This window comes from Manihot esculenta, chromosome 8 (assembly GCF_001659605.2).
Source record: "Manihot esculenta cultivar AM560-2 chromosome 8, M.esculenta_v8, whole genome shotgun sequence".
Taxonomy (NCBI): domain Eukaryota; kingdom Viridiplantae; phylum Streptophyta; class Magnoliopsida; order Malpighiales; family Euphorbiaceae; genus Manihot; species Manihot esculenta.
In genome coordinates this window covers 22,559,593-22,631,681 of record NC_035168.2, presented here as the reverse complement: position 1 = coordinate 22,631,681, position 72,089 = coordinate 22,559,593, and positions in this window count along the sequence as shown.

Genomic DNA, 72,089 nt, shown 5'->3' with positions numbered 1-72,089 from the left:
ACAGCTACGGAACAAGGAGATTCCGATGGTGAAAGTTTTATGGAACCACCATAATCTAGAAGAGTGCACATGGGAGACGCGGGAGTCTATGCTCCAGCAGTATCCATATTTGTTTTGAGGTTCGTTTCCTCCTTGTGTTTTGTTTTTGTGTGTTTTAGGAACATTCGAGGACGAATGTTCTTAAGGAGGGGAGAATGTAACACCCGGCTAGAATCCGGCACCGGAATTCCTATTGTCTGGTGGAATCCGGGGTGTTGGGATTTCTAGATAAGGGTAGGAGTGGTGTTGTCTAAGGGTTATGAGATGTTTTAAGGGTAAGGGAAGTGAGTTTTGAGTCAACTCACCTAATGCAGTTGAGCCAAGTTCGGCCGCCGAAAGTAAGTTCGGCCGCCGAAAGTGTTTGGCTTCCGAAGGGAAGTTCGGCCTCCGAATGTTGCATGGTCTTGCCTGTGATTGGGCAGCCGATGATGAGTTGGCCAGCCAAGCTGAGTCATGGCTTTTGACAGATGTTGGCTTCAGATTCTTGCCATGAATGAGCCACATCTTCTATGACTCATCTGCAAGTGTTTTGAGCAGCTCATGCAGGAGTTTGCTCATTTACCAAGTTGTGAAGGTTTTGAAGCAAAAAGTGAGCTTTGGAGAGTTAGTGAGGGTGAAGAGAGTTGATCCGTTTTCCTTTGTTGAGATCACTCACCAGGAGGTAAGTGATGTGTTGCCTATGTTTTTATATGTTTTCTGAAGGTTTTATGGGAGTTGTGAAGAGAGAGATGCATGTTTAGGTTGTCAATGGAAGGTTTACGGATATATGCATGAATATATGATTATGTGTTATGTTTGTTTTGTTGTTTGGGGTTATTAGCTAGTTTTGGGCCCCTGTGATCATATACATGAGTATATGTATGGTGAGGAGGTGACGTTTGCATGGTTTGAGCAGTTGAAGGAAAGGAGGAGATGGTTTGCCGTTGAAGCTGAGTTCTGGAGGAACTCAGGTTCGGCAGCCGAAGGTTCATTCGGCCGCCGAACCTCTTGCATGGTAGCTTAGGCTACCACAGCTTGCCCCCGCAAGTTTTGCATGTTCGGCTCTGTTTGGGGGATTCGGCCGCCGAAGGTGCCGCCGAAGGTGCTTGAGTTTCGTCTCTGGAGAGGACATTCGGCCGCCGAACCTGCCGCCGAAAGTGTTCTGTCCAGCTTTTCTTTTGCATGTTTTGCATGGCTAGTTAAGTGAGTTTCAGGGGATTCTTGGGGAGTGTAATAGAGGTATTGATAAGTTAGTCTGGTCCCTCATTTGAATCTTTATGTGTTACAGACCAGAGGAACCAGAGAGAGCAGCAGTGAGTACTGCTCCAGAGGTAAACCTGCAGAGTCAGTCAGTCCAGATAGCCAGAGGTGAGTGGAACTAAACTTATGACTTTTAAGTGAACCACAACCTGTTTTTAGCATATCTCATGCATCATGTTTATGCCATAGGTTGATTGCATTAGTATTCACGACTATGTTGCATTGCATTGTTATTTGGTGATGTGAGTGAATGCTGAATGATCCAATAGTCTCAGACAGGAAGACCAGGAGCCTTTGACTACGCCCTGGCACGTATAGCAAAGACCAGGAGCCTTTGACTACGCCCTGGCAGGTATATAGCAAAGTCCAGGAGCCTTTGACTACGCCCTGGCAATGGTAAGTTCACAGGTGTTATATACACATATACATATATGACAGGAAGACCAGGTGCTCGATTCTACGCCCTGGCACAGAGTTACTGGGACTATGTGGTGACAGGTTTACTCTTGATGTGGCTTGTCTGTGTTATGGTGCATTCCATGAGATCATATTTTACTGAGATGTTTTACTGTTCTACTCACTGGGCGATAGAGCTCATCCCACTCCCTTAACCCCAGTTTTGCAGGTTCAGTGTACAGTGTACAGGGACAGTTCAGCAGAGTACAGAAAAAGAAAAGAGATCTGTAATAGCGTAGAATGGACATGTAATAAGAAAAAGATGTAATAGTTGTTGCTTGACCTAGTGATGTATGTTTTGTACATGATCTGTATATGTATATATGTTTTCCTGTATGTGAAAACCAGGCTTAACAGGTATGAATTAACCCATCTAGAGCAAGCTCTAGTCAGGGATACAGAGTTCAGAGTACATGAGTACAGAGTACAGAGATAGTGCATGCACAGGTTAAGCCTTGGTTCAGAAAAGAGTTTTATTTTCACTGAAAATGTATGATCATGTATGAGGTTTACAGGTACACAGAGAGTATAGCAGGCTTGCTACGGGTTCTGGCGGCCTTAAGCCGACCTGAATCCTAGCGCCGGTGACGGTCCTTTTTGGGGTCGTTACATTTAAGGACTCTTTTCCTTATTGAAGAAGCCAAATCTTTAGAAGATGCACATTCAAATTTGAAATTCAAATTCAGATTGCCAAAGAAGTCAAAGTAATGCACCTTCGGCGGCCGAATCTCAACTTTCGGCAGCCGAACCCTTTCGGGGGCAAGTTTCGGGGCTGAAAGGCACTCCAGAGACGAAAGTCTCTACCCTTCGGGGGCATCTTCAGCGGCCGAAACTCCCCTCCAGAGCCGAAAGTCCACAGGCTCGGGGGCAAGCTTAGGCAACCGAAGCCACCTCCTCAGCACATTCGGCGGCCGAACCATTCTTCGGCGGCCGAAGCTGGGTTCATCAGCAAGGCAGAACCTTGCTCTGCCTCACGCCAAAATGCACCAATCTTCCTCTAACTCAAACACCTCAACTCCTCAACATGCATACACTCAAGTATATGCTCAAAGAGGTCAGAAACTACCTTAAAACCCCAACAACACAAAACATATAACACATATACAAGCTTTTCTCACAAAAAAATAAAAAAAACTCTCTCTTTCGGCCGCCGAACCTGCCGCCGAAAGTGTCCTGTCCAGCCTTCCTTTGCATGCTTTGCATGGATGTTTGAGTGAGTTTAAGGGGATTCTTGGGGAGTTTATTAGAGTTGTTCATAAGCTAGTTTGGTCCCTCATTTGAGTCCATCTGTGTAGGCACAGACCAGAGGAACCAGAGAGAGCAGCAGTGAGTACTGCTCCAGCGTTTACAGAGCCTGCAGAGTCAGTCCAGATAGCCAGAGGTGAGTGGAACTAAACGTCATTCTTGTAATTGAAAAATGAAATGCTTTGAGCATAATTCATGCATCATGAGTATGCAGTAGGTTGTTTGCATTAGAATCCACGAATATGTTGCATTGCATAGTTATTTGTTGATGTGGGTGAATGCTGAATGATCCAATAGTCTCTGAGAGAAGTCCAGGAGCCTTTGACTACGCCCTGGAAGGTATAGAGAAGTCCAGGAGCCTTTGACTATGCCCTGGCAGGTATAGAAAAGTCCAGGAGCCTTTGACTACGCCCTGGCAATGGTAAGTACACAGGTGTTATATACACGTATACATATATGACAGGAAGACCAGGTGCTCGATTCTACGCCCTGGCACGATAGAGCTACCGGGACTATGTGGTGACAGGTTTACCCTTGATGTGGTTTGTCTGTGATATGATGCATTCCATAAGATCATGTGTGAATGATTTGTTTTACTGTTCTACTCACTGGGCTATAGAGCTCATCCCACTCCCTTAACCCCAGTCTTGCAGGTTCAGTGTACAGTGTACAGGGAAAGTCCAGCAGAGTACAGGAAGAGAGAAGAGTTGTGTAATAGAATATTTTGGACATGTAACATTAAAGAGATGTAACAGTTGTGTATAAAGTTAGAATTGTGCTTGACTTAGTTCTTTTTGTGTTGTAAATCTTTTGTATACATGGTCTGTTTATATAACTGTTTTACAGAGTATGTGAAAAACCAGGCTTAACAGGTACGAATTAACCCATCTAGAGCAAGCTCTAGTCAGGGGTACAGAGTACAGAGACAGTGCATGCACAGGTTAAGTCTTGGTCCAGAGAATAGTTTTTAGTTTCACAGAAAATGTATGACCATGTATGAGATTTTATAGGTACTCAGAGAGTATAGCAGGCTTGCTACGGGTTTTGGCGGCCTTAAGCTGATCTGAATCCTAGCGCCGGTGACGGTCCATTTTGGAGTCGTTACAAAAGTCTTGCACATTCAAAATTCAAAATTCAAAAGAGAGGCTCCACCTCATTAATGTGCAAGGTTGGGCAGCATGGGCAGCATATGGGCAGCCAAGAGTTTAACTTGGACAGTAAGCAAGACCTAGAGCAGCCTTTGATCCTATATAAAGACCTCTTCAAGCGTCGGCCAGCCCCCTCTACACAATCTCCCATCCGGCCGCCCAAGCTCCAAGGCTCTCCATCGCCATTCTCTTTTTCTCTTCTTCTTTTCTTTTATTTTCTGTTTTGGTTTAGCCATGAGTGGCTGAAACCTTTTATTCTAGTTGAAGATTAGGTGATACTTTGGTTGTTTTATGGATTGGGAGATCTGAACATAAGTTGTTTATCTTTTGGTTATTCAATATTTGTGCAATTTCATGCTTGATTCCATTATTTCTTTGTTATTATGATCAATGTGGCCACTTGATTTTTGATTGCAAGATAATATATTGTTAGTTTGAATAATTTTGAGTCCGTAATTGCTTGGATTGTTCAAATACAAGAATACTTAGTGTAAAAACTAAGGAAGTTGCATAATCTAGTAATATTACCATGCGTTTGGGTAGCTAGGGTTAGATCTCTCTATTTCTTAATGTAATTGACAGTTATTTTGATGCCTAAGGTCCAAGGACGTTCCTTGGCAACTTGTTGATTAGTGACTAATTAGAGGACGTTCCCTAATTGGTTTATGATTAAGGAGAGACATGGTGGTGAGAAGCATCTTCCATCTCCATAACTAATCTATTGAATCTATCAAGGGAAACTAAGTATCAATGATCAATCCCAACAACTGAAGTGGATCCAATTCTTCAACTAGATCTTTCTAATTATTGAAATCTCTTTATTTTTATTATTCACTTTCTTTTATTGCTTTCAGCATTAGATCAATTCAATCAATCTCAAAACCCCCCTTTTTACTTTTATTGTACTTTATTTTTATTTTTGCTTTTAGTTTCTTTGCTTTCAGTTAATTCTCTTGGTCTTGACAAGAAAGATAGGTAAGTTTTCAATTCCCTGTGGATTCGATCTTTTCACCACTATCTGCAGTAGTAATATTGTTGATAACTAAAAAGATTATTTTTGAACAGTTTCGACAACTGCACAGTTAGTGCGGCTGGCTTATGTGGTTTTTTTATAGCTTTTATTTGCTGCCCTAGCTCTTTACTTGCTACCCAAGTTGGTCTTTCTTGCTGCCCAAGTTGCTGCCCTTGCCACCCAAGTTGTATTGATGAGGTGGATCCTCCTTTTGAGTTTTGAATTTTGAATGTGTAAGACTTAGGAGGCAAGTATGTCTTCTTGAGATTTGGCTTCCTTAATGAGCTGAATTTTGAATTTCAAATTTTGAATGTGCATCTTCTTGAGATTTGGCTTCCTCAACAAGGAAAGGGATTCTTGAAGATTTGAAATTTGAATTTCGAATTGCTCTGCTGACTGCACTTTCCATATTTGCCACTTTCCTTATTTAGCACTTTCCTTATTTATCTTCACTTCAGTGGCAACTTGACTGGAGCAAACAACTTGTTCTCTTTTGTTCCATTTTAGGCAGTTTTAAGAGTATTTTTTCCAAATTACCTATTTACACCATTTTTGCAAAATAAGATCAAAACCACAAAATTAGGCAGAAAAAGTGTAAATTAACATCAAGAACAATATGATAAAATGGTCTAAATTTGGACTGATCAAATACCCCCACACCTAACCTTTTGCTTGTCCTCAAGCAAATAATCTTAGTCAAACAAGCTCTCTTTGCTACTTGATCCTTTATTTCCACTTAAGCTCTTACTCTAGACCCCTATTTTAAAGCATTGCAGTGAAGAATGTATGCACCAAGGTTACTTTCCTTCTTTCCTTCTCTCCCTTTACCTACCATGGCTAGTATTTGTTTTCCTCAAGAGATAGATTATACATGCACATATTCTTGTTCAGTTAAGACTTTTTCTCTTTCGGAGTGACTTGCCCTTACTTGAAGCACTTTATTCAGCCTTTTGCACTTTATTCTTGCTTGAAAAAGTCACCAACCTTTTAACGTGAAGGTACATATTTGTGATACCCACCCCCAATTACTCAGTTGGTCACCTGTTCAAGTGGCTACTAGCTCTGTTCATAGTCTTTTGACCATTGGAACAGTTTTTCATTTGTTCTTTTGAAGTCCTTGCCTTTGCTAAATTTCTTTCTCAATGAATTGAACAAATCAACACCAATTGCTAAAATAAGCCATGTTCAGTTATTCACACATCTTTCAATTTATTCTCTCCAATGAGTAATATATATTTTTCACCATGGCAAGCTCAAAGATTCAATTCAAAAGGAAATTCCCAACAATGAATACAACTCACTGCAATTGATTCAACTTAGATTTAAAGAGTCATCACATCAATGGGATCATGGAAAGAAAGCTCATCCAATATAGCCTATGTGTTTGGGTAAAACATATCAAAATAGAAAAAAGAAAAAAACTCTGGCTACATGTGTGTACATTGAAAGCAAAAATAACAAAAATGAAAAATGTGTGCAAATTTAAAAAAAAATCACAGCTAAAATGGACTTAAAATAAAAATTTAGAGATATATGCACCCCCACCCTAATTCATTCATTGTCCTCAATGTATTGGAAATATTAAAGTTCAAAGGAAATTGAGTACTCCTCTGGTGTGGTTGTGAGGTATGATTCACTAGGCAAGTTGCCTCCACTGGGTTGCCTCCCAGTAGTGCCCTGGTTTAAGGTCACGGGCTGGACCTTCTCCACTTGATCAAGGCTCAAGTAATTGGGGGAGGGAAAAGGGTCCCAACTGAATTAAGTAAAAAGTGTAGCACGCCATTTGTTTTGGTCATAACCCATTCTATTTCTTTCATGTACTCATGAAGTAACATGATTAGCTTCTCCTCTTTCAGGTGAGGTGTGCCTCTAGCCCTTATGTTTGCATTTTTGAGATGATTGGGTAGCACTTCCAACTTCAATTCATATTTCCCCATAGGTGGCTGCAATTTGGTATTGAATTTGAGCAAATCGAATTCTGCCTTATCCTCCTTTTGTTTGGGCGATTTGTGTAATACCCGGCTAAATCCGACATCGGAATTCCTACCGTCCGGTGGAATTCAGGGATGTCAGAGGTTTTAGAAGGGTAAGAGTGAAGGTTTTCTAAAAATGCTTTTAAGTGTTTAAGTTTTAAAGAGAAAAGGCTTTGGAGACAAAGGCCAGGTTCGGCCCCCGAATGTAAGTTCGGCCGCCGAAAGTGCTCAATGTTCGGCCCCCGAAGGTTATGTTCGGCCCCCGAAAGTTGCATGGTTTTGCATGCAGTTTCGGCAGCCGAAGCTGAGGAGGGCGGTTCGTGGTGCACACTCCGCAGTCCGTGGTTTGGCCAGGTGTTTACCTCCAGATCATGAGCAGAGGTTATGCCACGTCTCCCTTGACTCATCTGCAAGCTTTAATCAGCTCATGCAGAGGGTTGGTCATTTGCAAAGGGTTTGAACGTTTTGAGAGAAAAGAGAGAAAAGTGAGGTTTTGGTACTAGTTGAAGAGGAGTTGCTGAGTTGGCTGTTCCTCTTCTGTTTTCAAGAGGTAAGGGAAGTCCTTACGTTTGTTTTAATGTTTCAACAGCTTTTCAAATGGTTAAGGGTAGAGTTGCATGGTTAGGTTTGAAAGCTTAGTTTTGATGCTTTAATGGTGTAAGCATGATTATGTGTTATAGTTGCTGTTTTGTTGGGGTTAATAGGTAGTTTTGGACCCCTTGGAGCATATACCAGAGTATATGCAAGTTGAGGAGTTGTGTATGCATGATTGAGTAGAGTTGGTGCTTGGCAGGAGATGGTTGTGCACGAAGCTGAGTTCTGGATGAACTCAGGTTCGGCCGCCGAAGGGAGGATTCGGCCGCCGAACCCCTTGTGAAGGTAGTTTCGGCTGCCTAAGGTTGCTTCCGAAAGAATGGACTTTCGGATCTGTCCTGCACATTCGGCCGCCGAAGATGCCGCCGAAGGTGTCCTGCCTAGCTTTTCCTTTGCATGTTTTCAGTGATTGTTCTATGAGCTTTTAGAGGGGTTTTGGGAAGATGTTTAAGAGTTAATAAGAGTATGTTTGACACCTCAATCGAGTCCTTTTGTGTAGGATCGGACCCGACAGTTCAGGGAGGTCGTCAGGTTTAGCAGTTGCAGAGTCAGTCAGGTTTCTGCTTGCGAAGCAGAGGTGAGTAGAACTAAACTTAATCTTTTATAAAGAAACATAATGCTTTAGCATAGTTCATGCATCATGAAGGCTATGATATGTATTAGGGTGATTGCATTAGAAGCACGAATATGAAGCATTGCATATTATGTGATCAGAGATTAGGTGGACCCAGGCGACTCCAATAGCCTAAGCTTCGGCTCCTGTCATTGTGTCAGGTCAGTTGGGCAAGTACATGTTGGTATGCCCTGTGTAGCTCCTTTGGGGGGCCAGTATTGACAGAGGGTATTTTTGGGGTCATGTCTACCTTAGTGGAGATTGGACCAAGGCGACTTCACTAGCCCGTCGAGGGAGTTGTGGGGTCATGTCTAATCCAAGATATATTGAGATGTTTGTTTTGTGATGCATTTTCATATATAGTGCGTATGAATGAACTGTTTTCAGTGTTTCTACTCACTGGGCTTTAGAAGCTCATCCCTTTCCCTTAATCCCAGTTTTGCAGGTACAGGGTAGCTGGGAAGGGCAGAAGCAACAGAGTTATGCTAAAGGATTGCATGTGTACTAGTATAGTGTGGACATGATGTATAATGATGTAATAGTTAGTCAGTTAATGTATAAATGAGTTAGAATGTGCTTTTGCCTATTGTCTAGTGTATGTGAATCCCTAGTGTATGCATGTATCCTGTTTTACAGTTTCTTGATGAGAAATGAGTCAGACCAGACTTAATATATGTTGTGTTTCGAAAACCCAGTGACTGATAACTGTGAGGGAAGACAGGGATTAATTCCTTTGACCCAAGACCAGTGCATAGGAAAGACCAGGTTTGATTCCTGTGATCCAGAGAGAGGCCAATAGAGAAGACCAGGTTTGATTCCTGTGACTCTATGGTAGCCAAGTTAACTTATGATATGCTGACCCTTACAGAGTGGGTTCTATGCTGCTGAGCGCATAGTGCATGGAGGTTACTTGGTAGAGTGGCACTGGTGTATTATAGATAGCCTGACGGCTAGTTTAGATGTGTATATCTGAGCATTTTGGTTCATATGATTGGACCTACAGAGAGTGTTTTAAAGGTTAAGTCTGGTAGTTTTAAAGTAAAGTTTTATCAGTTAATCGTCCAGTCGGATCATGTATGGGATTTTAATAGGTACACAGAGTTCAGGAGAGGCTTACTACGGGTCCCGGCGGCCTTAAGCCGATCTGGATCCTAGTGCCGAGCGGTTCGGACCGTTACAAGAGGGGTATCGGTTTTTCGGGCTGTTACAGTTGGTATCAGAGCATAGGGCCTCTAGAGTACGATGTGCTGAGTCAGTATACTCAGGGATCAGGGATATCTCACATCGGAAAGAGGTTACGATGTCAGAGGTTCCGTGATAGTTGGTATCAGAGCATAGGGCCTCCTAAGTACGGTGTGTTGGGCATTTTTTGTTCAAGGATTAGAGATCCCACATCGGAAAGAGGTTGGTTTAGAGTCATAGTTAGGCAAGCACAATAAGTAAATCATGTCCACTAGGCTAAGATGTTAAGTTGTTTTGCATGCTGATGTGACATGCCCATGTATATAACCATGTGTATTGATGTTATGTATGTATGCCTGTATATATTCTAGTTCATGTGTTTTCATATGAACTCTATGTTTGCTAATGTTTGTTCTTATGTGCTGTTCCTCAGGAGAGCTAGCTGAGTGTTAAGATGATGAGTGGTGGTCAATCTGTGGAATCAGATCCATCTGAGGGATCTTTTGCTGGAATAAAGCTAGACTCAGAAAACAAGAGAGAGATAGAAGTAGATGGGCAAAGAAAGGAGGTAGGTGTACAAGTAAATATGGATGAGTCTGTAACAGGTGATCAGACCAAGGATTCTAGAATAGGAGAGAATGAAACCTCCACCTGGAGTACAGCTACCTGGAAAGGAGCAAAGTGGGGGAAAGCTACAAAGAAAAAGGTTAGGGGCGTAAAAGGGTCAACAAAGCGAGAGTTAGGAAATAGTGGTGCTGGTCCAAGTTCTGGCATAGGCAAGCCACAATGTTTGAGGTGTGGTAGATTGCATAAGGGAATCTGTCTGGCAGGAACAATAGGATGTTATAGATGTGGTCAGAAGGGACATGAGATTCGTGAGTGTTGTATGATGCCTTGGATGGTTCGGTCCCAGCGGTCTTTTTCAGGTAGAAAGGCGCAGCAGGGAATAGCCCCATTAGATCCAGTGCTGCCAGGTATGCTCTTTTTGAGAGTTTTGATATCTGTCTTGTTTTGTGGATCCTAGTAGGATTGAACATAACAGAATGTAATAGAGTTACATGGTCAGAATAAAAAGTTTCAGAAAAGAAAGAATTGTTATGAGATCATAATGTTTCAAGTGTCTCTCAACCCAGGTATAGTGAGAATGGTTTTCTTACGAAAGAGTAAAAAGAGTAAAGTAAACAAGAGAAAGCAGAAAACAGAACAAGAGACAGAAAACTAAGAGCAAGTAATAGGTCAGAGTAAGATAAGAGTAAAGTCAAAAAGAAACGGTTAGAGTTGTCTGGGAATGGATGGTAGTTGAGGCAGAGAAAAAGGGTTAGCTTTTTCCGTAGATTCCCGAGGGAAGTTCCATTTGCTTTAGCTTGGATCTTTATCCTGACATAGTATAGCCTACCACATTAAGCACGGTGACGTCAGATACGTTCACCTAGAAGTGCTCAGATGTGTAAGTTAGTGGTTTTGAACCCCAGTGTTTCGCTTTCCTTGTTGGTGTGAGCCGTTGATAGGATTGGGTTTGATGACTTCTGGGCTTAGAGTGTTTTCCTTGGGTCAGTGGACCTGAGAGTGTGATCCATCGGATGCAAAGTCAGTTAGTTCAGTTCAGAGTTAGTGGTGAGTAGATGCGATCCAGCTGACCTTATGGTTCTAGATTTGACTATATGATGTCATTCTAGGGCGGATTGATGCATTACTCCTGGTACTACCTGTGTCTTCAGAGACAAGGTAGGAGAGTGTATAGTTGACGATGGATCAGAGTAGTCCTTTTAGGGGACAGAGTATAGCTGCCTAGAAGTTGATGTCAGCCCTACAGGCTCATAGTTTCTCAGGAAAGGTTATCAGAGGGTTGTTTTAGCTCTTGAGAGCAGGTTTGTCAGGACAGGGAATCAGCCTCAGTGCCTTTTCTAGTGAGTTCTAGATGTTTCCCAGATAGGCTGTCAGGTGTACCATCTGTCAGGGAGGTAGAGTTGGAATGAGAATGGTATCTGGACGCAGAACCATTGTTTCCTTTCTTTCCTCTCCAGAATGGCACCTGCAGAGAGCGAGCTAAGAGTTATCAGAATAGTGAAAAGAGGCTTGGTAGTTAAGGTTTTATCTGACTTAGTACTTCACCCTGGTTTATGCCCTGTTGGTGTGGGAAACGAAAGATGAATCCTTAAGGTTTTAATCTGATAGAACAGTAAAACAGTGAGTTTAAGCTGGTAAGCAAGCAAGTACCAAGTTATCCTAGTTAGGATTGATGATCTTTTAGCTGTTCTGATAAGAGTGATGCTGGTTTTAGTGTCATCCGAGTTTGGAGTATTCTTTTTGCGAGATAGGAAAAGATAAAGAGAAAAAAAAAAGGAATAACACTCAGAGTAGCGCAGCGAAAGCTGTGGAGTATAGCATAGTTTAAGATCTTGTTTGTTTGTTTTTAACATTCGAGGACGAATGTTTTATAAGGGGGGAAGATTGTAATACCTGGCTAAATCCGACATCGGAATTCCTACCGTCCGGTGGAATTCAGGGATGTCAGAGGTTTTAGAAGGGTAAGAGTGAAGGTTTTCTAAAAATGCTTTTAAGTGTTTAAGTTTTAAAGAGAAAAGGCTTTGGAGACAAAGGCCAGGTTCGGCCCCCGAATGTAAGTTCGGCCGCCGAAAGTGCTCAATGTTCGGCCCCCGAAGGTTATGTTCGGCCCCCGAAAGTTGCATGGTTTTGCATGCAGTTTCAGCAGCCGAAGCTGAGGAGGGCGGTTCGTGGTGCACACTCCGCAGTCCGTGGTTTGGCCAGGTGTTTACCTCCAGATCATGAGCAGAGGTTATGCCACGTCTCCCTTGACTCATCTGCAAGCTTTAATCAGCTCATGCAGAGGGTTGGTCATTTGCAAAGGGTTTGAACGTTTTGAGAGAAAAGAGAGAAAAGTGAGGTTTTGGTACTAGTTGAAGAGGAGTTGCTGAGTTGGCTGTTCCTCTTCTGTTTTCAAGAGGTAAGGGAAGTCCTTACGTTTGTTTTAATGTTTCAACAGCTTTTCAAATGGTTAAGGGTAGAGTTGCATGGTTCGGTTTGAAAGCTTAGTTTTGATGCTTTAATGGTGTAAGCATGATTATGTGTTATAGTTGCTGTTTTGTTGGGGTTAATAGGTAGTTTTGGACCCCTTGGAGCATATACCAGAGTATATGCAAGTTGAGGAGTTGTGTATGCATGATTGAGTAGAGTTGGTGCTTGGCAGGAGATGGTTGTGCACGAAGCTGAGTTCTGGATGAACTCAGGTTCGGCCGCCGAAGGGAGGATTCGACCGCCGAACCCCTTGTGAAGGTAGTTTCGGCTGCCTAAGGTTGCTTCCGAAAGAATGGACTTTCGGATCTGTCCTGCACATTCGGCCGCCGAAGATGCCGCCGAAGGTGTCCTGCCTAGCTTTTCCTTTGCATGTTTTCAGTGATTGTTCTATGAGCTTTTAGAGGGGTTTTGGGAAGATGTTTAAGAGTTAATAAGAGTATGTTTGACACCTCAATCGAGTCCTTTTGTGTAGGATCGGACCCGACAGTTCAGGGAGGTCGTCAGGTTTAGCAGTTGCAGAGTCAGTCAGGTTTCTGCTTGCGAAGCAGAGGTGAGTAGAACTAAACTTAATCTTTTATAAAGAAACATAATGCTTTAGCATAGTTCATGCATCATGAAGGCTATGATATGTATTAGGGTGATTGCATTAGAAGCACGAATATGAAGCATTGCATATTATGTGATCAGAGATTAGGTGGACCCAGGCGACTCCAATAGCCTAAGCTTCGGCTCCTGTCATTGTGTCAGGTCAGTTGGGCAAGTACATGTTGGTATGCCCTGTGTAGCTCCTTTGGGGGGCCAGTATTGACAGAGGGTATTTTTGGGGTCATGTCTACCTTAGTGGAGATTGGACCAAGGCGACTTCACTAGCCCGTCGAGGGAGTTGTGGGGTCATGTCTAATCCAAGATATATTGAGATGTTTGTTTTGTGATGCATTTTCATATATAGTGCGTATGAATGAACTGTTTTCAGTGTTTCTACTCACTGGGCTTTAGAAGCTCATCCCTTTCCCTTAATCCCAGTTTTGCAGGTACAGGGTAGCTGGGAAGGGCAGAAGCAACAGAGTTATGCTAAAGGATTGCATGTGTACTAGTATAGTGTGGACATGATGTATAATGATGTAATAGTTAGTCAGTTAATGTATAAATGAGTTAGAATGTGCTTTTGCCTATTGTCTAGTGTATGTGAATCCCTAGTGTATGCATGTATCCTGTTTTACAGTTTCTTGATGAGAAATGAGTCAGACCAGACTTAATATATGTTGTGTTTCGAAAACCCAGTGACTGATAACTGTGAGGGAAGACAGGGATTAATTCCTTTGACCCAAGACCAGTGCATAGGAAAGACCAGGTTTGATTCCTGTGATCCAGAGAGAGGCCAATAGAGAAGACCAGGTTTGATTCCTGTGACTCTATGGTAGCCAAGTTAACTTATGATATGCTGACCCTTACAGAGTGGGTTCTATGCTGCTGAGCGCATAGTGCATGGAGGTTACTTGGTAGAGTGGCACTGGTGTATTATAGATAGCCTGACGGCTAGTTCAGATGTGTATATCTGAGCATTTTGGTTCATATGATTGGACCTACAGAGAGTGTTTTAAAGGTTAAGTCTGGTAGTTTTAAAGTAAAGTTTTATCAGTTAATCGTCCAGTCGGATCATGTATGGGATTTTAATAGGTACACAGAGTTCAGGAGAGGCTTACTACGGGTCCCGGCGGCCTTAAGCCGATCTGGATCCTAGTGCCGAGCGGTTCGGACCGTTACAAGAGGGGTATCGGTTTTCCGGGCTGTTACAATTTGAGTTCCGCTTGCTGAAGTGGCACTGGCGGTCCATGGCTTGTCTGCGTTTGGTTGTAGTCTATCTGCTGAATGCAGCAGACTGGTGCTTTCAGCTTCGGTTCCCTTTGGATTCCTTCATCCTTTTGGCTAGCCTCCCCGCAAAAATCATTGTTTAGCATATCATCTTGATTCATATCAAAAACTTCTTGGCTCAAACAATCAATGATATCTAAACCATAAACAGGTTCTGTTTGACTAGTTTGTTTAGACAAACAATTTTCTGGTTGTCCTTCTTCAGTAGCTTGTCCTTGTACTTGCGAACTTCCATCATCAGCCTTGACATCTTGAAGCTCTTTCTCACTTCTTAACATGATTGTACTTACATTTTGTCTGGGGTTCACCTCTGTTTGCGTTGGCAACTTCCTCTGAGATTCAAGCTTGCTTACTGAGGTGGCTATTTGTCCCATCTGTTGTTGGAGACTTTGCATAGAATTTGCCGATGATTTCATCATCTCCTCAAGGTGCATGTTGGAACTTTGAGGTGTTGCATTTCTTTGATGGATTTGGTAGTTGTTAGCCCTTCCATAGCTGAAGTTCGGATGGTCCCTCCAACTTGGATTGTAGGTGTTAAAGTAGGGATCATGTCTAGGCTGGCTATTGAATTCTCCAATTGCATGTACTTGCTGGTCATCCTCATAAAGTATAGGACATTGATCAGTTGGGTGCCCTATATGTGCACCAATCCCACATGGCCGAGATTGCTGAAGTTGTTGAGCTTGTTGAGCTTGACCTAGGACAAGACTTCTCACAGCAGAGGGTAGTTCAGAAATTTGAGAAGAGAGAGTAGATGTATTTACCTTAGCCATGAATCAGTTCCTACGATGGCAGGCTCCTCTATGGCAGATTCGGTGGTGACTTGCTTCTTGACTCGCGGTTGTCGAAGCCGGTCAAAAATAACCTTTCCGATTATCAATAACATTACTACTGCAGATAGTGGTAAAAGATCAAATCCACAGAGAATTGAAAACTTTTCTAATTTTCTTGACAAGACCAAGAGAATTGACTGAATGAGAAACTGAAAGCAAGTAATTGAAAGCAGAATAAAAATAAAGTGCAGTGAAATTAAAGTGGGGAGTTTTGAGATTGATTTAATTAAGCAACTACTGAAAGCAATTAAATAAGCGAATAAATAAATTAAAGGGAAATCAAATATGAGAAATGTCTAGTTGAAGAGTTGGATCCACTTTAGTTGTTTAGATTGATCATTGAAACTTATGTTCTTGTGATTGATTCAATAGATTAGTTATGGAGATGGAAAATGCTTCTCACCACCATGTCTCTCCTTATGATTAAACTAATTAGGGAACGTCCTCTAATTAATTACTAATTAACAAATTGCCAAGGAACGTCCTTGGGCCTTAGGCATCAAACAATTGTTAATTGCATAAAGAGATAGAGAGATTCAATCCTAGCTACTCAAACTCATGAGATATTGCTAGATCATACAATTTCTCAGTTGTTACACCAAGTGTTCTTATGTTTGAACAATTCAACCAATTAAGGACTTAAAATTATCCAAACTAACAATTAATTACCTTGCAATCAAGAATCAAGTGGCCAATTTGATCCAAACAACAAAGCAATAATAGAATCAAGCATGAAATTGTATGAATATTGAACAAACCAAAGACAAACAGTTTATGTTCAGATCTCACAATCCATAAAACAACTTAGGTTTCAACCAATGTTCAACTAGAAATAAAAGGTTTCAGCCACTCATGGCTGAAATAAAATAGAAAATAAAAGAAAGGAAGAAGAAGAGATGGTGCCACTTGCAATCCCGTAGGTGTGTCCAAAGGAGAGTAGAAAAAGTATGGGGAGGCTCCTTATGTGTCTTTTTATAGTTGAAAGTGTTGCCCTAGGTCCTTACTTGCTGCCCAAGAGGCTGCTTGCTACCCAAGTTATGTCTGAAAAGGAAAGAATCGCTTTGCAAATTATTCAGAAGGAAAGAGGCGCGCGGCATGCACTGCAGAAGGAAGGTGGCGCGCGTGGATGCTCTTTAGAGGGAAAGTGAGGTGCGCGGTCATGAATGTGCAGAAGTGGAAAGATATCTGTTCAGTCTTTCCTTTTTAGGTGGAGCCTTCGTTTGAATTTTGAATGTTGAATGCAGAAGAGGCAAGTGCATCTTCTTGAAATCTTGTTGCCTAAATAGGAAGATATGACTGCTGCAGTATGTGCACATCTTTGAACAAGGAAAGAAAGATCTGCAATTTGAATTTCAAATAATCTTCTGACTGAGCTTTCCTTATTTGCTTTTACTTCTGCACTTTCCTTATTTGAAAACTTTCCTTTTTTGGCACTTTCCATATTTGACACTTTTTGGCAGTTTTAAGAGCATTTTTTCCAGATTGTCTCTTTATACCTAATATCTGCAAAATATGATTAAAACCATAAAATTAAGCAGAAAAGATGTAAATAAACATCAAGAACATAATGATAAAATGGACTAAAATATGCTCTATCAACTGTGTTTATTTGCTTGAGGACTAAAATATGCTCTATCAATAATATCAACTAAGATATTATTGATGATTATTTACATGATTTCTGCTTAATTTAGTGCTCTTGACATTATTTTGTAGAAAATGGTGAAAAGGGACATTTTGGAGAAAATACCCTTAAAATTGCCTTAAATGGAGCAAAGGAGAGCAAGCCTGCTAAGTTGGAATCAAGTGAAGCTAAATAAGGAAAGTTCTAAATAAGGAAAGTGGCAAAGAAGGAAAGAACATTCAGCCAAAGCAATTTGAAATTCAAATTTCAAATCTCCAAGTAGCCTTTTCCTTATTCAAGAAGCCAAGTCTCAAGTTGCCATAAATGAAGAGCCAAATAATGAAAGTATTTTGAAATTCAAATCTTCAAGATTCATATTCAAAATTTGAATTTCAAAATCCAGCTTATTAAGGAAGCTAAATCCAAAGATCACATGCTTGCCACTTCATGCCTTGCACATTCAAAATTCAAATTGCAAAGGAGGCTCCACCTTCCTTGTTAGTGCATGGGCTGCAAGGAGAGTGTGAAGGCAAGTCTTGGGCACCTTGGGCAGCATCTTGAAGACACTTGGGTAGCAAGCAAAGACCAAAGGCCCCACTCCTTTCACTTAAACACATGCCCCACGTTTTTCCCTTCTCACATCTGCATGGATGGCACATCTTGGACCAAGGGCATTTTGGGCAGCCTCTTGAAGTCTTTTGGGCAGCCTCTAGACACCTTGGGCAGCCTCTTTACTAATTAGGAAGCAAGTATCATCTAGGGCAACACTTTTCAAGTATAAAAAGACACATAAGGAGCCTCCCCGTGCTTTTTCAAGCCCCCCTGGGAGGCACCTACGGGATTCACATCTCTTCTTCTACCTTTCTTCTTTTCTTTTATTTTTGGTTTTTGTTTCAGCCATGAGAGGCTGAAATCTTTTATTCTAGTTGAAGATTAGGTGATGCTTTAGTTGTTTTGTGGATTGGGAGACTTGATCAGACATTGTTTATCTTTTGTTATTCAATATTCATACAATCTCATGCTTAATTCCATTGTTGCTTTGTTGTTTTGATCAATATGGCCAATTGATTCTTGATTGCAAGGTAATAATATGTTAGTTTGGGTGATTTAAGTCCATAATTGCTTGGATTATTCAAACATAAGAACACTTGGTGTAAAAACCAAGGAAATTGTATGATCTAGCAACATCTCATGCATTTGAGTAGCTAGGATTGGATCTCTCTATCTCTTCATGCAATTAACAATTGTTTCGATATCTAAGGCCCAAAGACGTTCCTTGGCAATTTGTTAATTAGTAATTAATTAGAGGACGTTCCCTAATTAGTTTAATCATAAGGAGAGACATGGTGGTGAGAAGCGTCTTCCATCTCCATAACTAATCTATTGAATCAATCAAAAGAAACTAAGTGTCAATGATCAATCCCAACAACTGAAGTGGATCCAATTCTTCAACTAGAGCTTTCTTATTATTTATTTCTCTTTTATTTTATTATTCGCTTATTTTAATTGTGTTCAGTAGTTTGTTAATCAAATCAATCTCAAACCCCCAATTTTACTTTTATTGCACTTTATTTTTATTCTGCTTTCAGTTTATTCCGCTTTCAGTTTTATCTCGTTTCAGTTTATTTTGCTTTCCGTTTATTTCTCTTTCAGTTTATCTCACTTTCAGTTTTATCTCATTTTAGTTTATCTCACTTTCAGTTTTATCTCGTTTCAGTTTATTCCGCTTTCAGTTTTATCTCGTTTCAGTTTATTTTGCTTTTAGTTTGTTTTGCTTTCAGTTTGTTTTGCTTTCAGTTTGTTTTGCTTTCAGTTTATTTCTCTTTCAGTTTATTTTTGTTTCAGTTAATTCTCTTGGTCTTGATAAGGAAAGTAGGTAAGTTCTCAATTCCCTGTGGATGCGATCCTTTCACCACTATCTACAATTGTAAAATTGTTGATAACCAGAAAGGTTATTTTTGACCGGCTTCGACAACCGCGAGTCAAAAATTGGCGCCGTTGTCGGAGAATTGATTTAACTTATTTGTTTTTCTTTCAGGACTAGATCTGCCACCCAAAGAACACCTCATCGCAGATCTGAACATAAAAAAAAAAGTGAAGACCACTTTTGCGCAGGAGCACCTTCTGCAATGCATTCGGCCGCCGAACTTCATCAACCTTCGGCCGCCGAACCTCATCCTCATTCGGCCGCCGAACATCTCGCCAAAGGCATAGTCACTATCGCAGATCTGAATCATGGATGAGGTAAGTACACCTGCCACTTCTTCTCAGCTTTCTGAACTGACATCTTTTATGAAAGATTTTGCCATAGGACTAGTTCAACAGGTTCAAGCATTTCAGCCACCAAGGCCATATGGGACCTATGCATATGTAGGACACCCAACTGATCAATGTCCTATGCTTTATGGGAATTGTCAGCCTAGACATACATTTGGAGGATTCAATGACCAACCAGTTCATGCATATGAAGGATTCAATAGCCAGCCTAGACATGATCCATACTATAACACATACAGTCCAGGCTGGAGAGACTATTCAGACTTCAGTTATGCATGGAATAACGACTACCAGAATTATCAAGGATATCAAGCCCAACCAGAACCTCCAAATTCCATCCAGCACCTTGAAAAGATGATGAAAACAATGGTAAGTTCCATGCAAAGCATGCGACAGCACATAGGACAATTGGCCACCTCAATGAAAGCGAACATGTTAAGAAGAGAGCAAGAGCTTCAAGATGTCGAGGATGATGATGAGAGTTGGCAAGTACAAGAACAAGCAGCTGAAGAAGAACAGCCAGAAAACTATTTGTCCAAACCAACTGGTCAAACAGAGCCTGTTGATAGTTTAGATATCATTGATTGTTTGAGTGAAGATATTTTTTATGTAAATCAAGATGATATACTAAATGATGATCTTTGCAGGAAAGAGAGCCAGAAAGAGCCAGAACTGAAAGAAACTGACTGTTGCATCCAACAGGTGGACTGCAAACATGCGCAGAACAAAGGAGAGCCAATCGCATCTCCTCAGATCAATCTTGCGCATACAGAAGGAACTCCAACCAAACCACCTCAGCTTGGATCGCAGGACAGTCCTGCAACTCTTCTAGTCGCACCTCTTCAGCTTCCATAGCATGAAACTCCTTCCAGCCTTCCATTTCAGTCAGATCTTGTGCAGAAGGAGCAAACTGAAACCAATTCAGCCATAGATCAATGCAAACAGCCTATGCTCACAAGGAACAAATGGTATTCCAAACACCTAAACCAAAGGACCATGCGGATCAATGCCTTCCCAAACCTCCGGATAAGGTAGAATTTATTTTGCCTAAATTCAGTACTAAATTGCAGCTAGCTATGGAGAAATATGAATTGAAGTTGGAAGTGCTCAAGAATGCAAACATGAAAGCTAGAGGCACACCCCATCTGAAAGAGAAGAAGCTAATCATGTTACTTCATGAGTACATGGAAAAAGTAGGATGGGTTATGACCAAATCAAAAGGAGTGCTACACTTTCTACTCAATGCAGTTGGGACTCTTTTCCCTTCCCCAGTTACTTGAGCCTTGATCAAGTGGATCGCACCATACACACCACACCCAGGGGAGTACTCAGTTTCTTTTGCATTTTAATAATTCCAATACATTGAGGACAATGCATGATTTAGGTGTGGGGGTACATATCTTTGAACTTTTATTTTTATGCTTTCTTTTGTCTTTAGTTCCATTTTTGCGATTTTCTTTTCTTTCGTTCAGTTCTCTTTTGCGTTTCTTCTTTCTGAATAGATTTCGGTGAATTTTTTCTTTTTTTTTATGCTTTCAATAACACACACAACCACAACCTTCTTCTTCTTTTTAATTTGCTCTACTCAAACTGATGATCCCATTGTGTTGGGAAATCCCGAGATTATTGCAACCCAAAGGCGCAGTGGAAAAATAAAATTTCTCTGATTTCCTTTCCCAGAATCCGAGTGCTTCGTTTAATTCACAAGAAGAATATGAGACTAACCTGTTAATCTCGTTGAGAAGATACAATGTTGGACTGATGGTGCTGCCTTTTCAAACAACACCCTCTATGGTATCCACACGAACGTCTTCTATCCTTCTAGAGTGCTAGCTCTCTCAAAGATGGATAGATTGTGTGCTCCACAATCTGCAACTATTAGACTGAGTTTTCTCAAAACGTCGTCCACCCCCACAATTCGTAGTAGGAGTATTTATATATTTCAGCCTTTTATTTTCCACCAACTCTTTTCCTAAAAGAGTTGTGCTCAGAAAAAGAGTTGTGCTCAGAACCCACTATCACAATCTCACAAATACTCAAATATCTTATGTGATAGAGTCCTTTATCTGTAACACTTACAGATAGACTGCAGATCTTTTAAATATTATTATCTCATAATAATAAATAATTAATAATAATAACACTTTATTATTATTAACTATATTAATAATTAATATCAATAATAATAATAATACTTTACTATTATTATTAATTATATTAATGATTAATAATAATAACACTTTATTATTATTAATTATATTAATGGGCTTTGGGCTTTTAGCCCATTAATATGACTAGCACATCAACAACGTTCTTTTGTGTGTGACCCAATAGGCTCACATTAATTGGCAATAGGCCCAGTCCCACAAGGCCCATAAGTCATAAGTGGCCTCTAGCAAGACATTATGACTACCCAACTAATATGAGGATCAATAGTCCAATAAAGCCTAATAAATAGAACATGAATTAATCCCTTTGTCACACGATATCTAGTTTGAACATAAGTCATGGTCAATGTCAAACTTATAATGTTCAAACTTATGATTTCTCGATCTCTAAGTAGACTGATAAATTCAAATAATATTGATCACACTATCAATTTATTTGAGCACGGCCATGCATTTCTCAGTCTCACTTATCGAGGGGCCCAGAAGATATCTCTCTCATAGAGAGGGACAAATCCTATCTTGATTGTTCATTATCCTCTACATAATTTCTATTATGCTCAATCATAACCTTTATGATTGTCCGATTAAAGACAACGTTTGGTTAAGTCAAAACATAATAGTCCTTATGTTAGAAACTATGACAATCTCAAGTCAAAGGATTAAGACATAACTACTTTGAGATTCACTTATGACAATGACCCATGTAGTGATTTCAATGCGGGTCCATCCAATACTTTGTTCTCTAACAAGTATTTATGATTATTGAATTATATCAACATATACATAATCATCTCATGATTATCAATTAATAATCATACCGGTTATATTTTATTATTATCAATATAATAATAAGTAACCAGGGATGATAATCATTATTATGTAACATGGAAACAAATAATAATGATAAAAACCTCTTTTATTAATAACCAAAACGACATACAAAAAGGCCTAAGATAATAGCCTAGGGCATATACACTAACACATTGATGTGATGACTCTTTAAACTTATATTGAATCAATTGCAGTGAGTTATATTCATGTTTGAGAATTACCTTTTGAATTGAATCTTTGAGCTTGCCATGGTGAAAAATATATTGATGATACTCATTAGAGAGAATAAATTGAAATTTGTGTGAATGAACTTAATGTGACTTGTTTTAGCAATTGGTGTTGATTTGCCCAAATCATTGAGAGAAAGAAATTCAACAAAGGCTTAGACTTCAAAAGCACAAATTGAAAACTGTTCCAATGGTCAAAAGACTATGAACAGAGCTAGTAGCCACTTGGACAGGTGACCAACTGAGTAACTGGGGGTCGGTATCACAAATATGTACCTTCACATCTAAAGGTTGGTGACTTTTTCAAGCAAAATTAAAATTGCAAAAAGCCGAATAAAGTACTTCAAGGTAAGGGCAAGTCACTCTGAAAGCTAGAAAAAGTCTTATCTGAACAAATAATATGTGCATGTATGATCTCTCTCTTGAGTAAAACAAATCCTAGCCATGGTAAGTAAAGGGAAACAAGGAAAGAAGGTGAGTATTCTTCATGCATATATTCTTCACTGCAATGATTCAAAATAGGTGTCTTGAGTAAGAGCTTAAGTGGACATAAAGGATCTAGAGCAAAGAAAGCTTATTTGACTATGTTTATTTGCTTGAGGACAAGCAAAAGGGTAGGTGTGGGGGTATTTGATAGAGCATTATTTAGTCCATTTTATCTTGATATTATTGATGATTATTTATATGATTTCTGGTTAATTTAGTGCTCTTGACATTATTTTGCAGAAAATGGTGAAAAAGGACATTTTGGAGAAAATACCCTTAAAATTGCCTTAAATGGAGCAAAGGAGAGCAAGCCTGCTAAGTTGGAATTAAGTGAAGCTAAATAAGGAAAGTTCTAAATAAGGAAAGTGGCAAAGAAGGAAAGAACATTCAGCCAAAGCAATTTGAAATTCAAATTTCAAATCTCCAAGTAGCCTTTTACTTATTCAAAAAGCCAAGTCTCAAGTTGCCATAAATGAAGAGCCAAATAAGGAAAGTATTTTGAAATTCAAATCTTCAAAATTCATATTAAAATTTTGAATTTCAAAATCCAGCTTATTAAGGAAGCTAAATCCAAAGATCACACGCTTGCCACCTCATGCCTTGCACATTCAAAATTCAAATTGCAAAGGAGGCTCCACCTTCCTTATTAGTGCATGGGCGGCAAGGAGAGTGTGAAGGCAAGTCTTGGGCACCTTGGGTAGCATCTTGAAGATACTTGGGCAGCAAGCAAAGACCAAAGGCCCCACTCCTTGCACTTGAACACATGCCCCACATTTTTTCCTTCTCACATGTGCATGGATGGCACATCTTGGACCAAGGGCATTTTGGGCAGCCTCTTGACACCTTGGGCAGCCTCTTCACTAATTAGGAAGCAAGTATCATCTAGGGCAACACTTTTCAAGTATAAAAAGACACATAAGGAGCCTCCCTATGCTTTTTCAAGCCCCCCTGGGAGGTACCTACGGGATTGACATCTCTTCTTCTACCTTTCTTCTTTTCTTTTATTTTTGATATTTGTTTCAGCCATGAGAGGATGAAATCTTTTATTCTAGTTGAAGATTAGGTGATGCTTTAGTTGTTTTATGGATTGAGAGACTTGATCAGACATTGTTTATCTTTTGTTATTCAATATTCATACAATCTCATGCTTAATTCCATTGTTGCTTTGTTGTTTTGATAAATATGGCCAACTGATTCTTGATTGCAAGGTAATAATATGTTAGTTTGGGTGATTTAAGTCCGTAATTGCTTGGATTATTCAAACATAAGAACACTTGGTGTAAAAACCAAGGAAATTGTATGATCTAGCAACATCTCATGCGTTTGAGTAGTTAGGATTGGATCTCTCTATCTCTTCATGCAATTAACAATTGTTTTGATGTCTAAGGCCTAAGGACGTTCCTTGGCAATTTGTTAATTAGTAATTAATTAGAGGACGTTCCCTAATTGGTTTAATCATAAGGAGAGACATGGTGGTGAGAAGCGTCTTCCATCTCCATAACTAATCTATTGAATCAATCAAAAGAAACTAAGTGTCAATGATCAATCCCAACAACTGAAGTGGATCCAATTCTTCAACTAGAACTTTTTTATTATTTATTTCTCTTTTATTTTATTATTCGCTTATTTTAATTGCTTTCAATAGTTTGTTAATCAAATCAATCTCAAACCCCCAATTTTACTTTTATTGCACTTTGTTTTTATTTCGCTTTCAGTTTTATCTCATTTCAGTTTATTTTGCTTTCCGTTTATTTCTCTTTCAGTTTATCTCGCTTTCAGTTTTATATCGTTTCAGTTTATCTTGCTTTCAGTTTTATCTCGTTTCAGTTTATTCCGCTTTCAGTTTTATCTCGTTTCAGTTTATTTTGCTTTCAGTTTATTTCTCTTTCAATTTATTTTTGTTTCAGTTAATTCTCTTGGTCTTGATAAGGAAAATAGGTAAGTTCTCAATTCCTTGCGGATTCGATCCTTTCACCACTATCTACAGTTGTAAAATTGTTGATAATCAGAAAGGTTATTTTTGACCGGCTTCGACAACCGCGAGTCAATAGTCAAACAAGCTTTGTTTGCTACTTGATCCTTATTTCCACTTAAGATCTTACTCTAAACACCTATTTTGAATCATTGCAGTGAAGAATATATGCATGAAGATTACTCACCTTCTTTCTTTGTTTCCCTTTACTTACCATGGCTAGGATTTGTTTTACTCAAGAGAGAGATTACACATGCACATGTTCCTGTTCAGTTAAGACTTTTTCTGGCTTTCAGAGTGACTTGCCCTTACCTTGAAGTATTTTATTCAGCCTTTTGCACATTAGTCTTGCTTGAAAAAGTCACCAACCTTTTGACGTGAAGGTACATATTTGTGATACCCACCCCCAGTTACTCAGTTGGTCACCTGTCCAAGTGGCTACTAGCTCTGTTCATAGTCTTTCAACCATTGGAACAATTTTCAATTTGTGCTCATGAAGTCTAAGCCTTTGATGAATTTCTTTAATCAATGCATTGGGCAAATCAACACCAATTGCTAAAACAAGTCATGTTAAGTTCATTCATATAACTTTCAATTCATTCTCTCTAATGAGTGTCATCAATATATTTTTCACCATGGCAGGCTCAAAGATTCAATTCAAAAGGTTATTCTCAAACATGAATATAACTCACTGCAATTGATTCAACATAAGTTTAAAGAGTCATCATATCAATGGGGTCATGAAAAGAAAAGTTCATTCAACATAGTCCATCAGTTTGAGTGGAGCAAATTAAAAAGAAGAAGATTGTGGTTGTGTGTTATTGAAAGCAAAAAATGAAAACAAACTGAAAGGAAAAATCGCATAAACTGAAGAAAAAAAGAAAAAAAAACGCAAACTGAAAGGAAAAAAAAAGAAAAATTTCACAAAACTGAAAGAAGAAGAAGAAGATGAAGAAGAAGAAGAAGAAGAAGAAAATAGGAGAAGAAGAAGTTCTGAGATATGCACCCCCACACCTAAATCATGCATTGTCCTCAATGTATAAGAAAACAAAAGAGCAAAGGAAACTGAGTACTCCCTTGGGTTGTAGTGTGCATGGTGTGATTCCTAGGCTGACTGAGATGGATGATGTAGTGGAATTTCTTCCACTACTTGCACTGCAAATCCTTCATAGAAAGGTTTCAGGCGATAGCCATTCACCTTGAAGATTTTTCCTGTCTCTATGTTGCGTATGTCTACAGCTCCATGGGGATAAGCATGCTCTACAATGAATGGTCCAATCCACCTAGACCGTAGCTTTCTTGGAAATAATTTTAAACGAGAGTCAAAGAGTAAGACTTTATCACCAATCTTAAATTGCTTTCTTGAAATCTGACTGTCATGGGAGGCTTTGATTTTTGCTTTGTAGTTCCAAGAAGTCTCATATGCATCTCGTATTATCTCCTCTAACTCTTATAATTGCAACTTGCGATGGTGTCCAGCTTCCTTAAGGTCCATGTTGCAATTCTTTACAGCCCAATATGCCTTGTGTTCAAGTTCAACTTGAAGGTGACAAGTTTTTTCATAGACCAATCTGTAAGGAGACATACCTATGGGAGTCTTGTAGGCTGTTCTGTATGCCCATAATGCGTCTTCCAGACGTACACTCCAGTCCTTTCGATTGGGGGATACTGTCTTTTCTAAGATGGCCTTAATTTCTCTGTTGGACACTTCAGCTTGCCCATTTGTCTGAGGGTGGTAGGCTGTGGATGTCCTATGTATGACATTGTGCTTTCTGAGAAGGTTCTCCACTACCTTATTGCAAAAATGAGTCCCTCTATCACTGATGATTGCCTTAGGTACTCCATGTCTAGCAAAGATGTTGGTCTTCACAAAGTCTACTACTGCTTTGGCATCATCAGTCTTTGTTGCTCTAGCTTCCACCCATTTAGACATATAGTCTACTGCAAGGATGATGTAGGTGTATCCAAAGGATGGTGGGAATGGTCCCATGAAGTCTATGCCCCACACATCAAATACCTCACAGACCATGATGGGGTTCTGTGGCATTTGATTTCTATTGCTCAGATTTCCAGTCTATTGACACCTAGCACATGATCTGCAAAATAGAAAAGCATCTCGAAAAATAGTGGGCCAAAATAGGCCACTTTCAAGTATTTTATGTGCTGTCTTTCTTGGACCAAAGTGTCCACCACAACTATATGAATGACAAAAAGTAAGCACTGAAGCTATTTCTTGGTCTGGAATACATCTCCTTATCATTTGGTCAGCACAATGTTTCCACAAATATGGCTCATCCCAAACATAGTATTTGGCATCTTTCTTTATCTTATCTCTGGTGTTCTTGGGTATGTCAGAAGGCAAGTTACCTGTAGCTAGGTAGTTCACCATGTCTGCATACCATGGCTCATCAGTTTGGGCATGGAAAATCTGTTCAAAGAGGCCATTCTCACATTCTTCAGATTCTGGAGACTGCTGTATGGGAGTCTGTATTGGACTTTTGGTAGAACTGGATTCAGGTGTCTCCTTTTGCGTAAGATTTGACTGAAAGGGAGGATTGGAAGGGCTGATCTGCGATGGAAGCTGAGGAGATGTGCCTGAAAGGCTTTCAGGTACTTCTTCCTGCGCAGGAATGGTCTGCGCACCATTCTGAAGTGCTACGGTTGATTTCTATTCTTCCTGCAGTTGTCTGCAGTTCACCTGTTGGATGTTGCAGACTGTTTCCTTCAATTCTGGCTCTTTCTGGCTCTCTATCTTTACCTGGTCAGTCTCCTTGCAAAGATCATTGGTTAGCAATTCGTCTTTATTCTCATCAAAGATATCCTGACTCAAGCAATCAATAATATCAAGACCATAAACAAGGGACATATCATGTGGATATTTCATAGCATTATAGACATTAAATTTAATGACTTCCCCTTCAAACTCCATGGTGAGAGTGCCATCATGTACATCAATCTTAGTCCTAGCAGTACTTAAGAAAGGACATCCAAAAAGGATGTCAGAAGTAGTGTTGCAACTGTCTTCCTTTGTATCAATCACATAAAAGTCTGCAGGAAAGACAAGTTCATCTACTTGAACTAGAACATCTTCTAGAACACCTATGGGATGCACCACGGATCTATCAGCTAGTTGAATCACTACTCTTGTGTCTTTTAGTGCACCTGCATTCAAACAATTATAGATGGAAAGAGGCATAACATTTATGGATGCACTAAGATCACACATGGCTTTCTTAATCCCATCATTCCCAATCTTATAAGAAATAGCAAACATGCCTTTATCTTTACATTTAGTTGGGAGTTCTCTTTTAATAATAGCAGTAACAACTTCACCTACACTTACTTTCTCTCTCTCAGTAAGCTTTCTTCTGTTGGTACACAGTTCTTTCAGAAATTTTGCGTACCTGGGAATTTGCTTAACAGCATCTAGCAGAGGTATGTTGATTTCCACTTTCCTGAAGGTCTCAAGGATCTCCTTTTCTTCTTTTTCTTTCTGTGTTCTTTCAAATCTTTTTGGAAAAGAAGGTGGAATCTGAAAACGTACCTGTTGATCAGTCTTCTGCGCAGGAGTAGTGTCAGATGGAGTTCGGCCAGTTGGCTCAGGGAGGTGGGGTGCAAGAATGGTTTCAGTTTGCGCAAGCTCTGGTGCAACTTGCTTCTCTCCCTCATATCTGGCATCTTGAAGCTCTTTCTCACTTCTCAAAGTAATGGCACTCACATTCTGTCTAGGATTAGTTTCAGTTTGAGAAGGGAGCTTACCTTGGGATTCAGACTTGCTCATGGATGCGGTCAGCTATCCTAGGTGTTGTTGGATGCTTTGCATAGAACTTAGCATTGTCTCCATCATCTTTTCAAGGTGCTGGTTGGGCTTGATTTCTTTGGTAACTTTGGTAGTAGCCCTTCCATAGCTGAAATTGGGGTGGTCTCTCTAACTTGGGTTGTAAGTGTTAGAAAATGGATCATGTCTTACCTAGTTGTTGTATCCTCCAATGGCATTCACTTGCTGGTTGTATTCTTGAAGAGTAGGACATTGATTAGTTGGATGTCCTACATATGCACAGATCCCACATGGCGTAGGTGGCTGGGATGCTTGAACCTGTTGAACTAGTCCTATGGCAAAATCTTTCATAAAAGACGTCAGTTCAGAAAGCTGAGAAGAAATAGGAGGTGAATTTACTTCATTGATTCCTCTCTGCAGTTGCTTTTCTTCTCCATATTGCCTAGATGAGGCAGCAAGTGTTGAGATTAACTCTCTCATCTCCCTAGGTGCCTTGTCTGCAATGGATCCTCTGCAGGCTACATCAATGAATCTCCTTTCTAATGAAAGCAGTCCTCCATAGAAGAATTCTATGAGTGCCTTGTCTAAAATATCATGTTGAGGACAACCTGTACACAACCTTTTAAACCTTTCTCAGTAGTCATACAAATCCTCAGATGGTTTCTGTCTAATGCTACTGATTGCTCTTCTTATGCCAATGGCTTTAGATGTTGGAAAATATTTGTTCAAAAAGGTTATTACCATGTCATCTCAAGAAGTGATAGATCCAGGTGGCAAATAAAATAACCAATCCTTGGCATAATCATCAAGTGAAAAAGGAAAAGCTCTCAACATAACATGATCTTCAGAAATACCTTGAGGTCTCATGGATGAACAGACAATGTTGAACTCTTTTAAGTGCTTGTGTGGATTTTCATTTTCTAAACCTCTAAATTTAGGAAGGAGATAAATCAAACATGTTTTCAGTTCAAAGGGAACTGTCAGAGGTGGATAGGTAATGCAAAGAGGTGCTTGATCACCTATAGGTGCTGCCAACTCTCTCATGGTTCTTTCTCTTGGCATAGGTGCCCTCATGGCTGGATTTTATTATATAATTTCATCACGGTCAGCATGTTCATTATGGGTAGCAGGTTGTGCCATGTGTTCAGCCATTTCTGCGGCTTGGTGGTGCGATTCAGTGGTTTCAGAAGGTGATTCTGCGCAGGGGACTCCTTCAGGTGCGATTTCGGTTTCAGCTGTATCCCAAAGCTGCGATGCTTTTTTACCTAGTCTCCTGATAGTGCGCTCAATTTCTGAATCGTACGGCAGCTTCTCCTTATGTCCAGATCTGGTCATGAAAGAAAAATAAATAAGTTAAATCAACTCTCCGGCAACGGCGCTAATTTTTGACTCGCGGTTGTCGAAGCCGGTCAAAAATAACCTTTCCAGTTATCCACAATATTACTACTGCAGATAGTGGTAAAGGGTCGAATCCATAGAGAATTGAAAACTTTCCTATCTTCCTTATCAAGACCAAGAGAATTAACTGAAATAAAAATAAACTGAAAAAGAAGTAAACTGAAATGAGATAAACTGAAAGCAAATAAACTGAAAGTAAAATGGGGGGTTTTGAGATTGATTCAAGAGATCTAAAACTGGAAGCAGTAAAAGAAGGCAAATAATTAAAATAAAAGAAATCAATAATGAGAAAGCTCTAGTTGAAGAATCAGATTCACTTCAGTTGTTGGGATTGATCATTGAAACTTATGTTCTTTTGATTGATTCAATAGATTAGTTATGGAGATGGAAAACGCTTCTCACCACCATGTCTCTCCTTAGTCATAAACCAATTAGGGAACGTCCTTTAATTAATTACTAATCAACAAGTTGCCCAGGAACTTCCTTGGGCCTTAGGCATCAAAACAACTGTCAATTGTATTAAGAGATAGAGATAGCCAATCCTAGCTACCGAAACACATGAGATGTTGCTAGATCATACAATTTTCTTGGTTCTTACACCAAGTGTTCTTATGTTTGAATAATCCAAGCAATTACGGACTTAAAACTATTCAAACCAATAATATATTACCTTGCAATCAAGAATAAAGTGGCCACATTGATCATAATAACAAAGCAATAATGGAATCAAGCATGAAATTACATAAATATTGAATAAACCAAAGATAACAATGTATATTCAGATCTCACAATCCATAAAACAATCAAAGTTTCACCTAATCTTCAATTAGAATAAAAAGTTTTAGCCACTCATGGCTGAACCAAAAACCAAAAACAAGAAAGGAAGAAGAAGATGAAGAGAAGAAGGACTTGGAGGCTTGGGGGTGTTGGCCTTGTGTGATCCGAAGAGGAGAAGTGCAAGAAGAATATGCGGCTGGCCTTATGTGCTGCTTAAATAGGATTAGATGCTGCCCTACGTCTTACATGCTGCCTAACAGGCTGCTTGCTGCCCAAGTTGTGTCTGAAAAGGAAGGAGGCGCACAGCTTGGCTTTCAGAAGGAAGGAGGCGCGCGGCAAGGGTGTGCAGAAGGGAAGAGATGCTGTCCAAACTTTCCTTTTTAGGTGGACCCTTATTTTAAATTTCAAATTTTGAATACTGAATGCATGAGAGGCAAGTGCATCTTCTTGAGATCTCGCTTCCTGAATAGGAAGAACTGACTGCTGAGGTGTCTGCACATCTTTAATCAAGGAAAGAAAGATCTGCAATTTGAATTTCAAATAATCTGCTGACTGTGCTTTCCTTGTCTGTTTTTTGCTTCTACTCTTTCCTTATTTGAAAACTTTCCTTATCTGAAAATTTTCCTTATTTGGCACTTTCCATATTTGGCACTTTTTGGCAGTTTTAAGAGCATTTTCACTAGATTGTCTCTTCACACCTATTTTCTGCAAAACAAGACCAAAACCACAAAATTAGGCAGAAAAAGTGTAAATGAACATCAATAATATCATGATAAACGGGTCTAAAATGTGCTCTATCAATGTCAAACTTATAATATTGAAAATTATGATTTCTCGATCTATAAGTAAACTGATAAAACCAAATGATGTTGATCATACTATCAATTCATTTGAGCACGGCTAGCATCTCTCAGTCTCACTTATCGAGAGGCCCAGAAGATATCTCTCTTAAAGAGAGGGACAAATTCTATCTTGATTGTTCAGTATCCTCTACATAATTTCTATTATACTCAAATCATATCCTTTATAATTATCCGATTAAAGACAATATTTGGTTATGTCAAAACATAACAGTCCTTATGTTGGAAACTATGACAATCTCTAGTCAAAGGATTAAGACATAACTACTTTGAGATTCACTTATGACAATAACCCATGTAGTGATCTCAATATGGGTCCATCTAATATTTTGTTCTCTAACAAGTATCTATTATAATTGAATTATATCAACATTTAAATAATCATCTCATGAATATCAATCAATAATCATAAGTCATATTTTATTATTATCACCATAATAATAAGTAATCAATGATGTTAATCATTATTATGTAACATGCAAACAAATAATAATGATAATAAGACCTCTTTTATTAATAATCAAAATGACATACTGACTCGCGGTTGTCGAAGCCGATCAAAAATAACATTTCCGGTTATCAACAGTATTACTACTGCAGATAGTGGTAAAGGATCGAATCCATAGAGAATTGAAAACTTACTTATCTTCCTTAACAAGACCAAGAGAATTAACTGAAAGCGAATAACTGAAAGAGAAGTAAACTGAAATGAGAAGTAAACTGAAACGAGATAAACTAAAAGTAAAATGGGGGGTTTTGAGATTGATTCAAGAGATCTAAAACTGGAAGCAATAAAAGAAGACGAATAATTAAAAGTAAAGGAAATTCAATAATGAGAAAACTCTAGTTGAAGAATCAGATTCACTTCAGTTGTTGGGATTGATCATTGAAACTTATGTTCTTTTGATTGATTCAATAGATTAGTTATGGAGATGGAAAACGCTTCCCACCACCATGTCTCTCCTTAGTCATAAACCAATTAGGGAACGTCCTCTAATTAATTACTAATCAACAAGTTGCCAAGGAACGTGCTTGGGCCTTAGGCATCAAAACAACTGTCAATTGCATTAAGAGATAGAGAGAGCCAATCCTAGCTACCCAAACACATGAGATGTTGCTAGATCATACAATTTCCTTGGTTCTTATACCAAGTGTTCTTATGTTTGAACAATCCAAGCAATTACGGACTTAAAACTATTCAAACCAACAATATATTACTTTGCAATCAAGAATCAAGTGGCCACATTGATCATAATAATAAAGCAATAATAGAATCAAGCATGAAATTGCATAAATATTGAATAAACCAAAGATAACAATGTATGTTCAGATCTCACAATCCATAAAACAACCAAAGTTTCACCTAATCTTCAACTAGAATAAAAGGTTTCAGCCACTCATGGTTGAACCAAAAACCAAAAATAAGAAAAGAAGAAAGGTAGAAGAGAGAAGAGGCAAGGTGAGGCCGGCGGTCTTGTGCAATCCGAAGAGGTGAAGTGCAAGAAGTGTTTCGGCTGGCCTTATGTGCTTCTTAAATAGGATTAGATGTTGCCCTAAGTCTTACTTGTTGCCCAAGAGGTGCTTGCTGCCCAAGTTGTGTCTGAAAAGGAAAGAATCGCGTTGCAAGGTCTTCAGAAGGAAGGAGGCGTGCGGATGGGTTGTGCAAAGGGAAAGATATGCTGTCCAATCTTTCCTTTTTAGGTGGAGCCTTCGTTTGAATTTCAAACCTTGAATGCTGAATGCAAGAGAAGCAAGTGTGTCTTCTTGAAATCTTGCTGCCTAAATAGGAAGATTTGACTGCTGAGGTGTCTGCACATCTTTAAACAAGGAAAGAAAGATCTGCAATTTGAATTTCGAATAATCTGCTAACTGCGCTTTCCTTATCTGTTTTTGCTTCTATACTTTTCTTATCTGAAAACTTTTCTTATTTGGCACTTTCCATATTTGGCAATTTTTGGCAGTTTTAAAAGTATTTTCACCAGATTGTCTCTTTACACCTATCTTCTGCAAAATAAGATCAAAACCACAAAATTAGGCAGATAAGATGTAAATAAACATCAATAATATCATGATAAAATGGTCTAAAATATACTCTATCACATACAAAAAGGTCCAGGATAATGGTCTAAGGCAAATACACTAACAATGTTATGTTATATTATGTTTAAGAGGAAGTCCTGAGGAGCACCCGTCGTGGGCCGGGCACTATTGGAATTTGTAGAGGGTTACTGGTGACAAGTCTATCTTGATGTAAATTGTTTGTGTTGTGATGCATTCATACAATCATATGTTTTATTGAACTGTTTTTTTATGTTCTGCTCACTAGACTCTTATGGCTTATCCCCTTTTCCCTAACCCCATGTTTGCAGGATCAGAGTTAGTTTGGAAAGTCGGCTGAGTTGTTGGTTTAGCCTATTGTAATAGTATAGCTGTTGACATGTATTAATTTCTGGATTAGAATTGTGCTTTGCCCGGGTTCTTCCTTGTAATCCCTGCTTCATAATCCTTTTATGTAAATTAGTTATGTTTGAACCGAGCTTGAGGCATGTAATGTTGACCATACTGGAGCATTTGATGAAAGCTCTAGTATGGGTTTTATGTTTTCAATTATAATTCATGCACAGGTCGAGTCTTGGTTCATGTAATGGTTATGTTCTGCTGTTCGTGTGATCATGTATGAGATTATATCAGGTGTAACAGGATGTATAGTAGGCTTGCTATGGGCTCCGGTGACCTTAAGTCAATCTGAACCTTAGTGCCGGTAGCATTCCAGTTCTTAGGTTGTTACAGAGTGGTATTAGAGGCCTAGGTTCATATGGAATGACCTAGAGTGTTGGGCTCAAAGATGTTATAGAGGGCAAGCACAATTAGAAAAAATCATGTCCACTAGGATAGGATGTAGAGTCCTTTCTTGATATATGTATGATGATGTGTAATGCCATGACTATATACATGTGCATTGATGATATGATAGGTGTGATAAGGATTCATGTGTATCCATATGAACCATATGATGCTAATGCCTATGTATTTAAATGTTGTTTTCCAGAAGACAAGATGCGTGGCTCACGTCGATCTGCACGGTTGACTAGAGTCCCACCTAAAAATGAGGGTGTAGATGCCCTTCCTCCTGCTACTCCATTAAGTAGAAATAACAGGGATGAAATGTCAAGGGACCCCTAGAAGGTCTTTTGATGTAAATAGAAGGAGAACATATTCGGGTAGAATGTCTACAGATGTTAAGAAAATAGTAGGTGATGATCAGAGGAGAGATGAAAGTTTGGTATGAGCTTTGAAGGAGAGGGTGTGGGAGAGTCTAAAGGAGGAACGGGAGGCGCTCAAGCCCCAGGACCCACCTATCCACCTCAGTACCAATCCTACCCACAGGGACCCGAGTATCGGATGGGAGGTACATCAGATTACTCTAGCTACCACCCATACCCCTCATACATGCCCTACCCTCCCTACTACCCACCATATCCACTCTATCCTATGTTCTCACCTCCACCCTATTACCATAATCCGGCAAACCCTAACCTAGGGAGTGCTGCTGTAACGACCCGGGGACCAGACCGTTACCGGCTCTAGAGTTCAGATCGACTTAAGGTCACCGGAACCCGTAGTAAGCGTACTGTACATCCTGTTATACCTGATAAAATTCCATACATGATCATACAATATAACAAAAACATAAACTTTCCATGAACTAAGACTCAACCTGTGCATGCATTAAAACTGAAAATATAAACCCATACTAGAGCCCTCATCAAATGCTCCAGTATGGTAACATCACATACCTCAAGCTTAGTTCAAACATAACTCATACTTAAAATTTTTACATAAAGATCATGTAAACAGGGATTGCAAGGATAAAATGTAGGGCCAAGCACAATTTTAATCCATTAAGATTTACATGTCCACACTATACTATTACAAAAACTATACCAGCAACTATGCCGACTTCCCCGAGCTATCTTTGACCCTGCAAACCTGGAGTTAGGGGAAAGGGATAAGCTACAAGAGCCTAGTAAGCAAAACATAAAAATAGTTTAATAAACATATGCTCGTATAAAATGCGTTACAACACAAACAATTCATATCAAGATGGACTTGTCACCAGTAACCCTCTACATATTCCAATAATGCTCGGCCCTCAATGGGAGCTCCTCAAGACTTCCTTTTAATCATAACATAACATATCCATAATGCCAGGGCCGTAGAATGGGCCTCGATATGGACTTCCTCTTATATATTGCCAGGGGCATAGAATGGGCCTCGACCTGGACTTTCGTATCATATCATATCATATCATACTCGAGGGCTAATGGATCATCCAATATCCATCCACATCAACGGTAAATTATGCAATGCATCATATTTGTGAATTCTAATGCAAAATAATCTAATACATATACATATAATTCGTGATGCATGAGCATGCTTAAAAGGTTTAATTTCTTAAAATAATGATTCAGTTTAGTTCTACTCACCTATGGCTGACGCTTACCTAAAACTGGCGCAGTTATCTCACTGTAGGCTTCTACGGTCTCCCAGGTCTGATCCTACACAGATAGAGTAAAATGAGGGACCAAATATAACTATTACATGACTCTAAACAACTCCCCAAGAATCCCCCTAAACATACTAAAACATACATATAAAACAGACATAAAAAGGCTGTGCAGAGGACTTTCGGCGGCTGAAAGTCCTTCACAGATTTGAAAGTCAGGGACTTTCAGGGGCAGGTTCGGCGGCCTAAACCATTCACAGATCCGAAAGTCAGCAACCTTCGGAGGCAGGTTCGGTGGCCTAAACCCCTTCATAGATCCGAAAGTCCATGCTTTCGGGGGCAGGTTAGGCGGTCAAAAGGCTGCCTCCACAAGCAGGTTCGGCGGCCGAACCTGGGTTCTCCAGCAAGGCGGAACCCAATTCTGCCCTATGCACACAGCCACCAAACACTCCGATCCTCACACCCAACTCCTCAAAAACCTTCATACTCACTCAATATGCATAAGGGACATAAAAACTAGCCTAATCCCCAATAAGCAACAACAAAAACAACACAAGAGCAAACATTCATTAATAACCCAACTCAAACCCTAAAACTTTAGATCTAACCATTTCATGCATTATTAATCCTTAAACCCTTCTTAAAACTTATTTAAAACATAGAAAAAGTAAAGATCTAAACTTACCTCTTAGTGATATAGAGGTGACAGCAAATCCAACTTGGAGATGAGGCAAAACGGTCTCTTGAGGTCTCTAAGGTTTAAAAACTCATATTCAAGCTCAAATCCTCAAAAACAAGAGAAAACTCATGAATTTTTTGAGAGATTTGAAGGAAAAACAATAGGAGAAAATAAGGGAGGGCTAGGACTCACCTCTGCCCGAAAATGGAGAGAAAGTTCTACATCAATGAATTTCCTTTCGGATGGTAGCAAACTTCCATAGAAGAATTCTATGAGTGATTTATCTAAAATGTCATGTTGAGAACAACTTGTACACAATCTCTTAAATCTTTCTCAGTAATCATACAAATCCTCAGTTTCTTTTTGTTTAATGCCACTTATCTCTCTTCTTATGCCTACGGCTTTAGAAGTTGGGAGATATTTATTCAGAAAAGCTCTTACCATACTATCCCAAGAAGTGATTGATCCAGGTGGTAAGTAAAATAACCAATCTTTGGCATAATCATCAATTGAGAATGGGAATGCTCTCAGTTTAACATGCTCTTCAGTTATGCCTTGCGGCCTCATGGATGAACATACTATGTGAAATTCTTTCAAGTGCTTATGTGGATTTTCATTCTCCAAACCTCTAAATTTAGGTAGTAGATGTATCAAACCTGTTTTGAACTCAAAAGGGACTGTCAGAGGCAGATAGGTGATGCAGAGGGGTCCTTGATCACCTATAGCGGCTGCCAACTCTCTCAGTGTTCTTTCTCTTGGCATTGGTGGCCTCATTGCTGGATTTTCTGGAATTAATTCATCATGGACAGTAGGTTCAGCATGAGCAGCAGGTTGTGCATTGTTTTCAGCCATCTCTGTGGCTGTTTGGTGAAGTTCAGAAGGTTCTGAATCAGTTCCTGCGATGGCAGGCTCCTTGGTGGCAGATTCAATGGTGGCTTGCTTCCCAAGTTGCCTGATTGTTTGCTCAATTTCTGGATCGTAAGGCAGAGTTTTCTTGTGTCCAGATCTAGTCATGAAAGAAAAATAAATCAGTTAAATTAAGGCCCCGGCAACGGCGCCAATTTTTTACTGTGCGGTTGTCGAAACTGGTCAAAAATAACCTTTTTGGTTATCAACAATTTTACAACTGCAGATAGTGGCAAAAGGATCGAATCCACAGGGAATTGATACTTACCTATTTTCCTTATCAAGACCAAGCAAATAAACTGGAAGTAAATAAACTGAAAGTAAATAAACTGAAAGTAAACTAAAATAGGGGGTTTTGAGATTGATTGAATTAAACTAATACTGAAAGCAATAAAATAAATAAATAATTTGATTTCTCTATTAGACACTTCAGTTTGCCCGTTCGTCTGAGGGTGGTAGGCTGTGGATGTTCTGTGTATAACATTGTGCTTTTTGAGAAGGTTTTCCACTACCTTATTACAAAAGTGAGTACCTCTATCACTGATGATTGCCTTGGGCACTCCATGCCTGGCAAAGATGTTGGTCTTCATAAAGTCCACTACTGCCTTTGCATCATCGGTTCTGGTTGCTCTAGCTTCTACCCATTTGGACACATAATCCACTGCAAGGATGATATAAGTGTATCCAAAGGATGGCAAAAATGGCCCCATGAAGTCTATGCCCCATACATCAAATATCTGACAGACCATGATGGGATTCTGTGGCATTTGGCTTCTGTTGCCTAGATTCCCAGTCTGTTGGCATCGTGCATATGACCTGCAAAACAAATAGGCATCTCGAAAAAGAGTAGGCCAAAACAGTCCACTTTCACTTTTGAACTTCACCAAACAGCTGCAAAGATGGCTGAAGTCAATGCACAACCTACAGCCCATGCTGAACCTGTTGTCCATGATGAACACATACCAGAAAATCTAGCAATGAGGCCACCAATGCCAAGAGAAAGAGCAATAAGAGAGTTGGCAGCCCCTATAGGGGGGTTTTAAGATTGATTGAATTAAACTAATACTGAAAGCAATAAAGTAAAACAAATAATAAAGTAAAGAAGATTCAAATATGAGGAAAGTTCTAGTTGAAGAATTGGATTCACTTCAGTTGTTGGGATTGATCATTGACATTTAGGTTCCTTTGTTTGATTCAATAAATTAGTTATGGAGATAGAAGACGCTTATCACCACCATATCCCTCCTTAAATATAAATCAATTAGGGAACATCCTATAATTAATTACTAATCAACAAGTTGCCAAGAAACATCCTTGGGCCTTTAGCATCTAACAACTGTCAATTGCATAAAGAAATAGAGAGACCTAATTCTAGCTACCCAAACGCATGGTGATATTGCTAAATTATATAATTTTCTTAGTTTTTACACCAAGAGTTACTTGTGTTTGAATAATACAAGTAATTACGGACTTAAAACTATTCAAACTAACAAATTATTACCCTGCAATCAAGAATCAATTGGCCCTATTGATCTAAACCACAAAGCAATAATGGAATTAAGCATGAAATTGCATAAATATTGAAAAACAAAAGATAAACAATATATGTTCAGATCTCCCAATCCATAAAATAACCAAAGTTTCACCTAATTTTTAACTAGAAAAAAGGGTTTCAACCACTCATGGCTGAAACAAAAACACAAAATAAAAGAAAGAGAAGAAGGAGAGGTGTGGCCAGCGGCTTGGCCTTGGAGAGATATGTGCGCCGAATGTCTGAAGAGAAGAAGAGAAAGTGTGAGGCGTGCGGCTCCTTCATGCTTTTATAGCATGAGAGTGTTGCCCTAGATCTCCTTGATGAGGTGGAGCCTTCTTCTGAATTTCAAATTTTGAATGTCCTCTTTTGAATTTTGAATTTTGAATCTTTGGGAGGCAAGTACATCTTCTTGAGATTTGGCTTCCTCAATAAGCTGAATTTTGAATTTTGAATTTTGAATGCTCTTGAAGATTTGAAATTTGAATTTCAAATTACTTGGTTGAATGTACTTTCCTTATTTATCTCCTATTTAGCTGCAACTTGGCTTGTGCAAGCATGCTTGTTCTCCTTTATTCTATTTTAGGCAGTTTTGAGAGCATTTTCACCAAATTACCTTTTTACACCATTTTCTGCAAAATAAGATCAAAACCACAGAATTAGACAGGAAAAGTGTAAATTGACATTAATAACATCGTGATAAAATGGTCCAAATTTGGACTGATCACTAACCCATCAGTAGAGAGCAAGGTAAAAATGACAGATTACCTGAATTTGGATGCTCCTAAGTATAAAGAGGGTGATGACCCGTTTGAGTATATTAAAGTAGTGAAAATGATAGCTGATGAGTTAGGGGCTAGCGACAATAGAGCCATTCAGATGGCGGGGTTCACAGATGGCGGGGTTCACTTTGAAGTGCAAAAAGGAAAAGGAGTGATTCAAGAATTATGTGGAATCAAAGCTGGATGGCTTATCCTAAGAGAAGTTTGCAAATGAGTTTGCATGGTGTGCTTTTCTAGATATTTCAAGGGAGTTAAAAGTGATAGAGTTTGAACAATTAAGGCAGACTGAGGAACTGAGTGTAGATGAGTACACAGATAAGTTTTTAGAGTTGCTTCAGTATGTGGGTCAGGCTTATGACACTGACCACAAGAAGGCTAGGAGGTATACCATAAGACTCCACTCTAGGTATTCCTCCCTGATCTTAGCAGCAGAGAGAGAGAGTTTCCACACTATAGTGGATGCGTCTAGAAAGATAGAGGCTAGTGCCATCATACAGGGAACAATGAAGCAGCAGGTGGCACAGTCATCGAATTCCAAAACCTCGAGTATCGAAAAGTTTGATCTCTCTTCTCTAAGTGCAGCCGCCACAGGAAGTAAAAATTGGAACAAATCCACTAGGAAGACTAAGAAGAACAAGTTCTGAAAAAAGTTGAAGTCTGGTCTGGGAATGGGCAATGGTTCAAGCTCTAGTTCGGATAGCTCTAGATGTGTGAGGTGTGGTAAGCCGCACAAAAGGGTTTGTCAGTTTGGGACTACAGCTTATTATAAATGTGGACAAGAGGGAAACATGGCGCGTGAGTGTCCTAATGCAGCTGTAACGACCCGAAAACCGGACCGCTACCGGCACTAGGATTCAGATCGGCTTAAGGCCGCCGGGACCCGTAGCAAGCCTGACATACAACCTGTAAACCTGTGTAATCCCATACATGATCATATAAATACATAAACATTTAAACTTTTTCTTTCATAAATCAAGCTTAACCTGTACATGCACACTAACATAACCATAAACCTTACACTGGAGCCCTCATCACATGCTCCAATGGGGTATCAATAACATACATTAAGCTTGATTACTCATCTCATCAATAATAATATTGATCATGCATTAAAAGGGATACCATACACATAGGGTCAAGCACAACCTCTAATCCTCAATATCATTATTACATATCATGACTACATAAGACATTATATTACAATTTTATCATGTCCACAACTTCTAACTATTACATGAAAACAGACTTTACTCCTGCCAACCTCCTGGTCTACCCTGTACCTGCAAACCTGGGGGATAAGGGGAAAGGGGTGAGCTACAAGAGCCCAGTGAGCAGAATAATATAACATTCAATTTATTTTTCATGCTTTCATGAAATGCAACATATCACAATCAATTCACGTCAAGGATGAACTTGTCACCAATAGCCCACTACTGAATCCAATAGTGCCAGGGGCATAGTGCAGGCCACATCTGGTCTTTCTCTTACACATAACATAACATAACATATCCAATAGTGCCGGCGGCGTAGTGCAGGCCATTTCCGGTCTTTCTCTTACATAGTGCCAGGGGCGTAGTGCAGGCCACATCTGGTCTTTCCACATCATATCATAACGTAGTGCGGCTAGAGGATCATTCAACATTCATCCACATCAACAACATATTATGCAATGCAACATATTCGTGATTTCTAATGCAAACAACCTAAAATATCACATGGCATCCGTGATGCATGATTCATGCTAAGATTTTCATTTATTTAAAACATAAAAGTTTATTCTACTCACCTCAGCTAGCTCTGACAAAGACTGAAGCAGCTGACTCACTGCTGGGGTCCTCAGGTCCTCGGGTCCGAACCTACACAGGTGGACTCAAATGAGGAACCAAACATACATGAACATGACTCTGGAATACTCCCCCAAAACCCCCTTAAAACACCTCAAAGCTCCAAAACTTGCTTTATACTTGAAAATGTTCAAAACAAAGTGAAAACTTGTGAAAATCGTGAAAGATTTGAAGGAAGAAACTCAAGATCGGTGAGGGACGACGGAGAGCTCACCTTGGCCGACAATGGGGAGAAAAGCTCGCCCATTTCGGCTAAGGGACCCCTTTATAGGTGGCTGGCCAGGCCACATTCGGGAGCCGAACGTGCCTCCGCATGCATGCCATGTTCGGCGGCCGAACATAAGGTTCGGCGGCCGAACCTGGACTTCCCTCACTTATGCCTTCGGGGGCCTAAAGCACTCCCGAAGTGCATACATGCCGGGCTATTTTCATTTAAAATTCAACTTCCTTTTCACTTAAAATCATAAAATACTTTAAATCATTTTATAAAAACATGATCTTTACCCTTCTAGAGGTTTTCGACATCCGAGATCCCACCGGACGGTAGGGATTCCGATACCGGAGTCTAGTCGGGTATTACATTCTCTCCCCCTTAAGAACATTCGTCCCTGAATGTTCCTCAACTAGCACATGTAAAGCATACAACATGTCATACACATAACATACATACAAAGCACATAAAACTTACTTTAGAAAAGATGGGGATATTGCTGGAGCATGGACTCCCGTGTCTCCCAGGTACACTCCTCAATATTGTGGTGATTCCAAAGGACTTTCACCATCGGGATTTCCTTGTTCCTTAGTTTTCTGATCTGGGTGTCTAGGATCTGCACCGGCTGCTCAACATAGGTGAGATCCTCTTGGATCTCCACATCAGGCTCACTAAGAACCTTGCCCGGATTTGACACGAATTTCCTCAACATAGAAACATGGAAAATCGAATGGATTCTCTCCATTGAAGCTGGTAAGTCTAACTTGTACGATACATTCCCAATCTTTTGCAAGATTTCAAAGGATCCGATGTACCGCGGAGCTAGCTTACCTTTCTTCTCGAACCGAATCACCCCTTTCATTGGAGACACCTTGAGCAATACCAAATCCCCCTCCTGAAACTCTACTTGTCTTCTGCGGATATCTGCATAACTCTTCTGTCTGCTTGCAGCAGTCTTGATTCTTTCTCTGATTATGGGTACCACCCTGCTGGTAATCTCTACTAGCTCAGGCCCTGCCAAGGCCTTCTCTCCAACTTCCTCCCAGCAAACAGGTGACCTGCACTTCCTTCCATATAAAGCTTCATATGGAGCCATCCCAATGCTAGCATGATGGCTGTTGTTGTAGGCAAACTCCACCAAAGGTAGATGCTGCCTCCAAGAACCGCCAAAGTCCAGCACACACATTCTGAGCATATCCTCTATCGTCTGGATGGTCCTTTCTGATTGTCCGTCCGTCTGCGGATGGAAAGCAGTGCTAAAATCCAACCTGGTACCCATGGCATTCTGCAGACTCCGCCAAAACCTGGAGGTGAACTGGGGTCCTCTATCGGACACTATTGAAACAGGAACCCCATGCAGCCTGACGATCTCATCAACATACACCTACGCCAACTTGTCCACAGAATAGCCACTCCTGACAGGGATGAAGTGAGCAGATTTGGTGAGTCTGTCCACAATCACCCATATGGAGTCCAATCTGTTGGACGTCGTCGGTAACCCCACTACGAAGTCTATAGCTATATTCTCCCATTTTCACTCTGGAATAGGTAGCGGGTTAAGCATTCCAGCCGGCTTCTGATGTTCCAACTTCACCCTCTGACACACTTCGCAGGCTGACACAAACTGTGCCACTTCTCTCTTCATAGCTGGCCACCAATAAACCTTCTTCAGATCTTGATACATCTTGGTGGCTCCGGGGTGAACGCTGTATCTTGCATTATGAGCCTCTCTCATAATGTCTCCCTTTAGCCCTATGTCATCTGGTACACACAAACGACTCCCATAGCGGAGGATCCCCTTGTTGTCGAATCTGAACTCACTATCTTTGCCTGACTGAACAGTCCTGGCAATCTTCACTAACTCTGGGTCCTCATGTTGTTTCTGAGCCACCTGCTCCAGAAACACGGGTGCCACTCTCATCTGGGCAACTAAGGCACCTGTACCAGACAACTCCAACTGTAGACCTTCCTCAATGAGCTTGTAAAACTCCTTCACCACTGGTCTCCTCTCTGCCGTGATGTGGGATAGACTGCCTAGTGATTTCCGGCTTAGGGCATCTGCCACAACATTCGCCTTACCCGGATGATACTGAATCTTGCAATCATAGTCACTCAGCAGCTCTACCCATCTTCTCTGTCTCAAGTTCAAATCTCTTTGACTCAGGATGTACTGCAAGCTTTTATGATCTGTGAAGATCTCACATTTAACACCGTAAAGGTAATGCCTCCACATCTTGAGTGCAAAGATAATGGCTGCCATTTCTAGGTCATGCGTGGGGTAATTCAACTCATGCTTCTTCAGCTGTCTAGAAGCATAAGCAATCACCCTTTCATTCTGCATTAACACACAACCCAATCCCACTCGAGATGCATCACAGAAGACTGTGAAGTCCTCACTGCTAGCTGGCAAAGCTAACACTGGTGCCGATGTTAATCTCTTCTTAAGCTCTTCAAAACTCTCTTCGCACTGGTCGGTCCACACAAACTTCTGATTCTTCCTGGTTAACCTGGTTAGAGGAGCTGCAATCTTTGAGAAGTCCTGAACGAACCTCCTGTAGTAACCTGCCAAACCCAAGAAACTCCTGATTTCTGTCACTGAGGCCAGTTAGCCACAGCTTCTACCTTCTTGGGGTCCACCTCTATTCCATTTTCTGACACAACATGCCCCAAGAATGAAATGCTCCTCAGCCAGAACTCACACTTGGAGAACTTGGCATACAAGCCATGCTCCCTCAAGGTCTGTAGAACCAACCTCAGATGATGGGCATGCTCCTCTCCATTCCTGGAATACACCAAGATATCATCTATGAAGACAATAACGAAGTGATCCAGGTACTGGCTAAATACTCTGTTCATGAGATCCATGAATGCTGCAGGGGCGTTGGTTAACCCGAACGGCATAACAAGAAACTCAAAATGCCCATATCTGGTCTTGAAAGCCGTCTTTGGTACATCTTCCTCTCTTATCCTCAGCTGATGGTACCCGGACCTCAGATCTATTTTGGAGAAACAACCCGCTCCTGCTAGCTGGTCGAATAGATCATCGATCCTTGGCAAAGGGTACCTATTCTTGGTAGTGACTTTGTTCAACTGCCTGTAGTCGATACAAAGTCTGAGGGATCCATCCTTCTTTCTCACAAACAAAACTGGAGCACCCCAGGGTGAGGTACTCGGTCGGATGAAGCCCTTGTCTACCAGCTCCTGTAACTACTCTTTCAATTCTTTCAATTCTGCTGGTGCCATCCTGTAGGGAGGGATAGAGATCGGTCGGGTTCCAGGCATCAGTTCTATCTCGAACTCTATCTCCCTAGCAGGTGGTAAACCTGGCAGCTCGTCTAGGAACACATCCAAAAACTCTCTGACCACCGGCACCGAGGCGGGCTCTCTAACCTGACTGCTAAGCTCTCTCACATGAGCCAAATACCCCTGACATCCCTTCCTAAGCAACCTACGAGCCTGAAGAGCTGATATCAGACCTCTAGGTGTACCCCTCCTGTCTCCTCTGAAGACGACCTCTGACCCATCCTGACCTCTGAACCTGACTACCTTGTCCCTACAGTCCAAGGTAGCACCATGGGTAGATAACCAGTCCATCCCTAGAATGACGTCAAAATCTATCAAATCTAGAACCACCAGGTCGGCGGACAAGCATCTTCCCTCAACAAACACAGGACTACACTAGCAGACTGACTCTGCCACTGATGGATCACACTTGGGTCCACTGACCCAGAGAGGACACTCTAACCCAGAGATCATCAGACCCAACCTCTCTACGGCTCTCGGAGCAATAAAAGAATGAGATGCACCAGGGTCCATCAAGGCATACACATCTGAACAACCAATGACTAAGTTACATGCCACCATGGTGTTAGATGCATCTGCCTCCTGCTGAGTAATTGTGAAGATCCGTGCTGGAGCTGATGGACCTTCACCTCTAAAACCCGCTGAAGAAGAGGTTGACCCTCTCCCTCTGCCTCTGCCACTGGCCTGAGTCGTGGCTGGAGCTGCTGGCTGTGCTACTCTACCTGAAGCTGTCTGTTGGGACTGAGCCATCGGAACTGCTCTTGGACACTCTCGAGCCATATGTCCCTCCTGACCACATCTAAAACAGGCTGTCGTCCCAAACCGACATACTCCCTTGTGTGGCTTACCACACCTTGCACAAACTGCATTATCCGCACCAGAGCTTGAGCCACCTCCAAATCCTAGACTGGACTTAACCTTGTTCCAGAACTTGTTCTTCTTAGACTTCCTGGGGCCTCTGTCCCACTTTTTACTACCTGAAGCTGCTGCACTCATTGAAGAAGAGCCTGGGGTCTTAGAACCAGAAGGCTGTGCGACTGACTGCTTGACTTTCCCCTCGATGATAGCACTAGCCTCCATCCTTCTAGCCATATCCACTATGGCATGGAAGCTCTCCCTATCTGCGGACTGGATCAAGGAGGAATACCTGGAGTGAAGTTTCATGATATACCTCCTTGACTTCTTCTGGTCTGTGTCAAGAGTTTGCCCTGCAAACGGCAACAGCTCCAAGAATCTGTCGGTGTACTCATCTACACTCATTTCCTCTGACTGCCTTAACTGTTCAAACTCAATCATCTTCAATTCTCTTGAACTGTCAGAAAAAGCTCATCCTGCAAATTCATTTGCAAACTCCTCCCATGATAGGCTGTCCAACCTCGGGCTCACATAGTTCTTAAACCACTCACGGGCCTTTTTGCATTTGAGTGTGAACCCAGCCATCTGAATGGCTCTGCTGTCATCATCTCCTATCTCATCTGTAATCGTTCTGACCCTCTCAAGGTACACAAACGGGTCATCACCGGTTTCAAACTGGGGAGCACCCAGCTTCATGTAGTCGATCATCTTGACCTTGCTCCCACTAGATGAGCTAGGCTTAGGTATATGGGTTGCTGGAACTGTGGGTTCTGCTGACGGTGGAGGAGGTGCAACATTTTCTGAGGTAGGGTTAGCTGGATTTGGATAGTAGGATGGGGGTGGATACATTAGGTACTGTGGGTATGGTGGGTAGTAGGGTGGGTATGGCATGTGTGTGGGATAAGGGGTAAAGCTAGGGTAATCTGATGTACCTCCCAACGAATACCCGGGATTTTGTGAGAAGTGTGGGTAGTGGGGTGGCTGAACAAATCCCGAGGCCTGAGTGCCTCCTTGGGACTCTCCCATTCCCTCTTCTGACATGCTGACTCCCAGACTGCCATCTCTCCTCTGCTCTATATCCATATCATCCCCCATGTCCTCTGACATTCCTCCCTGAACTGTTCCCCTCACTAATCTGCTTCTACCCAGATCCAGAGACCTTCTAGGGTCTCTTACTGCCCTTTCTCTGCTAGACCTACTAGACATTGCCCTAGGCAATGTAGGAGGACGGGCGCTCATGCCCTCATCCTCGGATGGCACTCCAGTCAATCGTGCAGATCGACGAGTTCCTCTCATCCTGTTTTCTGAAAAACAGCACAAATCACATAAACATTAGCATCAAATGGTTCATGTGTCAACACATGAACCCGCATCACATACATCACATAACAATTATAACATTAATGCACATGCATATAATCATGGCATTTCACATCATCATACAAGACAGGACTCAACATCCTATCCTCGTGGACATGATTTTCCTATTGTGCTTGACCTTCTATAACATCTATGAGCCCGACACTCTAGGTCCGACCATATGAACCTAGGGCTCTGATACCATTCTGTAACGACCTAAAAACCGGACCGCTACCGGCGCTAGGATCCAGATCGGCTTAAGGCCGCCGGGACCCGTAGCAAGCCTGACATACAACCTGTAAACCTGTGTAATCCCATACATGATCATACAAATACATAAACATTTAAACTTTTTCTTTCATAAATCAAGTTTAACCTGTACATGCACACTAACATAACCATAAACCTTACACTGAAGCCCTCATCACATGCTCCAATGGGGTATCAATAACATACATTAAGCTTGATTACTCATCTCATCAATAATAATATTGATCATGCATTAAAAGGGATACCATACACATAGGGTCAAGCACAACCTCTAATCCTCAATATCATTATTACATATCATGACTACATAAGACATTATATTACAATTTTATCATGTCCACAACTTCTAACTATTACATGAAAACAGACTTTACTCCTGCCGACCTCCTGGTCTACCCTGTACTTGCAAACCTGGGGGATAAGGGCAAAGGGGTGAGCTACAAGAGCCCAGTGAGCAGAATAATATAACATTCAATTTATTTTTCATGCTTTCATGAAATGCAACATATCACAATCAATTCACGTCAAGGATGAACTTGTCACCAATAGCCCACTACTGAATCCAATAGTGCCAGGGGCGTAGTGCAGGCCACATCTGGTCTTTCTCTTACACATAACATAACATAACATATCCAATAGTGCCGGGGGCGTAGTGCAGGTGTAATACCCGGAAAATTCAGACATCGGAATTTCTACCGTCCGGTGGAATTCGAGAATGTCAGAGGTTTCTAGAAGGGGAAGAGAAAGGGTTTCTGAAATATTTTTAAGTATGTGAAAGGGTTAGAATGAAAAATGATTGAGTTTTGAAGAGAAAAGGCTTTGGGGACATAGGCCAGGTTCGGCTGCCGAAGGTAAGTTCGGCCGCCGAAAGTGCCCAATGTTCGGCCCCCGAAAGTTGCATGGTTTTGCATGCAGTTTCGGCAACCGAAGCTGAGGTGGTCGGTTAGTTGTGCACGCTCCTCAGTCCGTGGTTTGGCCAGGTGTTCACCTCCAGATCATGACCAGAGGTTAGGCCACGTCTCCCTTGACTCATCTGCAAGCTTTTATCAGCTCGTGCAGAGGGTTGAGTGTGTTTCAAAGCGTTTTGAAGGGTTGGAGAGAAAAGAGAGGTTTTGGTGGTTTGAAGCTTGTGAAGGGGATTTGCTGAGGTCAAGTTGTTCCTCTTCTAGTTTCAGGAGGTAAGAGAGTTGTTCCTCTTCTTGTTTAACAGGTTTGTACAGAGGATAAGGGTAGAGTTGCGTATATAGGTTGTTTTAGTGTTTTCATGGGTTATACATGATTAGGTGTAGTTTTGATGGGTGAATGGTGTAAGCATGTTATGTGTATTGTTTTGTTGGGTTTAAGTAGTTTGACGCTCCTTTCTGCTTGTTGAAGTGTTTATGCATGTGTTAGAGGGGTTAACTGCATGTATTGAGGGCTGAGCAGGTGCTGGAGGGACTGGCAGGCATCCTTGTGCACGAAACTGAGTTCTGGATGAACTCAGGTTCGGCCGCCGAAAGTCCAAGTTAGGCCGCCGAACATGCCTGACTTTCGTCTCTGGAGGAGACATTCGGCCGCCGAAGGTGCTGCCGAAGGTGCCCTGTCCAGCCTTCCTTTGCTTGTTTTGCATGCATGTTTTGAGGTGTTCGAGAGGGGTTTTTGGGAATTGTTTTATCAGTTGCATAGAGTATGTGTGGTGCCTCATTTGCGTCCTCCATTGTAGGATTGGACCCGAGGAACCGAGGTGTTTAGCAATCGTAACTATTGCAGAGTTAGAGGTAGCCCAGAGTTAGCCAAGCAGTGGCTATAGGTGAGTGGAACTAAACTTCCTATTTTATTTGAGGAGAAATGACACGATTCTAGCATGCTCCATGCATCATACACTGCCATGTTATATCTTAGGTTGTGTTGCATTAGAATTCACGAATATGATGCATTGCATAAGATGTTGTTCCTGTGGATGAATGTTGGATGATCCTTAGCCCATGACAGAGAGCAGATACAGAGTTATGGCATGAGATAGCCATACCAGGTCGCCCCTGGATAGGCCAGGTCGCTCCTGGTACTATAGTCAGAGCACAGAGCGAAGGTAAGAGAAGACCAGGTGATGACATCGTCTCCCTGGCACAGTTGGTCAGAGTATCACATGTAGTTGAGGGCTATTGGTGACAAGTTCATCCTTGAGATGATATGTTTGTGATGTGATGCATTTCATGAAAGCATGTAATTAATGAACTGTTTTACTGTTCCTCCTCACTGGGCTCTAGAGCTCATCCCACTCCCTTACCCCCAGTTTTGCAGGTCCTGAGATAGCTATGGGAAATCAAAGTCAGCAAGAGTACAGAGGAAAGTTGTGCTTGAATGTATGCTGTAATAGTGTAGTGGACACGATGTAATTAAAAGATTAACTGTCATGTAATGTATAGATCTGTACTGTCATATACGGATAGACTTGTGCTTTCCCTAGTGTTTTTGCTGTTGTGTGATGTATGCTTACTCCCCTGTCCATAAATCCTGTTTTACGTTTCTTGATGAGAAATGTGTGAGTTAGGCTTAATGTATGGCTTCGATGAGATACCAGTGGAATGTGTTACAGATTAAAAGGGTTTCATTCCCATGACCCACAGCAGATAGTAGTCCCTGGTATAGGCCCTGAGGGCTAGTTCAGATTGACATATCTGAGTAGCAGCAGTTAAGCCTACAGAGTTTTACAGGATTGTTGAGTCTATATGTATCATGTCTGGGATGTATCAGGTACACAGAGAGTATAGTCGGCTTGCTACGGGTCCCGGCGGCCTTAAGCCGATCTGGATCCTAGTGCCAGTGATGGTTCGGACCGTTACTGAGGGGTACCGGTTTTCGGGTCGTTACAAATTGGTATCAGAGCATAGGGCCTCAAGAGTACGGTGTGTTGAGATGTTCCACATCGGAAAGAGGTGTTGTCTTGTATAGGAAGGGAAGCACAATAAGTTAAAATCATGTCCACTAGGATAGGATGTAGTGTCCTGTCTTGCATGCTGATGTGAAATGCCATGATGAGTTGCATATGTGTTGTGGATTCATGTCTTCTCACATGGATCATTTGCTGATATGTTTGTGTGATGTTGTGCTTTTCAGAGGCAGGATGAGAGGAACTCGTCTATCTGTTAGATTGACAGGAGCTCCGCCGGAGGATGAGGACATGGATGCTCATCTCCCCATTCTGCAAAGGGCAACATCAGATAGTATAAGCAGAGAAGGTACATCAAGGGACCCTAGAAGGTCTGTTGATGAGAGTAGAAGGGGAGTCGTTCAGAGTGGTATGTCAGGGTGTATGAGAGGAATAGAGGAGGATGAGCAGAGTAGAGATGGTAGTTTTGGCAGGAGTAGGTTGGGAGGAGATATGGGTGAGTCCCAAGGAGGCGCTCAGGCCTCGAGGTTTGTTCCACCTCAGTATCCACCCTACCAGTGGGGGGCAGAGTACCCGATGAGAGGTACCTCAGAGTTTCCTAGGTATAACCCATATCCCACCTTTATGCCCTATCCTTCCTTTTACCCGTCATATCTACAGTATCCCATGTTCCCACCCGTCTTTGGTTACCCAGGGTCAGTAACCCCTAACCCGGGGCATGTTGCACCTCCTCCACCACCAGTAGAACCAGTAGCCCCAATTGTCCAAACACCCAAGCCGAGTTCACCTGGGGACAGTATGGTGCAGATGACAGCTTATTTGAGGTTGGATGTTCCCAAATTTGAGACTGGTGATGACCCTGTTGAGTATCTTAGACTGGTCAAGATGATAACTGATGAGTTGGGAGCCAGTGAGAGTAGAGCCATTCAGATGGCAGGGGTCACATTGAATTGTGCGAAGGCAAGGGAATGGTTCAACCAGTATGTGGACCTGAGGGTAGAAAGCTTATCCTGGGAGCAGTTTACTATAGAGTTTGCAGGATGGGCTTGTCCAGATAGCTTAAGGGAACGTAAAGAGAGTGAATGTGAGCAGCCAGGGCAGACAGAAAACATGAGTGTAGAAAATGACCCAGAGAATAGTGACTGTTTTCCTTTGGGTGAGGCTGCTGCAAAGAATAAAAAGAAAGTGAGAGGCCTGAAAGGGTCAAAGAAAAGAGAGTTCTGGAATAGGGTAAAGTTTGGAATGGGTTTTTGCGAGGGTTCGAGTTCTGGTTGGGATAGCTCTAGATGTGCGAAGTGCGGTAGGAGGCACAAAGGAGTTTGTCGGGCTGGGACAATAGCATGTTTCAGGTGCGGACAGGAGGGGCACATGGTATGAGAGTGTCCCATTATGCCCGTATCCGCACAGTTCCCGCAGACACCCTCAGATAATAGAAGTCCACCAGAAGCTCCAACCTCAGTACAGGGCAGAGGGAGAGAAAGAGGGGTAGTCCCTTCGTCAGGAGGTTCCTTAAGTGGAAGTCCGTTGGTTCCGGCTCGGATTTTCACCCAGGATCAGCCAGAGATAGACACACGGAACTCAGTGGTGCCAGGTAAGCTCACTTTTGAGTGGTCTGATGTGTATAGATTATCAGTTGATGTGAAAATAGTAAAGTTCAGAGACGAGTGAGTCGGGAAAGGTTAGTGAGCCAGGAAAAGCCGTGGATTTGAAATCCAGAGAGAGTGATCTCTCATCTCTGAGTGTAGACCGCTAGACCTCAAGTAAAGAAATAAAGTAGAGAATAGCGTAAGAAAGTGAAGAGGAAGAAAAAGAATAAAAGGAAGTAAGAGAAAAGTAAGCAAAGAAAAGAGTAAATGAAATAAGATAGATAGAAGAAAGGTAAAGTAAGAAAGGTCAGATAGAGATTTCAGTTAGTCTGGGATTAGATGGCGATTGAGCTTTAGTTCAGATAGTTCTGGATATGTGAGGCGTGGAGTGTACACAAAAGTAGTCTGTTGATATGGGACTACGGCATGTATAGATGCGAGCAGGAAGGACTCATGTGATATAAGTGTCCTACTGCGGCCCTGGTTGGCACAGTCCCAGCAGATGACTGCTAGTAGTGTAACTCAGCCTGTAGCTCTAGCCAGGGTTCAGGATAGTGGTTGAGACAGGAGGAGAGAGTTCTCCTATTCTTTGGTCGGTTCCCGAGGGAAGATTCGTTAGCTTTAGTTTGGATCTTCATCCTGACTCAGTAGGAGGCTAACACATCGAACACGGTGACGTCAGATACGTTAACTTGAGAGTGTTCAGATGTGTAGGTTATCGTGGACCCTAATGTTTCTTTCCCTGTTGTTTTGAGAGCCGTAGATAGAGGGGGGTTGATAACTTCTGGGCTTAGACAATTTCTTTGGGTTGATAGACCCGAGTGTGATCCATCTGTGGCAGAGTCAGTCTGTCAATTCAGTTCAGAGTTTGTTGCGAGTAGTGGATGCAATCCAGCTGACCTTATGGTTCTATAGTTGACTAGTGATGTCAATCTAGGGCGGATTGGCTAGCTACTCGAGGTACTACCTACGTCTGCAACGACAAGGTAGGAGAGTTTAGAGGTCAGAGGCTCGGATGGATCAGAGTTAGTCCTTAGAGGGAACAGTATAGCATACCCAGAAGGTTGATGTCAGCCCTACAGACTCGTGAATTCTTTAGGCAGGGTAATCAGGGGTTTTCTTGCTCTTGTTTGAGAGCATAATAGCCAGGTCAGGGAACCAGCCTCAGTACGCATAGACAGAAAAAGAGAAAGAGAGAGTTATATGTGTTATCCCAGACAAGTTAGCAGGATTACCACTTGAGTCTGGACGTTAAGTGAGGATGGAGACTAGACTCATCTTCACCTCTTCATACGAAAAGTTGAAAAAGTTGTAAGAACGAGAAAAGCAGTTGCATAAGTGAGAAGATAGTAGAGCAGTGTGAACTTGGTAGCGAAGGATTCTATCCGACTTAGTACTACACAGCCTGGAATGTACCAGTGTCGGTGTAAGAACGGAAGGAGGAAACCTTCAGACGTTGTCATAACTGTGCGTTGTACAAGGGCAGTACCAAGGACAGGTATTCCCACGCAGGCTTAATGATCTGTGGAGACAGCTAGTAAGAGCTGATTATCCTCCACGATGGATCTAAGAGGTGGGACCTAGATGTTGAGAATGAGAGAGCGAGTTAACGAAAAAAAAAAGCCAGGATAGTAAAGAAGAAAAAAGGCGGGCAAGGATCAGAGTGCGCAGCAAAAGCGTAGAATAGTTCAGAAACATAGAAAAGCATGCCCAGTATCTACTAAGTGTTGTAGATAAGAGAACACGGCAGAGAGGCCAAGTTCTGTAATATCAGTTCGATTTTCAGGGCATGTCTGTATGACTTGTGAAGTGTCACAATACGATGTCTACAGTAAGTAGAAAGTTGAAGCTAGGCATCTAGCATTTCCTTAGAGTTATTGCTCCTCTACTCGGGTTGAATAAACAGAAGCAAAGGTGAGTGTAACCAGAGTAGTGGAAATAGAGCGGAGAAAAAGTAAAGAGAAAGGAAAGTCAGTAGGGAGCAAAAGACAGGAGTGATCAGTAATCAGTGTAGAGTGTGAACACAGATTAAGCAGTTAAAGGTCAACAGAGTTAGGATGTGTAGATAACCCGAGAGGGTTTCCGTCAGTAATCTCTGTATCTCTTTGCAGAGGAAGGTATTAGGCTTTCCTTACTTGCTTATTTGCATGTGTGTTTATTGTGTGAACATTTGAGGACGAATGTTCTTAAGGGGGGAAGAATGTAATACCCGGCAGATTCAGACATCGGAATTTCTACCGTCCGGTGGAATTCGAGAATGTCAGAGGTTTCTAGAAGGGGAAGAGAAAGGGTTTCTAAAATATTTTTAAGTATGTGAAAGGGTTAGAATGAAAAATGATTGAGTTTTGAAGAGAAAAGGCTTTGGGGACATAGGCCAGGTTCGGCTGCCGAAGGTAAGTTCGGCCGCCGAAAGTGCCCAATGTTCAGCCCCCGAAGGTTATGTTCGGCCACCGAAAGTTGCATGGTTTTGCATGCAGTTTCGACAACCGAAGCTGAGGTGGTCGGTTAGTTGTGCACGCTCCTCAGTCCGTGGTTTGGCCAGGTGTTCACCTCCAGATCATGACCAGAGGTTAGGCCACGTCTCCCTTGACTCATCTGCAAGCTTTTATCAGCTCGTGCAGAGGGTTGAGTGTGTTTCAAAGCGTTTTGAAGGGTTGGAGAGAAAAGAGAGGTTTTGGTGGTTTGAAGCTTGTGAAGGGGATTTGCTGAGGTCAAGTTGTTCCTCTTCTAGTTTCAGGAGGTAAGAGAGTTGTTCCTCTTCTTGTTTAACAGGTTTGTACAGAGGATAAGGGTAGAGTTGCGTATATAGGTTGTTTTAGTGTTTTCATGGGTTATACATGATTAGGTGTAGTTTTGATGGGTGAATGGTGTAAGCATGTTATGTGTATTGTTTTGTTGGGTTTAAGTAGTTTGACGCTCCTTTCTGCTTGTTGAAGTGTTTATGCATGTGTTAGAGGGGTTAACTACATGTATTGAGGGCTGAGCAGGTGCTGGAGGGACTGGCAGGCATCCTTGTGCACGAAACTGAGTTCTGGATGAACTCAGGTTCGGCCGCCGAAAGTCCAAGTTAGGCCGCCGAACATGCCTGACTTTCGTCTCTGGAGGAGACATTCGGCCGCCGAAGGTGCTGCCGAAGGTGCCCTGTCCAGCCTTCCTTTGCTTGTTTTGCATGCATGTTTTGAGGTGTTCGAGAGGGGTTTTTGGGAATTGTTTTATCAGTTGCATAGAGTATGTGTGGTGCCTCATTTGCGTCCTCCATTGTAGGATTGGACCCGAGGAACCGAGGTGTTTAGCAATCGTAGCTATTGCAGAGTTAGAGGTAGCCCAGAGTTAGCCAAGCAGTGGCTACAGGTGAGTGGAACTAAACTTCCTATTTTATTTGAGGAGAAATGACACGATTCTAGCATGCTCCATGCATCATACACTGCCATGTTATATCTTAGGTTGTGTTGCATTAGAATTCACGAATATGATGCATTGCATAAGATGTTGTTCCTGTGGATGAATGTTGGATGATCCTTAGCCCATGACAGAGAGCAGATACAGAGTTATGGCATGAGATAGCCATACCAGGTCGCCCCTGGATAGGCCAGGTCGCTCCTGGTACTATAGTCAGAGCACAGAGCAGAGGTAAGAGAAGACCAGGTGATGACATCGTCTCCCTGGCACAGTTGGTCAGAGTATCACATGTAGTTGAGGGCTATTGGTGACAAGTTCATCCTTGAGATGATATGTTTGTGATGTGATGCATTTCATGAAAGCATGTAATTAATGAACTGTTTTACTGTTCCTCCTTACTGGGCTCTAGAGCTCATCCCACTCCCTTACCCCCAGTTTTGCAGGTCCTGAGATAGCTATGGGAAATCAAAGTCAGCAAGAGTACAGAGGAAAGTTGTGCTTGAATGTATGCTGTAATAGTGTAGTGGACATGATGTAATTAAAAGATTAACTGTCATGTAATGTATAGATCTGTACTGTCATATACGGATAGACTTGTGCTTTCCCTAGTGTTTTTGCTGTTGTGTGATGTATGCTTACTCCCCTGTCCATAAATCCTGTTTTACGTTTCTTGATGAGAAATGTGTGAGTTAGGCTTAATGTATGGCTTTGATGAGATACCAGTGGAATGTGTTACAGATTAAAAGGGTTTCATTCCCATGACCCACAGCAGATAGTAGTCCCTGGTATAGGCCCTGAGGGCCAGTTCAGATTGACATATCTGAGTAGCAGCAGTTAAGCCTACAAAGTTTTACAGGATTGTTGAGTCTATATGTATCATGTCTGGGATGTATCAGGTACACAGAGAGTATAGTCGACTTGCTACGGGTCCCGGCGGCCTTAAGCCGATCTGGATCCTAGTGCCAGTGATGGTTCGGACCGTTACTGAGGGGTACTGATTTCCGGGTCGTTACAGCAGGCCACTTCCGGTCTTTCTCTTACATAGTGCCAGGGGCGTAGTGCAGGCTACATCTGGTCTTTCCACATCATATCATAACATAGTGCAGCTAGAGGATCATTCAACATTCATCCACATCAACAACATATTATGCAATGCAACATATTCGTGATTTCTAATGCAAATAACCTAAAATATCACATGGCATCCGTGATGCATGATTCATGCTAAGATTTTCATTTATTTAAAACATAAAAGTTTATTCTACTCACCTCAGCTAGCTCTGACAAAGACTGAAGCAGCTGACTCACTGCTGGGGTCCTCGGGTCCGAACCTACACAGGTGGACTCAAATGAGGAACCAAACATACATGAACATGACTCTGGAATACTCCCCAAAAACCCCCTTAAAACACCTCAAAGCTCCAAAACTTGCTTTATACTTGAAAATGTTCAAAACAAAGTGAAAACTTGTGAAAATCGTGAAAGATTTGAAGGAAGAAACTCAAGATCGGTGAGGGACGACGGAGAGCTCACCTTGGCCGACAATGGGGAGAAAAGCTCGCCCATTTCAGTTAAGGGACCCCTTTATAGGTGGCTGGCCAGGCCACATTCGGGAGCTGAACGTGCCTCCGCATGCATGCCATGTTCGGCGGCCGAACATAAGGTTCGGCGGCCGAACCTGGACTTCCCTCACTTATGCCTTCGGTGGCCTAAAGCACTCCCGAAGTGCATACATCTTCGGCGGCTGAACTTGGGATTCGGCGGTCGAACCTGGGTCTTCCTCCAAGGCTATTTTCATTTAAAATTCAACTTCCTTTTCACTTAAAATCATAAAATACTTTAAATCATTTTATAAAAACATGATCTTTACCCTTCTAGAGGTTTCCGACATCCGAGATCCCACCGGACGGTAGGGATTCCGATACCGGAGTCTAGCTGGGTATTACAGCAGCTAGGATGACATAGTCCCAACAGACGGCTTCTGACAGCATGGCTCAGCCAGCAGCTTTAGCCACATCACAAGGCAGAGGGTGAGGTAGAGGGAGAGGGATAGCCTCTTCTTCAGCAGGTTCCAAAAGGGGAAGGTCCTTCAGCCCCAGCACAAATCTTCACCATGACACAGCAGGAAGCCAACACATCAAACATAATGGTGTTAGGTAAACTCATGATTGGGTGTTCTGATATGTATGCTCTTATGGACCCTGGTGCCTTTCATTTCTTTGTTTCTCTAAGAGCCATAGACAATTTGGGTTTGATAGCTTCTAGGCTAGAGTTTCCTATTTGGGTCAATGGGCTCAATTGTGATCCATCTGTGGCAGAGTCAATCTGTCGGTTCAGTCAAGTTATAGTTGAGGATAGGTGCCTTCCAACCGACCTTGTGGTTCTAGATTTGACTGATTTTGACGTCATTCTAGGGATGGATTGACTCTCTACTAATGTTGTTACCTTGGACTGCAAAGACAAGGTAGTTAGGTTCAGAGAATAAGATAGATTGTAGGCCGTCTTTTGAGGAGACAAGATAGGTGATAGGGCATATTTTAGTCCATTTTATCATGATTTTATTGATGTTTATTTACACCATTTCTGCCTAATTTTGTGGTTTTAATCATGTTTTGCAGACATTAGGTGTAAAGAGACAATCTGAAGAAAATGCTCTTAAAACTGCCAAAAAGTGTCAAATATGGAAAGTACCAAAAAAGGAAAGTTTTCAAATAAGGAAAGTTTTCAAATAAGGGAAGTGCAGAAACAAAAACAGATAAGGAAAGCGCAGTCAAAAGATTATTTGAAATTCAAATTGCAGATCTTTCTTTCCTTGTTCAAAAATGTGCACACACTGCAGCAGTCATATCTTCCTATGTAGGCAGCAAGATTTCATGAAGACGCACTTGCCTCTTCTGCATTTAGCATTCAAAATTCAAACGAAGACTCCACCTAAAAAGGAAAGACTAGACAGATTCACTTTCCCTTCTGCATTCAATGACCGCACGCCACTTTCCCTCTGAAGAAGATGTGCACGCCTCTTTCCTTCTGAATAATTTACAACGCGATACTTTCCTTTTCAGACACAACTTGGGCAGCAAGTACCTCTTGGGCAACATCTTAAAGACACTTGGGCAGCAAGTAAAGTCTTGGACAGCACACTCTTGCCTTTTGAAGCCTTGCCGCGCTCACACCTTCCTTCTGAAGAGCATGCCGCGTGCCTCTTTCCTTCTGAATAATTTGCAACGCGATTCTTTTCTTTTCAGCACCTTGGGCAGCCTCTCAACTACATGGACAGCAAGTATGACCTAGGGCAACACTTTCAACTATAAAAAGACACATAAGGAGCCTCCCCATACCTTTTCAAGACCCCCTTGGACACACCTACGGGATTGCAAGTGACACCATCTCTTCTTCATCTCTTTCTTTATTTTTGGTTTTTGTTTCAGCCACGAGTGGCCGAAACCTTTTTATCTAGTTGAAGGTTGATTGAAACTTTGGTTGTTTTATGGATTGTGAGATCTGAACATAAGTTGTTTATCTTTTGGTTATTCAATATTTGTACAATTTCATGCTTGATTCCATTATTGCTTTGTTATTTTAATTAATGTGGCCAATTGATTATTGATTGCAAGGTAATATATTGTTAGTTTGAATGATTTTAAGTCCATAATTGCTTGGATTGTTCAAACATAAGAACACTTGATGTAAAAACTAAGAAAATTGTATGATCTAGCAACATCTCCATGCATTTGGGTAGCTAGGATTGGATCTCTCTATTTCTTCATGCAATTAACAATTGTTTTGATGCCTAAGGCCCAATGACGTTCCTTGGCAATTTGTTAATTAGTAATTAATTAGAGGACGTTCTCTAATTGGTTTAATCATAAGGAAAGACATGGTGGTGAGAAGCATCTTCCATCTCCATAACTAATCTATTGAATCAATCAAAAGAACATAAGTTTCAATGATCAATCCCAACAACTGAAGTGGATCCAATTCTTCAACTAGATCTTTCTTATTATTGATTTCTCTTTATTTTTATTATTTGCTTTACTTTTATTGTTTTCAGTTTTAGATCAATTAAATCAATCTCAAAACCCCCCATTTTACTTTCAGTTTAGTTGGTTTCAGTTTTATCTCGTTTCAATTTATTTTGCTTTCAGTTTCGCTTTCAGTTAATTCTCTTGGTCTTGTTAAAAAAGATTGCTTGGATTTGACCGAGGATCGAATCCACAGAGAATTGAAAACTTATCTATCTTTCTTAACAAGACCAAGAGAATTAACTGAAAGTGAAACTGAAACCAAAATAAATTGAAACGAGATAAAACTGAAACCAACTAAACTAAAAGTAAAATGGGGGGGTTTTGAGATTGATTTAATTGATCTAAAACTGAAAGCAATAAAAGTAAAGCAAATAATAAAAATAAAGAGAAATCAATAATAAGAAAGATCTAGTTGAAGAATTGGATCCACTTCAGTTGTTGGGATTGATCATTGAAACTTATGTTCTTTTGATTGATTCAATAGATTAGTTATGGAGATGGAAAACGCTTCTCACCACCATGTCTCTCCTTATAATTAAACCAATTAGGGAACGTCCTCTAATTAATTACTAATTAACAAATTGCCAAGGAACGTCCTTGGGCCTTAGGCATCAAAATAATTGTTAATTGCATGAAGAAATAGAGAGATCCAATCCTAGCTACCCAAACGCTTGGAGATGTCACTAGATCATACAATTTCCTTAGTTTTTACATCAAGTGTTCTTATGTTTGAACAATCCAAACAATTACGGACTTAAAATCATTCAACTAACAATATATTACCTTGCAATCAATAGTCAATTGGCCACATTGATCAAAATAACAAAGCAATAATGGAATCAAGCATGAAATTGCACAAATATTGAATAACCAAAAGATAAACAACTTATGTTCAGATCTCACAATCCATAAAACAACCGAAGTTTCAACCAATCTTCAACTAGATAAAAAGGTTTCAGCCACTCGTGGCTGAAACAAAAACCAAAAATAAAGAAAGAGATGAAGAAGAGATGGTGTCACTTGCAATCCCGTAGGTGTGTCTAAAGGGGTCTTGAAAAGGTATGGGGAGGCTCCTTATGTGTCTTTTTATAGTTGAAAGTGTTGGCCTAGGTCATACTTGCTGCCCAAGTAGTTGAGAGGTTGCCCAAGGTGCTGAAAAGGAAAGAATCACGTTGCAAATTATTCAGAAGGAAAGAAGCGCGCGGCATGCTCTTCAGAAGGAAGGTGTGCGCGCAGCAAGGCTTCAAAAGACAAGAGTGTGCTGTCCAAGACTTTACTTGCTGCCCAAGTGTCTTCAAGATGTTGCCCAAGAGGTACTTGCTGCCCAAGTTGTGTCTGAAAAGGAAAGTATCGCGTTGTAAATTATTCAGAATGAAAGAGGCATGCACATCTTCTTCAGAGGGAAAGTAGCGTGCGGTCATTGAATGCAAAAGGGAAAGTGAATATGTCTAGTCTTTCCTTTTTAGGTGGAGCCTTCGTTTAAAATTTGAATGCTGAATGCAGAAGAGGCAAGTGCGTCTTCATGAAATCTTGCTGCCTAAATAGGAAGATATGACTGCTGCAATGTGTGCACATTTTTGAACAAGGAAAGAAAGATCTGCAATTTGAATTTCAAATAATCTTTTGACTGCGCTTTCCTTATCTGTTTTTGTTTCTGCACTTTCCTTGTTTGAAAACTTTCCTTATTTGAAAACTTTCCTTTTTTGGCACTTTCCATATTTGACACTTTTTGGCAGTTTTAAGAGCATTTTCTCCATATTGTCTCTTTACACCTAATGTCTGCAAAACATGATTAAAACCACAAAATAAGGCAGAAATAGCGTAAATAAATATCAATAATATCATGATAAAATGGACTAAAATATGCTCTATCAAATACCCCCACACCTAGCCTTTTGCTTGTCCTCAAGCAAATAAACATTGTGGAACAAGCTTTCTTTGCTACTTGATCCTTATTTCTACTTAAGCTCTTACTCTAAACACCTATTTTGAATCATTGCAGTGAAGAATATATGCATCAAGGTTACTCACCTTCTTTCTTTGTTTCCCTTTACTTACCATGGCTAGGATTTGTTTTACTCAAAAGAGAGATTATACATGCACATGTTCTGTTCAGTTAAGACTTTTTCTAGCTTTCAGAGTGATTTGCCCTTACCTTGAAGTACTATATTCAGTATTTTGCACTTAAGTTTTGCTTGAAAAAGTCACCAACCTTTTGACGTGAAGGTACATATTGGTGATACCCACCCCCAGTTACTCAGTTGGTCACCTGTCCAAATAGCTACTAGCCCTGTTCATAGTCTTTCAACCATTGGAACAGTTTTCAATTTGTGCTCATGAAGTCTAGGCCTTTGCCGAATTTTCTTTCTCAATGATTTGGGCAAATCAACACCAATCGCTAAAACAAGTCTTATTAAATTTATTCTCACAACTTTCAATTCATTCTCTCTAATGAGTGTCATCAATATATTTTTCACCATGGCAAGCTCAAAGATTCAATTCAAAAGGCAATTCCCAAACATGAATACAACTCACTGCAATTGATTCAACATAAGTTTAAAGAGTCATCACATCAATGGGATCATGGAAAGAAAGCTCATCAACATAGTTCATCAGTTTGAGTAGAACAAAACAAGAAGAAGAAGGTTGTGGTTGTGGTTGTGTGTGTGTTATTGAAAGCAAAAATGAAAAATTGAAAAAATTTCACACTGAAAATGAAAACAAAAATTCAAACTGAAAATTAAAAAAAATTCAAACTGAAAATTAAAGCAAAAATAAACAAAAATAAAGATTAAAAAATATGCACCCTCACACCTAAATCATGCATTGTCCTCAATGTATTGGAAAAATTAAAATGCAAAAGAAAACTGAGTACTCCCCTGGGTGTGGTGTGCATGGTGCGATCCACTTGATCAAGGCTCAAGTAATTGGGGAAGGGAAAAGAGTCCCAACTGCATTGAGTGAAAAGTGTAGCACTCCTTTTGATTTGGTCATTACCCATCCTATTCTTTCCATGTACTCATGAAGTAACATGATTAGCTTCTCCTCCTTGACTCGCAGTTGTTGAAGCCGGTAAAAAATAACCTTTCCGGTTATCAACAATTTTACAACTGTAGATAGTGGTAAAGGATCGAATCCACAGAGAATTAAAAAACTTATCTATTTTTCTCAACAAGACCAAGAGAATTAACTGAATGAAAAGCTGAAAGCAAGTAACTGAAAGCGGAACAAAAATAAAGTGCAATAAAAGTAAAAAGGGAGGTTTGAGATTGATTTGATTAGCAAACTACTGAAAGCAATTAAATGAGCAAGTAATTAAAATAAAAGAGAAATCTAATATGAGAAAGGTCTATTTGAATAGATGGATCCATTTTGATTGTTTGGATTGATCATTGAAACTTATGTTCTCTTGATTGATTCAATAGATTAGTTATGGAGATGAAAAACGCTTCTCACCACCATGTCTCTCCTTATGATTAAATCAATTAGGGAACGTCCTCTAATTAATTAATAATTAACAAATTGCCAAGGAATGTCCTTGGGCCTTAGGCATCAAAACAATTGTCAATTGCATGAAGAAATAGAGAGATCCAATCCTAGCTACTCAAACGCATGAGATGTTGCTAGATCACACAATTCCTTAGTTGTTATACCAAGTGTTCTTATGTTTGAATAATTCCAGCAATTACGGACTAACAATTATCCAAACTAACAATCAATTACCTTGCAATCAAGAATCAAGTGGCCAATTTGATCAAAACAACAAAGTAATAATAGATTCAAGCACCAAATTGTATGAATATTGAACAAATCAAAGACAAATAGTTTATGTTCAGATCTCACAATCCATAAAATAACCTTAGTTTCAACTAATATTCAGCTAGAATAAAAGGTTTCAGCCACTCATGGCTGAAACAAAACCAAAAATAAAGAAAGAGATGAAGAAGAGATGATGTCACTTGCAATCCCGTAGGTGTGTCAAAGGGGGTGTTGAAAAAACATGGGGAGGCTCCTTATGTATCTTTTTATAGTTGAAAAGTGTTGCCCTAGATGATACTTGCTGCCCAAGTTGATGAGAGGCTGCCCAAAAGTCCGCCCAATGTTTGCTTGCACAAGTTGTGCCGCCCATGCACATGTGAAGTGGGGGAGGCATGTGCTTGGTCTTCAAATGCAAGGAGTGGGGTCCTTGCTCTTTACTTGCTGCCCAAGTGTCTTCAAGAGGCTGCCCAAGTGTTGAGTTGCTGCCCAATTTCCTCTTCACACTTTCCTTGCCGCCCATACACAAATAAGGAAGCTGGAGCCTCTCTTTGCAATTTGAATTTTGAATGTGCAAAGCATGAGTTGGCAAGCATGTGATCTTTGGATTTAGCTTCCTTAATAAGCTGGATTTTGAAATTCAAAATTTGAATATGAATCTTGAAGATTTGAAATTCAAAATACTTTCCTTATTTGGCTCTTCATTTATGGCAACTTGAGATTTAGCTTCTTGAATAAGGAGGTGGCTACTTGGAAATTTGAAATTTGAATTTCAAATTGCTTTGGCTGAATGTTCTTTCCTTATTTGCTACTTTCCTTATTTAGCTTCACTTGCTTTCAACTTGGCAGGCTTGCTCTCCTTTGCTCCATTTAAGGCAGTTTTAAGGGTATTTTCTCCAAAATGTCTCTTTTCACCTAATATCTGCAAAACATGATTAAAACCACAAAATTAAGCAGAAAAGATGTAAATAAACATCAAGAACATAATGATAAAGTGGACTAAAATATGCTCTATCACTCCTTCAGATGAGGTGTGCCTCTAGCCCTTATGTTTGCATTCTTGAGATGATTGGGCAACATTTTGAACTCCAATTCATGTTTCTCTATGGGTAGCTGCAATTTAGTACTGAATTCAGGCAAAACAAACTCTACCTTATCCGGAGGTTTGGGCAAGCATTGATCCGCATGGTCCTTTGGTTTAGGTGCTTGGAATACCATTTGTTCCTTGTGAGCATAGGCTGTTTGCGTTGGATCTATGGCTGAATTGGTTTCCGGTTCCTCTTTCTATGCAGGACTTACCTGAAAGGGATGACTGTCCTGCGGTTCAAGCTGAAGAGACGTGCCTGGAATGCTCTCTGTCTGTGCAAGGTTGATCTGCGCACCAAGCTGAAGTGGTGCGGTTTGCTTCTGTTCATTCTGCGCATGGCTACAGTCCATCTGTTGGATGTAATAGTCAGTTTCTTTTAGTTTTGGCTCTTTCTGGCTCTTTTCCCTGCAAAGATCATTGTTTAGTATATCATCTTGATTTATATAAAAGACATCTTTGCTCAAACAATCAATGATATCTAAATCAACAACAGGTTATGTTTGATCAGTTTGTTTGGGCAAACAGTTTTCTGTTTGTTTTTCTTCAGCAGCTTGTTCTTATACTTGCAAACTTTCATCATCTTCCTCCTCATCTTGAAGTTCTTGCTCTCTTCTTAATATGAGTGCATTCACTCTGGTGGCCATTTGATCCATCTGCTGTTGGAGGCTTTGCAAAGTCTTCATTATCTCATCAAGATTAGTATTGGAACTTGGAGGTGCTGTTTGGGTTTGGTATCCTTGATAGTACTGGTAGTCATTATCCCAAGCATAGCTGAAAGTCGGATGGTCTCCCCAATCTGGATTGTATGTGTCAAAGTAGGGATCATGTCTTGGCTGTTTATAGAATCCTCCAAATGCATGTGCTTGCTGGTCATCCTCATAAAGTATAGGACATCGATCAGTTGAGTGTCCTACATGTGCGCAAATCCCACATAGCCGAGGTGGCTGGGATGCTTGAACCTGTTGAACTAGTCCTATAGCAAAATCTTTCATAAAAGAGGTCAGTTCAGAAAGTTGAGAAGAGAGAGTACATGTACTTACCTCATCCATGAATCAATTCTGCGATGGCAGGCTTTTTGACTGTGCGCTCAAAAAAAAAAATTTTTTTTTTGGGATCTTAAGGTAGAGTGTCCTTGAGTGCAGATCTGGTCATGAAAGAAAAACAGATTAGTTAAATCAATTTCCCGGCAACGGCGCCAATTTTTGACTCGCGGTTGTCGAAGCCGGTCAAAAATAACCTTTTCGGTTATCAACAATATTACTACTGCAGATAGTGGTAAAGGATTGAATCCATAGAGAATTGAAAACTAATATGTTTTTCTCAACAAGACCAAGAGAATTAACTGAAAGCGCAACTGAAAGCAAGTAACTGAAAGCGGAATAAAAATAAAGTGCAATAAAAGTAAAATGGGGGGTTTTGAGATTGATTTAATTAAGCAACTACTGAAAGCAATTAAATAAGCAAATAATAAATTAAAGGGAAATCAAATAGGAGAAAGGTCTAGTTGAAGACTGGTTGAAACTTAAGTTGTTTTATGGATTGTGAGATCTGAACATAAACTGTTTGTCTTTGGTTTGTTCAATATTCATACAATTTCATGCTTGATTCTATTATTGCTTTATTGTTTTGATCAAATTGGCCACTTGATTCTTGACTGCAGAGTAATAAATTGTTAGTTTGGATAATTTTAAGTTCGTAATTGCTTGGATTGTTCAAACATAAGAACACTTGGTGTAAAAACTAAGGAAATTGTATGATCTAGCAACATCTCATGCGTTTGAGTAGCTAGGATTGGATCTCTCTATCTCTTCATGCAATTAACAATTATTTTGATGCCTAAGACCCAAAGACGTTCCTTGGCAATTTGTTAATTAGTAATTAATTAGAGGACGTTCCCTAATTGGTTTAATCTTAAGGAGAGATATGGTGGTGAGAAGCGTTTTCCATCTCCATAACTAATCTATTGAATCAATCAAAAGAACATAAGTTTCAATGATCAATCCAAACAACTGAAGTAGATCCAACTCTTCAACTAGACCTTTCTCATATTTGATTTTCCTTTAATTTATTATTCGCTTATTTAATTGCTTTCAGTAGTTGCTTAATTAAATCAATCTCAAAACCCCCCCATTTTACTTTTATTGCACTTTATTTTTATTCCGCTTTCAGTTACTTGCTTTCTGTTGCGCTTTCAGTGAATTCTCTTAGTCTTGTTGAGAAAAACATATTAGTTTTCAATTCTCTGTGGATTCGATCCTTTACCACTATCTGCAGTAGTAATATTGTTGATAACCGAAAATGTTATTTTGACCGGCTTCGACAACCGCGAGTCAATAGGTATGCCTAGAGGTTTGATATTCTCATAGGTTGCTTCGGAGGGGTTGTCAGGGATTTATTGCTCATGTTAGAGAGTTTAATGGTTAGGTTAGGGAACCAATTTCAGCGCCCGTGGTCAAAGAATTTCTCGATGTTTTCTTAGATGAGCTACTAGGTTTACCACCTGCTAGGGAAATAGAGTTTGAATTTGAAGTAATTGCAGGAACTAGATCCATCTCTATTCCTCCCTATAGGATGGCACCTGCTGAGTTGAAAGAGCTAAAGGAACAGTTATAAGAATTGGTAGATAAGGGTTTCATCCGACCTAGTACCTCACCTTGTGGTGCTCCAGTATTGTTTGTGAAAAAGAAGGATGGATCTCTAAGACTTTGTATTGACTATAGGCAGTTGAACAAAGTCACTACCAAGAATAAGTATCTGTTATCCAGGATTGATGATCTGTTTGACCAGCTAGTAGGAGCCGGGGTTTTCTCCAAGATAGATTTGATATCTGGGTACCATCAGTTGAGAATCAGAGAAGAAGATGTACCTAAGATAGCTTTTAGGACCAGATATGGGCATTATGAGTTCCTAGGGATGTCGTTCGGGCTGAGTAATGCCCTGCAACATTCATGGATCTCATGAACAAAGTTTTCAGATAGTTTTTGGATCTCTTTTTTATTGTCTTTATTGATGATATCTTGGTGTATTCCAGAAATGTAGAGGAGCATGGCCATCATCTGAGGAGAGTGTTGCAGACCTTAAGAGAACATGGTTTGTATGTCAAGTTCTCTAAATGTGAGTTCTAATTAAGGAGTATCTCTTTTTTAGAACAAGTAGTGTCAAAAAATGGAATCGAGGTGGACCCTAAGAAAGTACAAGTTGTAGCTAACTGGTCTAGACCCACTACAGTAATAGAGATTAAAAGCCTTTTGGGTTTGGCAGTTTACTACAAGAGATTTGTTCAGGATTTCTCCAAAATAGCTACTTCTATGACCAGGTTGACCTAGAAAAATCAAAAGTTTGTCTGGTCAAATCAATGTGAGGAAAGTTTTCAAGAGTTAAGGAGAATATTGACGTCAGCACCTGCGTTAGCTCTGCCTATAAGTAATGAGGATTTCATGGTGTTTTGTGATGCATCCCAAGTGGGACTAGGTTGTGTGTTGATGCAGAATGAGAGGGTAATTGCTTATGCTTCTAGACAATTAAAGAAGCACAAGTTAAATTATCCGAGACACGATCTAGAGATGACAGCTGTGATCTTTGCACTCAAAATGTGGAGGCATTACCTGTATGGGGTGAAGTGTGAGATCTTTACAGATCATAAGAGTTTGCAATACATCTTGAGTCAAAGAGAGTTAAATTTGAGGCAGAGGAGATGGGTAGAACTACCTAGTGATTACGATTGCAAAATCCAGCACCATCCGGCCAAAGCAAATGTGGTGGCAAATGCTCTTAGCTGGAAATAACTTGATAGTTTATCCCACATCTCAGTGGAAAGAACACTAGTGGTAAAAGAGTTTTACAGGCTTATTAATGAAGGCTTGCAGCTAGAGTTGTCTGGTACAGGTGCGTTAGCAGCACAGATGAAAGTGACACCCGTGTTTCTGGAATAAATGGCACAGAAACAAGACGAGGACTCCGAGGTGGTAAAAATAGTAGGAACTATTCAAAAAGGTAAGAATGGTGATTTTTTAGGTTTGACAACAGAGGGATTCTCTATTACAAAAATAAATTGTGTGTACCAGATGACATAGGCTTCAAAGGAGACATTATGAGAGAGGCTCATAATGCTAGGTACAGTGTTCACCCTGGAGTCACCAAGATGTATTAGGATCTGAAGAAAGTGTATTGGTGGCCATCAATGTAGAGGGAAGTGGCTCAATTTGTATCCGTTTGTGAGGTGTGTCAGCAGGTAAAGTTGGAACATCAGAAGCCAGCTGGAATGCTCAACCCACTACTGATTCTATAGTGGAAATGAGAAAGCGTGGCAATGAATTTTGTAGTGGGGTTACCAGTAACGTCCAACAGACATAACCCTATATGGGTAATAGTGGACAGATTGACCAAATCTACTCACTTTATTCCTGTCAGGAGCAGTTACTCTGTGGACAAGTTGGCGTAAATATACGTGGAAGAAATCATCAGGCTGCATGGGGCTTCAGTTTCTATAGTGTCAGATAGAGGACCCCAGTTTACCTCCAGGTTTTAGTGGAGTCTGCAAAATGCTATAGGCACGATACTAGACTTCAGCATTGCTTTCCACCTACAGACTAATGGACAGTCGGAAAGGATTATCCAAACTATAGAGGACATGTTAAGGATGTGTGTGCTAGACTTTGGTGGTTCTTAAAGGCAACACCTACCATTAGTGGAGTTTGCCTACAGTAACAGTTATCATGCTAACACTAGGATGGCTCCTTATGAAGCTTTATATGGGAGGAAGTGCAGGTCACCTGTCTGCTGGGAAGAAGTAGGAGAAAGGGCTTTAGCAGGGCCAGAATTGGTAGAGATCACCAGCAGGGTAGTGCCCATCATCAAAGAAAGAATCAGAACAGTTGTGAGTAGGCAGAAGAGCTATGTAGACATCCACAGAAAGCAAGTTGTCTTCAGGAGGGAGATATGGTATTGCTTAAGGTGTCTCCTATGAAGGGAGTGATTCATTTTGGAAAGAAAGGTAAACTAGCTCCAAGGTACATCGGACCCTTTGAAATCTTACAACAAATTGGAAATGTATCTTACAAGCTAGATTTACCTGCTTCCATGGAGAAAATCTATCCGGTTTTCCATGTTTCTATGTTATAGAAATTCGCATCAGATCCAGACAAAGTTCTTAGTGAACCTGATATGGAGATCCTAGAAGATCTCACCTATGTTGAACAGCCAGTACGGATCATAGACATGCAGATTAGAAAGCTGAGAAACAAGGAAATTGCGATGGTGATAGTTTTATAGAATCACCACAATATGGAAAAGTGTACCTGGGAGACCCGAGCGTCGATGCTTAAGCAGTATCCTCATCTCTTTTAAAGTAAGTTGTTAAATGGTTTTATGTGTCTTCTTGATATGTATGTTTTGCTTGCTTGCTTGCTTTGTTAAACATTCAAGGATGAATGTCCTTAAGGGGAAAGAATGTAATACTCGGCTAAACTCCAGTGTTGGAATTTCAACTTTCCGACGAAATGTTCATCGAAATCCAGAATCTTGAAGCTGGAATCTTTAGAAGGGTTAAATAGGGTTTTTATAAAATGAATTTGAAACTTTTTCTTGAAGTGCTTCTTTTTCAAAAAAAAAAATGATTTTCAAGTCATCAAGGTTCGGCCGCCGAACATTAGCTAGCAGACCCAGCTATAAAAGAGTCTCAACCCGATTTTAGGAGAAATTCTTCTCTCTTCTTCTGGGTAGAGGTAGGCCTATGATTCCTTAATGTTTTTTTGCTGAAATTTCTTCAAATCTCTTAGAGAATTCATGAGCTTTTCCTTTGATTTTTGAAGATTTGAGTTTAAATTTCAAGTTTTAATCTTTGAAGACCTCTGGAGATCGATTGCCCTCTTCTCCAAGCCCTGGTTGTTGTCACTATTGTGTCTCCAAGAGGTAAGTTCAAATCCTTGCCTCTCTTCTGTTTTTTTTTTTTTTTAAGTTTTAAAGGATCCTTAGGCTGTTTCAAAGGTTTAGCTATGCATGCGAGATCTCTTAGACCTTGATGTGCCTCAATCCATGATCTATGTATGCATGTTGAAGTTTGGGCTAGCTCTAAGTGCTTCTAAGTGTGTTGGGTGGTTTATAGTTGCTTTTTAGCTTCTCCATGTATGTTAGGAAGCATTGGGAAGCATTTTTGTGGCTATGAGTGTAAGGCAGAATCGGGTTCTGCCTTGCTGGAGAACCCAGGTTTGGCTGCCGAACCTGCCTGTAGAGGCAGCCATTTGGCCGCCTAAGCTGCTTTCGAAGGTTTTGACCTTTGGATCTGTAAGGGACTTTAGGCCGCCAAAAGTCCCCTGTTTAGCCTTTTTATGCTTGTTTCCTACGAGTGTTCTTGTATGTTCTTAAGGGTTTATTGGGAGTTATTTTAAGTGTTGTAAAAGTTATGTTTGGTCCCTCATTTAAGTCCATCTATGTAGGATTAGATTTGAAAGACCGTAGAGACTTGCAGTGAGATAACTTCTTAAGTATTAGGCATGCGTCAACTAGAGGTGAGTAAAACTAAACTGAATCATTATTTAAAGAAATTAAACTTTTTAAGCATGCTCATGCATCATGAATTCCATGTATATGTAATTAGGTTTTTTTGCATTAGACTTCACGAATATGATGCATTGCATAATTTATTGTTGTTGTGTTGGATGACGCACTAGCCCTCGAGTATGTTATGATATATTATGATGGATATGGAAGTCCAGGTCGAGGCCCATTCTATACCCCTGGCAATATGTAAGAGAAAGTCCAGGTCGAGGCCCATTCTATACCCTTAGCACTATGGATATGTTATGTTATGTTATGTTATGTTTAAGAGAAAGTCCAGATCGAGGCCCATTCTACGCCCCGGCACTATGAATATGTTATGTTTTGTTATGTTTAAGAGGAAGTCCTGAGAAGCACCCGTCGTGGGCCGGGCACTATTGGAATCTGTGGAGGATTATTTGTGATAAGTCCATCTTGATGTGAATTGTTTATATTGTGACACATTCATACGATCATATGTTTTATTGAACTATTTTTTTATGTTCTATTCACTAGGCTCTTGTAGCTTATCCCCTTTCCCCTAAACCCAGGTTTGCAGGATTAAATTTAGCTCAGAAAGTCGGCTGAGTTGCTGGTATAACCTATTGTAATAGTATAGCTGTAGACATGTATTAATTTGTGGATTACAATTGTACTTTGTCTGGATTCTTCGTTGTAATCCCTGCTTTATGATCCTTTTATGTAAAGGCTTTTAAGTATGAGTTATATTTGAACCAAGCTTGAGGCATGTAATGTTGACCATACTGGAGCATTTGATGAGGGCTCTAGTATGGGTTTTATGTTTTCAATTATGATGCATGCACAGGTCGAGTCTTGGTTCATGTAATGGATATATTCTGTTGTTCGTGTGATCATGTATGGGATAATATCAGGTGTAACAGGATGTATAGTAGGCTTGCTATGGGCTCCGGCGATCTTAAGT